At 39.5% G+C, this 72089-nt stretch overlaps 1 protein-coding gene across 1 annotated transcript; it reads right to left on the bottom strand.

Annotated features, from left to right (window-relative positions):
* Window positions 1-16188: 16188 nt before the first annotated feature.
* Window positions 16189-45365, bottom strand: LOC117078997 (short-chain dehydrogenase/reductase family 16C member 6-like). Its single transcript, XM_033202602.1, has 7 exons — window positions 45302-45365; window positions 43720-44066; window positions 38900-39031; window positions 31426-31525; window positions 30502-30646; window positions 19412-19537; window positions 16189-17888 (listed from the first exon to the last, which is right to left on the bottom strand). Exons 2-7 carry the CDS (start codon window positions 44038-44040, stop codon window positions 17762-17764), a joined length of 951 nt encoding a protein of 316 aa, XP_033058493.1. The 5' UTR covers window positions 44041-44066; window positions 45302-45365; the 3' UTR covers window positions 16189-17761.
* Between the last annotated feature and the right edge of the window lie 26724 nt (window positions 45366-72089).

Raw genomic sequence — 72089 nt, forward strand, 5'->3', positions numbered from 1 at the left:
GATGGCCATCTAAGTTGATTCCATGTCTTTGCTATGGTGAATAGTGCTGTGATGAACATACATGTGCATGTGTCTTTATGGTAGAACAATTTATATTCCTTCTGGTATATACCCAGTAATAGGATTTCTGGATCAAATGGTAGTTCTACCATAAGTTCTTTCAGAAGTCTCCAGACTGCTTTCCACAGTGGCTGAACTAATTTACCTTCCCACCAAAAGTGCATAAGTATTCCCCTTTCTCTGCAATCTCTCCAACATTTGTTATTTTTTGACTTTTTAATAATAGTCTGACTGGTGTGAGATGGTGTCCCATTGTGGTTTTTATTTGCATTTACTTAATGATTTGTTTGTGTCACCCCTGATTTCTTTCAGCAGTGTTTTATAATGCTCATTGTAGTGAATGATTTGTTTGTGTCACCCCTGATTTCTTTCAGCAGTGTTTTATAATGCTCATTGTAGTGATTTTTCACCTCCCTCGTCAACTGTATTCCAAGGTATTTTATTCTTTTTGTGTCCATTTTGAATGGGATTGTGTTTTGATTTGGCTCTCAGCTTGGACATTATTTGTGTATAGAAATGCTACTAATTTTCTACATTGATTTTTTTATCCTGAAACTTTGCTGAAGTTGTTTATCAGATCTAGGAGACTTTGAGAAGATACTATGGGGTTTTCTATGTATAGTATTATATCATCTGTGAATAAAGATAGTTTGACTTTCTCTCTTTCTATTTGGATGCATTTTGTTTCTTTCTCTTGCCTGATTGCTCTGGCTATGACTTCCAGTACTATGATGAATTGGAGTGCTGAGATTGGGCATTCTTGTCTTATTCTGATTCTCAAGGGGAATGCTTCTATCTTTTGCCCATTCAGTGTGATGTTGGGCATCAAAATAATAAGAACATTCTTACTATTTTTGAGGTATATACCTTTGATGCCTAGTCTGTTGAGAGTTTTTGACATGAAAGGATGTTGAATTTTATCAAAAGCTTTTTCTGCATTTATTGAGATGATCATGTGGTTTTTGTTCTGGGTACGTGATGAATCACACTTATTGATTTGTGTGTGTTGAACCAACCTTGCATCCTAGGGATAAAGCCTACTTGATTGTAGTGGATTAGCTTTTTAATGTGCTGCTGGATTAGTTTCCTAGTATTTTGTTGATTATTTTTGCATCTACGTTCATCAGGGATATTGGTTTGAAGTTTTCTTTTTTTTATTGTGTCTCTGCCTGGCTTTGATATCTGAGTAATGCTGGCCTCATAGAATGAGTTAGAGAGGAGTCTCTCCTTCTCAAATTCTTGGAATAGTTTCAGTAGGATTGGTATCCACTCTTCTTTGTATGTCTGGTAAAAATTTGACTGTAAATCCTACTGGTCCAGGATTTTTCTGGGTGTTAGATTTTTATTGCTTATTCAATTTCAGAACCTGTTACTGGTCTTTTTGGGTTTCAGTTTCTTCCTAGTTCAATCTCGAGAGGTTGTATGTTTCCAGGAATCTATCCATTTCTTCTAGGTTTTCTAGGTTGTGTGCATAGAGGTGTTTATAATAGTCGCTGAAGGTTTTTAAAAATTTATTTCTGTGGGGTCAATGGTAATGTCCCCTTTGTCATTTCTGATTGTGCTTATTTGGATCTTCTCCTTCTTTATTAGTCTAGCTAGAGCTCTATCAATCTTATTTATTCTTTCAATGATCCAAGTTTTGGTTTTGTTGATCTTTTGTATGGCTTTTCTCATCTCCATTTTGTTCAATTCAGCTCTGATTTTGGTTATTTCTTTTCTTTTGCTGCCTTTGGGGTTGGTTTGCTCTTATTTTTCAAATTCCTCTATGTGTGATGTTATGTTGTTAATATGAGATCTTTTGACTTTTTGATGTGGATGTTGAGCACTATAAATATTCCTCTTAACACTGCTTTAGCTGTGTCCCAGAGCTTCTGGTATGTTGTATGTTTGTTTTCATTCATTTTATAATGAAGTTGGTTAGTTGCTCCAAAGTTTACTGGACTCAGCGATGAAACAAAAGGATGAGCTGAGGGATTATGTCTCCTGGTTCCAGAAACACATAACTTGCCTCAGTTTCTAAGGGTACCTTGGGTGAGAATCTTCTTTTCTGTAGATAAAGGGCTGAGGTTACTGAAAATCAGACACAAGCTCTTATCATATGAGTGGCCAACCTGCAACAGAAAGTGCACAATCAGCCTTGCCAGGTGTCTGCTGTTAAAGTGAGGGCATTGATTGGGAAATAATGGGAGCCTGTAACTTGGGATGGGGATGTGATGGTAAGCTGGGCACACCAGAGACTTTTTTTTACGAGAGGAAATGGCCTCCCCACCCCCAGTGATGGCAACATCTACTCCCCCACCCAGGCTGCTTCAGCCCTTCCACAACTGTCTGGGGAAATTAATCCTGCATTACCTGAGGAAACAGCAGTGGCCACCCCTGAGAAAGTTGCCAGGCGAGACAATGCTGATTCTCCTCAGGACCCACCCCCACCACTCTCTTTGCTTCTAGACTTGTAACTAGACTTGAGTCCTAGCAGGTCTCTAGAAGAGAGGTAAAGAATGTGACCCATGAAGAGGTGCACTACACTCCAAAATAACTACTTGAGTTTTCTAATTATGTAAGCAGAATTCTGTAGAAAGTTATGGCAATGAATATTAATGGTGTGGGATAATGGTGGTAGAAATATAAAGTTGAATCAGGCTGAATTTATTGATATGTGCCCACTAAGCAGAGATTCTGCATTAATGTTGCAGTTTGGGGAGTTATAAAGAAAGGTTCTAATAGTTTATTTGCTTGGTTACCTGATACATGGATCAAAAGATAGTTCACTATGAGCAAGCTGGAAATGCCTGATCTCCCTTGGTTTAATGCAGAGGAAGGGACTCAAAGGCTTAGGGAGATTGGAATGCTGGAGCGAATCTGTCACCTTAGACATACTCATTCTAACTGGGAGAATCCAGAAGACATATCGTTCACCAAAATCTTGTGAAATAGATTTGCTAGGGGAGCACCAGCATCCTTGAAGAGATCTGTGACTGCTCTTTCCTGTACACCAGATGTTACAGTGGGAACCACAGTCATGCCATTGGAAAACTCAAACGGAATGGGAATAATTGGATGCCAAGGTGGCAGGGACCAAGTGGTGGCACTCAATCACAAAAGGCAATTTGGGCATAGTTACCATAATGGACAGCAGAGGCAAAGGAGCAATTAAAATAATTTGACTCATGTAGAGTTCTGGCATTGGCTAATCATGCTCCTAGAAGTGAAATTGTCAAGAAGTCTACTATATGTTTACTTGATTCGCATAAGCAGAAAACTTCCAGATCAAGTGGATAAAAGTCTAATTTGAATTATGAAAACAGAGAATCACGGCCCCTCAATCAATTTCCAGATGAGCCAGTTTACAGACCCAGAATTCCTTTAATAAAGGGAAGGCCAGATTCCCTTGAGGAAGGACCCCACTATACCACCAAAAATGCATACTGTTAATCTTTCTGCAATCCTTCTCCAAGGAGACCTCTGGCCTTTTACCAGGTAACTGTGCATTGGGGAAAGGGAATAATCAGACCTTGGAGAACAACTGGACACTGGCTCTTTTTCATCTTCTCTTGCTGGCCATTTACTTCCACTCCTCCTGCCCTTGGACATCAGACTTCAGGTTCTTCAGCCTTTAGACTCTGGCTTCCCAGAGGCTCTCAGGCCTTCTGGCACAAACTGAAGGCTGCACTGTTGGCTTCCCTGGTTGTGAGGCTTTTGGACTGGGACTGAGCCCACTACTGGCTTCTCTCTTCCTCAGCTTGCAGATGGTCTATCATGGGACTTTGCCTTGTAATCATGTGAGCCAGTTCTCCCTAATAAACTCCCTTTTATATATACATATATCCTATTGGTTCTGTCCCTCTGGAGAACCCTGATTAGCACATATTTTGGTATGTTATATAATGTGTTTTTGTGATGGTTGGTAATGGTCTTCTGGTTCCATGTTTAGCACATCCTTAGTTACCTCTTGTAAGGTAGGTCTGGTGGTAATGAATTCCCTTAGCATTTGCCTGTCTGAAAAGATTTTTTTTTCTTCTTTGATTGTGAAGCTTAGTTTGGCTGGATATGAAATTTTTGGTTGGAAATTTTTTCTTTAAGGATGCTGAATGTAGGCCCTTAATCTCTTCTGGCTTGTAGGATTTCTACTGAAAGGTCCCCCTGTTACCCTGATGGAGTACCCTTTGTAAGTTACCTGCCCCTTCTCTCTAGATGCCTAAAATGTTTTTTTTCTTTCACTTTAACATTGGAGAGTATCTTGATGGTGTGTCTTGGAGATGGTCATCTTTTAATGTATCTCACAGATGTTGTCTGAATATGTTGAATTTGTACGTTAACCTCTCTAATGAAATTGAGGAATTTTCATGTCTAATATCCTCAAAAATGTTTTCCAAGTTGCTTGCTCTCTCTCCCTCTCTTTCAGGGACACCAATGAGTCAGAATTGGTCTATTTACATAATCCCATATTTCTCAAAGGTTTTGTTCATTAAAAAAATATGTTTTCCTTACTGTATTCTCACCGAGTTAGTTCAAATAACCAGTCTTTGAGCACTGAGAGCCTTTCCTCAGCTTGCTCATTTTGCTATTAGTACTTTCGATTGTGTTATGAAATTATTGTAGTGAGGTTTTCAGTTCTATCAGCTTGGTTTAGTTCTTTCTTAAAATGGCTATTTCATCTTTTATCTCTTGAATAGTTTTACTGGATATTTTGGAATGGGTTTCAATTTTCCCCTGAATCTCAGTGATCTTTGTTGCTATCCAGATTCTGAATTTTATGTCTGTCATTTCAGCCATTTCCTTCTGGTTAAGAACCCCTTGCTGAGGAACTAGTGTGGTCATTTGGAGATAATGAGACACTCTGTTTTTAGAATTATCAGAATTCTTGCGCTGGTTCTTTCTTATCTGTGTGGGGTGATGTTCCATTAACTGTGGTGTAATTGGAGTATAATCATTGACTTTGATTGTAGATATTTTCACAGGGCCAAGGCTTTGTCCAAGACCTTTGTTTGTGGTTAACTTCTTGTTCTTGGTTTCACAGAAGGTATATTAGCAAACCATTTTTGGTGTTGAAGCTTGGGCTGTGATCTAGTACACAGCACTTGAGCATAATAGCTGGTAGGTAGGTTCTTGTTTAGCTGTGTGGCTCCTCTGTATTTCTTTGCATTTGTAGCCATGCCCTCTCTCAGTATTCTGAGAGTTTGGGCTCCTTTCCCACTTGAGTGCTGGAAGATCTTGGCTTAGGACTTTCTGGCATGAGCTAAGGCTCTTTGATCACTCCCCAGCTTGGGGTCAGCAGGGACAAGAACCTTGACAGTTACAATAGCAGAGGACCTTTCACTTTTCTCTTGGAACTCCACTTCAGAGAAACACTGAGTTGCTGTTAATTGGAAAGATAAACCTGGGATGGGGCAATTGTTGTGGGCCCAAGCCTGGGGACTCCACCTGGTGATGAGCCAAGAGGATGGGGGATTCACAGGGAAGAAAGACCAGCTTTTTCTTTCTAGGGTGGCTGTGGCATGCTGGAGATGTGAGTATAGCACTTAGGGTCTTTGTTGCTTTCCAGGTCTGAGGTCAATAAGTGCAATACCACTGCAGTGACAATGACAGAAGGGCTTTCAGTTGCCTGTGGGAGCACCACACCAGAGAAGTGCAGAGCTGCTGCCAATGTGAATGTTAATCTGGGTGGGGAGTACTGCAGGCCTGAACCAGGGATTCTTTCTGGTGAAGAGCAGGGCCCTAGGGACTCACAGAGAAGAGTGACTGGGGTCCTTTCTGTTTGGCAGCTGCAGCACGCCAGAGGTCCCAGTGAAGCAACGAGGCCCTTCCTTCCCCAGTCTGAAGACTGTAAGGACAGTATTGCTGCAGCTCCAATGGCAGAGGAGCTGTGGGTTGTCTACAGGATTTCCTTCCCAGAGAAATGCATAGCTGCCAGTGACTAAACTAATCTGGTGGCGGCAGGGTAGTTGTGCTGGAGACCCAGGTCAACAGGCCCTGTCTAGTGAGTAGCAACGTCCAGGGACCCATATGGGAAACAGTCTGGCCACTTTTCCATAAGGCAGCTGCAGATATCTTTTTCCACCCCTTTACTTTCAGTCTATATGTGTCTTTTCAGGTAAGGTGAATTTGTTGTAGGCAGCATATAGTGGGATTATATTTTTTTATCCATTCTACCAGTCTGTATCTTTTAAGTGGAGCATTTAGTCCATCTACATTCAAGACTAATATTGATATTGAGATCTTGTTCCTGCCATATTGTTAATTGTTTTCAAGTTATTTCATAAATTCTTTGTTCCTTTCTTTTTCTCTTTTTGTCTTTGTGGTTTGATGAGACTTTGTTGTGTTGCCATTTGATTCCTTTCTCTATGTCCTTTGTGTGATTGTTCTTTATAAGAACTGTGAGTTTATATTTCTCTGTGTTTTCATGGTGGCAAATATCAACCTTTCTTTTCATGTTGAAGACCCCTTTGAGCATTCTTATAGAGTCAGTCTGGAGGTGACAAAGTCCCTCAGTGTTTGCTTGTCTGGGAAAGACTTTATTTCTCCTTCATTGATGAAGCTTATTCTGGCAGAATATAAAATTCTTGGCTGACAGCTTTTTTTTTTTTTCTTTTAACATTTTGAAAATCGCATCTCATCCTCTTCTGGCCTGTAAGGTTTCTGCCAAAAAGTCCACTGTTAGTCTGATGGGGTTTCCTTTATAGGTGACTAGATCCTTTTCTCTTGCTAATGTTAAAATTCTTTTTTCACTTTGACTTTAGGCATTCTGAATATAATATGCTGTGGTGGAGTCTTTTTTGCAGTGTATTTTACTGGGAATTGCTGGGTCTCTGTATCTGGATGACTCTCCTGCTAGTCTTGGGGGAAGTTTTCATGAATTATTTTCTTAAATAGGTTTTCTTAACATCGTGATCTCTCTTCATCCCCAGCAATACTGATTATTCATATATTCTGTTGCTTTATGTGATACCAGACATCTGAAAGGCTTTTTAATTCCCTTATCTTATTTTTGTCTGGCTAGATTATATCAAAAGATCTGTTTTCAACTTCTGACATTCTTTTGTCTGCTTGGTCTAGTCTATTATTGAAGCTTTTGAATGTATTTTGTTTTTCCTTCAATGAACTTTTTTTAATTCCAGAATTTCTGCTTGTTTTTTTAAAATATGTTTCCTTGGTAAATTTCTCATTCATTTTCTGAATTGATTTTCTGACTTTCTTGTATTTGTTTTCAGATTTCTCTTTCATCTCATTGGGCTTCTTGAAAATCAATATTTTGAATTATTTATCTGGCATTTCAAGGAATTTTTTTGATTGGGATCTATTTCTGGACAATTGTGGTCTTTTGGTAGTGTCATATTTCCCTGCTTTTTTGTGTTTTCTATGTTTTTCTGTTGATGTCTGTGCATCAGTTGTAGCAGTCACTTGTTCCAATTTTTTGAAATTGCTTTTGTAGGGGAGAATTTTTCTTGAAAATATATGTGAGGTGGTTGAGTAGAATATTTTGGTTTTGATTTGGTTGCCTGCAATAGTGTGATCTTTGTATGACTTCTTTGCTATTACACAGGTCAGTGGTATCTTGGTATCTGTAATTTCCTTGGTGGCTTAGGGTTAGCTGAGATTGTGGTGAAGTTTTGCTGGGAACTTGGATGCCAATGGTGCCAAACTTTGGGCCCAATAATGGAAGCAGTGGGATGAATATGCCTGTTTTTAAGCCACAGAGCAGCTTACACTGGCTCCATTTAGTGGATCCTAGAGGGCTTATTCTTGAGTTTCTAGATGGCTTGCTTAGAAGGTAGTATGGGGATTGGTGGGCCAAGTGGGTAGGTAGGTTCTGAGGCTGCTGGACAACTGTTGTGGCAGCAGTAGTGGTGGGGAAACCCATGGGTATCCAAGTGGTACATGTTGGTGTTCCTCATAGCTGCAATGGGTTGGGCAGGCTAGTCCCCTGTTCCAAAGCTGCTCATAGTAGGGTGGTGAGTATTGTCCTAAGTGTGCTTAGGAGTATTTCATCCCCTCTGCCCTTGAACTGGCTAAGTGATGGCTGCAGCTGCATCAGCTTGAACTTGGTCCATGGGTGTGACAGAGCCCAGCATTAAACTCTCAAAATGGTGCCAACTGTGGGCTTGTGACCAGAAGGGGCAGAGGCCCCCTTATATGAGCAGCATGGGCAAGAGGCTGTGGGGATTGTGGTTGCTCAAGACTCACAGCAGCTTGTGGTAGGGCAGTGGGTATTGTCCTAGATATGTAAAGAAAAGTTTGATTTTTCTTTTCCTTTCTTGGCTGGGTGGTGGCTACAGCCACATCAATTCAAATGACCTGAAGATGGGGTGAAGCCCAACCTTAAATTCTCAAATTGGCACCTTGGGCCTGTGACCAGGGAGAGCAGTGTCCTTCTCAGCTAGGCAGCATAGGTAAAAAGCTGTGAGTAGTATGGTCTGCTCATTTTTCATTCTCACAGCAGCCTGTGACAGGGCAGTGGATATTGTCCTAGATATGCATATGATAGCCTACTTCCATGTTCCCCTTTGGCCAGGCAGCAGCTCCAGCCACATCAGCCCAAATGCAGCCCAAGTGTGGGGTGCAACCCAGCATTAAACTCTCAAAATGGCAGCTTGGGCCTCAAATCAGGGAGAGTGGGGTCCTTGCCAGGCAAGCATGTGAGCAAGAAACTTTGGGGCATGCAGTCCACTAATGTCTTTGTTTCAACAGGAGCCTACAGCAGGGCAGTAGGGACCCTCTCAGGGATACATGGGAGCCCCCAGTCTCCCCTCTACTTCCTTGGAACAGTGCATCAGATGCAGCCATGTCTGTAGATCTTCATTATATAGGCTCTAAAAATGGCATCTTTTGGAGGCTGGTCTAGTTACAGATGCCTGTAAGATTGTGTGTTGATCCCCTTTCTCAATCAGTGCTCTCTTCTATCTTTAGAAAACTCTGCATAATCTTTAAAAAGCTCTGTATTTCAGCCCCAAGGCCCAGTGGGCCAAGGGTTTCCCCCATAGCTGAGATCATACAAGCCAACCTTTGGGGGTTTCTCTCTTACTGTTCCTTTGCATCCAGGAGACTCTCTTGGCTCTCAGTAGGTCCATGGTTGGGCAGCCTGCCTTGAACTCGTTCCTTCCTTACTTCCAGTGCTCCCTGTCTCTTTTCTGGTAAATCTTAGTGTTCTCTCCTAGATAATCTGTCCGAAATGTGAATATCTATTTACTATTCTGGTTCCTCTTTATGGAGGAGACACATTAGTCAGCCATATTGATCCTCCTCTGTCTCAGAAATATACACCATGATCAAGTGGAATTTATCCTGGGGATAGAGAGATGTTTCAACATATGCAAATCAATAAGCATGATACATCACATTAACAGAAAAAAAGAACAAAAAACCATATGATTATCTCAATAGATGTAGCAAAGCATTTGATAAAATTCAGCATCCCTTCATAACAAAAACTCCTAATAAATTAGTCATAGAAGGAATGTACCTCAACACAAAAAGAGCCTTACATGACAAACTCACAGCTAACATGCTACTGTATTGAGAAAAGCTGTAAACTTTTCCTCTAAGAACTAGAACAAGACAAGGACATTCACTTTTATCACCATTATTTAACATAGTACTGGAAGGTCTAGTCAGAGCAATTAAGCAAAAGAAAGAAAAGGGCATCTAAATTGGAGAAAAGAAAGTCAAATTATCCCCCCTTTGCAGACTACATCATCTTATGTATAGAAAAACCTAAAGACTCCATCAAAAAACTCTTAGAACTAGTAAACAAAATCAGTAAGTTGCAGGATATAGAATTGACATACAAAAATTAGTGATGTTTCTATACATCAATAATGAAATAGCTAAAAAAGAAATTAAGAAAGCAATCCTACTTATAATAGCTACAAAAAATAAAAATATCAAGGAAAAAATGTATCTAAGGAGGCAAAAGATCACTTCAATGAAAACTACAACAGTACTGATGAAAGAAATTGAAGTGGGCCAGGTGCAGCAGCTCATGCCTGTCCCCATGATTCAGTTACCTCCCACTGGTCCCCTCCCATGACACATGGGGATTATGGGAGCCATAATTCAAGATGAGATTTGGGTGGAACACAGCCAAACCATATCACTCCTCAAAAAACTAAAAACAGAACCACCATATGATCCAGCAATCCCACTACTAGATATTTAGCCAAAGGAAAAGATATAGGTATGTCAAAGAGATATTTGCACACTTGTGTTTATTTCTCCTCTATTCACAGTAGTAGAAATATGGAATCAGCCTAAATGTCCATCAGTGGATGAATGGATAAAAAGAATGTATATATACACAATGGAATATTATTCAGCAATAAAGAGCAATGAGTCCCATCATCCCCAGCAGTGTGAATGAGCTGGAAGGACATTATGTTAAGTGAAATAAATCAGGCACATAAATTAAATACTGCATGTTCCCATTCATATGTGGAACCTAAAAACATTGAGCTCATTGAAGTGGAGAATAGGATTGTGGTCATTAGAACTGTGAACCCTGAAAATCTGAGACAGGTCTCAGTTAATTTAGAAAGTTTATTTTGCCAAAGTTGAGGCTGTGTACCTGTGACACAGCCTCAGGAGATTCTGACAAAATGTGCCCAGGGTGGTTAGGGCAGTTTGGTTTTATACATTTTAGAGAGATGAGATATCAATCAACATATGCAAGATAAACATTGGTTTGGTTTGGAAAGGTGGGACAACTCAAAGCCAAGGCCAGAAGACTCCAAGCAGGGAGGGGGCTTCCAGGTTATAGGTAGATAAGAGACAAATGGTTACATTCTTTTGTATTTCTGATTAGCCTCTCCAAAGGAGGCAATCAGATATGCATTTATCTCAGTGTGCAAAGGAGTGAATTTGAATAGAATGGGAGGCAGGTTGGCCCTAAGCAGTTCCCAGCTTGACTTTTCCTTTTAGCTTAGTGATTTGGGGTGCCGATATTTATTTTCCTTTCACATTTCCCCCCTTTTCTTTTAAACTGTCTTTTGGAGAAAGCATTTTAGAAGAAAATGAGTCTCTGGTTTCATCTGATCTCTCATAACTAGGATGGTTTATTTCTAGATGAGCAGGTCCTGAGTTATTAGGAAAGCTCATTTTTAGCAGGTTGTGAAGTCTTACGTTCTATACAGAGAAAATAGGAGGATGAAGGGAGAAAAACAATAATGAAGAAAAGAACAATTCTGGAAAATCAATGTAGGTCACATTATTCTGAAGTCCATATGTCAGTAGGTAGGTATGAAAGTGGTTTATGTATGTAAATTGGTTGCTTTTATTTTTTTCTGAAGTTTAAGTTGAGTAGCTTTAGTTCACAGGACTTTACAAAAGCACAGCTTAGTTTTTGGTGACTCCAAATTAGGAAAAATGAAGGAAAAGAGAAGGAAAAAAATGGAAAACATTATTTTGCAGACTTGTAGCCAAGAAAAATTAGAATTTGGTCCAAAGTGTAGAAAATAATAAAAATTGAAAAACATTAGGCAAGTCTAGATCTAACATCAGGTGTACTATCGTTTTTGAAACATAATTTTTCTCTCTCCAGCTTCCCATTTTTACTAAAGACAAGTCATGGTAGGACTGATTTGCCTTACTATACTTGGCCTGATTATTTGTATATAGTGCAGCAAGATTAATTTTTTTAACATAGGCCTTAAAATTGACTATGATCCAACTTTTTTCCATAGAAGGAATCTCACATAAGACTTTGTAAAAGCTGAACCCAGTCACGGATTTGTACCATCAGATACTTATGAAGGGTTACTCCCTCTTCTCTTTAGGTTCCAAGATAAACTTTGGGGGTCCTGGGCCTGTCAGAAAGTGACATTCTTTACTTACAACAGGTCAGGAACCCTGTACATGGACTGTGTAGAAAAGCTCTGAGGCCAGTTTTTCCAAAGGGCTTTTATTGGCTCCATAAGTCAAGTTTGATTCCTTAAAGGAAAGCAAACCATTCCAGTCAAAGCCATGGTAAAATAACCAGCTTCTCTAGTTGTGTCCTGTTACAAATTAAAACAGATTCTTATTGCACTTACGCAAATAACTGTATTGCTGTAAGTTAAGAATACTTACAAATAGTTTCCAAAATCTGTAGAAATCAGGTAGAAAGAAAAAAATATGTGCCAAATTTTGTTCATAGGGGTATACTAAATTGTTAAAAGCTGTCAATAGCTCAAAAGAAAGGTTTTCTTGACTTTGAAAAACAAAGGATTGCAACATTTTAAGCAAAAAGTTAAAAAGATTAGTGCAATCATTTATTAGTTCAGTTCATTCAGTTAATTCCCATTCTGCCTGATATTCATGAACATTTCAGCTCTCCATGAGTCCTGAAATTTTTTTTCTTTGTTCTGATGTCACAATCTCCAAAGTTATCAGAAACCTCAATTCAAGAGCATCTGTTAGAGTTTTTATAGCTTATTATAAAACCACCTTCTAAAGAGGACAAAAACAAGACAATTGTCAGTGGATGACAAAAGTTTTAAGGCAGCCATAATTAAAGACACAATTGACAAGGAAATTTATTACTTCTGTGGCACACAATAATTTAACATAACTGTAATAATAATAATAATAATAATATTTTTTAAGACAGAGTCTCACTCTATCACCCAGGCTGGAGTACAGTGGCGCTATCTTGGCTCACTGCAAGCTCCGCCTACTGGGTTCATGCCATTCTCCTGCCTCAGCCTCCTGAGTAGCTGGGACTACAGGTGCCTGCCACCACGCCCAGCTATTTTTTGTATTTTTAGTAGAGATGGGGCTTCACTGTATTATCCAGGATGGTCTCGATCTCCTGACCTCATGATCCACCTGCCTCGGACTCCCAAAGTGCTCGGATTACAGGCATGAGCCACCGCGCCTGGCCAACAATTATAATTATTACTAATAATGTAAACAAAGTCATATCAGAATTACAGAAGTTTCTCATAGTTTTGGAACACACACCAATAACATATTTACACAAATACAGCCCCCCAAAACCAAATACCATTTCATATTTGACAATGCTTCCTATATAATTTTTGTACCAAATAAGCCAAATTATGTTATTTTTGGACTTTAGGGAACTTAATATCTTAAAGGATTAATTAGGTCAGTAAAAGACATAATATATAATTTGATTTTGAAAAGTCTGTCAAATATCAAAGGTTTAAAACACTTGATATCACAAAATAGGATCACAGATCACTGTAAAATAAGTCATTCATTTAACCAAAGTGATAACTCTAGGCTTTCAAAAGGTGAAAACTTTCATTTTTTTGAGAGAGGAGACTTAAAGTTCCAAGTGAGAAGCCCTAGTAAGAACAGCATGAAACTAATTAAATTTGTTCTTCAAAATTTTATAAACAATCTATAAAATTTTAATCTTGACCATAACATATCACTTCCATAAACCTTTTATAAACTTTATGATCTTTATTAAGGGGTCAGTTAATGCTTCATAAAAACCTTGTTAATCTGACATAGGGGCCTGTATGCTGGTCTTGCATCAGTGTGCCTTTGACATTAATGATTAATTTATAGAGAAACTGAATTTATTTTATTTATCAAAAATTAGCCCTTACAATCTCACATGTCCCCCTCTTTGGCAATAGTCCCTGGGCCTTGAAGAGTTGAATAGCTTTAATTTCTGGCCCCATGTATCAGGAATCCAGTTTATTTTCATTTGCACCTTCTACTGGGCCTGCTTGAAGATGAGGCTTTAATTGCTGTCAGTATTTAAGATTTAGCAAGACTTGGTGTTCTTTTTAGACCCAAGCAGTCAAAGCCCTGTAACTTAATGTCACAAGTACTTTAAAGGCATACACAGAAAGATACATGGACATAATAACCTTGATTAAATCCCAGCTACTCAGCAGACTGTGGCAGGAGAATTGCTTGAACCTGGGACGCAGAGGTTGCAGTGAGCCAATATTGCGCCATTGCACTGCAGCCTGGGTGACAAAGTGAGACTTCCTCTCAAAAATAAAATTAATCTCAGTTTTTTACTAAGCAAACCAAAACTTAATAATAATGACATAGGAATTGTTTCAATACCCTGTAAAATCTGTTAGGCCACTTACCAAAGGCAAAAGAAAAAACCTTCTGCACTACATAGAATATTATGTTGGAAGAAAACATTTCCTGTAGACCTTTAAGAAAACATTGTTAGCATCAGGCCACAACAAACAGAACTCGAGGAAAAAAACTTATATGAGCTGAAAATGAGTTAAGGAGAGTGTTACTATTTTGCACCTTTGAAAGGGGGAGAGAAAACTGAAAACACTAAGACACAGTAACGGTTGAACTTTGTGTTTAAAAAACAAATCCCTTGAGGCTGGGTGTGGTGTCTCACACCTGTAATCTCAGCACTTTGGGAGGCTGAGGTGGGCAGATCACTTGAGGTTGGGAGTTTAAGACCAGCCTGACCAACATGGAGAAATCTCGTCTCTACTAAAAACACAAAATTAGCCGGGAATGGTGGTGCATGCCTGTAATCCCAGCTACTCAGGAGGCTGAGGTAGGAGAATTGCTTGAACCCAGGAGGCAGAGGTTGCAGTGAGGCAAAATCACACCATTGCACTCCAGCATGGGCAACAAGAGCAAAACTGTATCTCAAAAAAAAAAAAAAACCACAAAAAACAAAAAACAAAACAAAACACACAAAAAAAAACTCTTAGAATTTATTAAGAGCAAATCAATCCCTTAAGAAAATTTCATTGTTCTATCCAATTATTTAGCATATAAGTTTTTTTTACATCAAACCCAATCTCTAGAAAGACCTATAATTTCCTTTTAGTTATAGATAACTTGTTTCTTGGTTTTTTAAAAAATATACCCACTTATTGTGTCTTACACAGACCATTCATGACATGCTTGGACCTTCTGGTTCCTCCTGAACATCCTTCTTTCTTAAAAAGCCAGTCATTTTATTCCAGGACTAAATCTGTACAAGATTCTTTCTCATATAAAATTATTTCTCTTTCAGCTTTCTTAGTAAAAAAACTCTTTATTTTTGTAACTTTTTAAACATCTCTCTTATTTTCCGGTTCCTTGTTTAATACATAACCCTTAAATAAGCTTTGAGGCTGGGTGTGGTGGTACATGCCTGTAATCCCAGCACTTTGGGAGGTTGAGGCAGGCAGATCACATGAGGTCAGGAGTTTGAGACCAGCCTGGCCAACATAGTGAAACCCTGTCTTTATTAAAATACAAAAATTAGCCAAGTGTGGTGGCACACACCTATAATTCCAGCTACACAGGAGGCTGAGGCAGGAGAATCACTTGAACCTGGCAGGCAGAGGTTGTAGTGAGCTGATATTGTGCCACTGCACTCCAGCCTAGGGGAGAGAGTGAGAATCTTTTCAGGAAAAAAAAGAGCTTTGAATTAGACAAAAATTGCTCACCTTTTTAAAAAAGGACACAACTTTTTTAAGAAAGTTTTTCTACAAATATATTTTATTGAAAAATACCCAAATAATGAAATAGTATTGTTTAATTTAATATAACTTTAGTTTCTAAATTATGATGAGTTTTTCTATAAGTATTTATCCCATTACATTTACCTACTTATTTTATTTTAATCATTTACCTAGATTATTTATGAAAACTGCCATAGTCATTATTTAAAGTTATGAAGCTGCCATTGCAAAATTATAACTGAGACAGTGAAAAAGATTTGACATAACTGACTCCATCTTGCTTCTAACCTCCAAGCTGTCCTTGTTGATTTCTGGGCAAATTTGGGAGGAACTTAGTTTATAGTTTAGCTTTGAAACAAAGGTAATAACAGTTCCTTCCCAAAATAAACCTTACTGCCTACAGACTAGACTGTCTAAAGCCACAAGATTAGCAGTTATGGTAATCCTACTAAATTCAAAATGTAGCTATTTTTATTAAATTAATATCAATGTCTTATTTATTAAATATTACACAGCAAAGATCATTCTGCCTTGAGCTGTGTTTATAGTTTTGTAACCCTTATGCCAAATTTTGACACCTTATAGTATTCAGCAGTATTCATAAAATACTGAATTCAGTAATTCAGTATTAATTAAGTATGAAATAGCTTAATTAATAAATGCAAACAAAAATGTATGCTGGCAATTCTTAAGACATTTTCTAATATTATTATACTTTACAGTGATCTTAAAGCTAGTTTATTTATTAAAGATTTCAGTTAAGTTGCATAAACTTGAAAAAGCATTTGACCAGTCTTTTCTTTTTCCAACACAAAGTATTTGATTAAAGTGCTTTTATTTTCTTAAGCCAATTAATTATAGCTTTTTAAAGTGGTACTGAAACATTGTGTACACAACACATAAATACATAGACATATTAGGCATGCCGATAGAAGTACATCTCATAGATTCAGCTTTGCAAGTAGCAGGATACATTCTTGGCTGAGTGAAGCAAAAGCTGATATGTCAAGTCTTCCTACACCTGAGTGAGGGGTTGTGGATCAGTTTATTTAGAAGTAAATGGCCCTTCAAAAACCACTGCTGGTTGTCAATTGAGCTAGGTAAAAATATGTTAATGCTCCTGCAGCATTAAAGAAAAGTTAAACTGTGCTTTGAATACTCCATTTAAGAAGGCAGAGAGATATCAAAATTTTAGAAGGGCTTTACTCACAAACCTGTTAAAAGATAAGTTTCATTTTCTTACAAATTGCTTGTTTGGAATGTTTTATTTTATTTCTGTATTAAATTTTTTTCTCACTTTTTTTCATCTCAAGTTGAATTATACTTTTTATTTGCATGAACATAGACATATTATGTCCCAAATACTAGGATAGATCTGATAAAATGAGTGCTCACTTTTTGGTCAACTGAATATATACTTTAATTTACTTGAAATTTTCAGTTTTTGGTGTTACCATTGCTCAGTAGGTCTGGAGCCCAATGGAGATAAAGCTACACTATTGTATAGTGATTATAGCTCAAGAACTATTCCAAGCCCAGAGGTGAGATTGTTAGGAATGTTTGCCACATAGCTGGCACATGCTGTGCCCATTTCTCATGAGGATACTATGTCATGTATTCAACTAGATCAGTTAATATAGCATTTTGTTGAATTAAGTATGAAAATGTTTCATTTTCAAACCAATAGTGTATATAATTCTAATGTGTACTTTTTTTAGTGGAGTAAAAGAGCTAAGAGTTTGATATATTCAGATGCAAACAAAAATGATAAGTTACAAATGTATTTTATCAAATATTCAGATTCAATCCCACTAAGAGCCTTGAGATGAACATCTACTAGGAATGAAAAGGCAACACAAATATGCCTTTACTTTGTGAGGCAAACATTATTTTCCTTAATTATGAAACTAATATGTATCTTTAAAGCTGATGTTGAAAAATTGTCAAAATAAAAAAACTGACTTATAAGGTCATTATTTATAATTATCTCTCTTCCAAAGGTATTATATATGATCTATTTTAAAATTAAATTAGGGTCAACTTGCATTAATATGGTTTTATAAACATATTATGTTCAAAGTCCATTGAAAAGACTGTAATGTCCTCATTTATAAAGCTAAAAAATGATAAGAAAAACTGGACAGATAACTTGAATGCTTAGAAAAATAATTGGTGTGTAAACTACGTCCAGAAAACACAACTGACACTTTTGAAAGCTTCAGTAATCCTTGGTAGACTGCAATCCTTTAAGCATTAGGAGGAATTGCAAATAGTTTATCCTTGTAACACTTTGATTCCCATGTTTGAGGCTTGAGCTATTGGTGTTTCCCTTCAGTTTCAGTCTGAAGTTCATTTGCTTTCTTTCTCCCTTTGAAAGAAACCATGCAAGTGTCCACTCCAAGGTACTCACTAAGGGTCATCAACATTTTTGGAGACACTATTCTAGAAGAAAAGCAGAGGAAAAAATTATGATCCTTTGAGAGGAGTCAAATAAACTACTTTGCAAAGAGTAACTGCAAATTATACAAAGTTCAAAGTGTCACTTAATGGGAGGACGGAAGAGAAAAGTGCTGTGTCACTCCCAAGTACCATCACTATCCTCAAGGCCAATGGCTCTCGACCCTGGCTGCACCTTGGAATCACTAGAGCCTTGAAAAGCCCCATTGCTCAGGCCGCAATTTATCCCTGTATCACACCCCTGAGTTCTGTGGAAAGAGTACATATATCCTTATTTACTAGGCTAACAAAAGGTAGCAAAAACTAGAAAAAAACTGGGCCATTTAAGCAGAATCTCTGGAGGGTAGGGCCCAGGAATCTGTAGTTTTAAATGTTCCCTGGGTGATTACAATGTGCACCCAAGATGAAGAACCATTATTTTAGTTCCTTGAGGCTAGAGGCTGTATCTTCAGCTCAGTTATGCTCAATTCAACTCGATGTGGCAAATATTTATGGCATGCTAATTACACATTAGGTATTGTCCTAGGCTGCGGTAAGGGGCAGGAAACAATTCAGACAATATTTTCTATTCTTAGGGATCATGCAAGGTAGCAAGTAACCACGGGTGTGATGAGTGTGCCAAAAACTAGGGACAGATGTGATGGAATGTACAATGTGGGACTTTGACTTAGCTAAGCAATCAGGTCAGCTAAGGATAAATAGGAAATACGTTGAATAGATATAAATTGTAAAGAAAGTACTGTATTTATCAGTAACATAATTTTGTAATAGTGAATCTCTGCTTGTGCTTTCTACTCTGCTACTACTTACAGCAAAGGAGTAGTATTTCTTGAGGGTAAGACCTTAAGCTCTGTAATCAAATTGGAAACTTCAGTTTGAAACGTAGTTGCAGCACATATTATTAGTTGTTTAACCCTGCAAAAATTACCGTCTTTAAACCTCAGGTTTTCTAAACTTATAAAACTCACACAAAGCTATCAGCACAGTAGCTAGCATGTAGTAGTCACCCCATAAATGCTAAATGTGGATCTGGGTGGAATCCATTAACAAATACCTGGAACTCATAGCATGGGCCTTGCATGAAGTTGCCGGAGCTATTTCGCAAAATAAAATGAAGAAATTGTAAAATGCCCTTAATATTTTTCTGGCAACATACTTGTGGTTTTTTGTCCCTTGTTTTCAAAGTAGAGCTCTACACTAATCAAACTAAATAGTTGACCAAAACCAAAAACATAAAAAACAAACAAAAAACCCCAAATAATTTGTTACTTGTTTGTGTTGAAACAAAAAATGTGTGTTTTGCAAGACCTAAATAATTGTTAAATTTAGTCAGTGTCTGAAGCAACCAAGACACAGCAATAATCCGATAAGTTGTTTTTGCACTATTAAGGTTCTCCCTCTTACCGTTAAATAAATATATAAAGTAGCTTCATATGCAAAAGAGGTAGCAGTGATTGGACAATTTGTTCACAATAACCAGAATGATAGTGAGGTCATTATTAACTTACTGTTTAAGAATCAATGTGATATATACAAATTTGGGCATCATTAAATAAACTTGTTCCTCTAAAATAGCATTTACAATTTTTTTGGCCACATAATCCTGCTCCAGTATTGGTAACAGAAACGGATACCTGGAATAACAATAACAAATAGTGATATTATCAGACTGGTATCTTTTTGTTGTTATCATAGGGCATTGATTATGAAATTTCAGATATGGAATTATAACATACAGCTGTAAACAGTCAAACAAAGGCCAGGTGCAGTGGCTCACACCTGTAATCCCAGCACTTTCGGAGGCCGAGGTGGCTGGATCACCTGAGGTCAGGAGTTCTAGGCCAGTCTGGCCAACATGGAGAAATGGCATCTCCACTAAAAGTACAAAAATTAGCCGGGTGTGGTGGTGGGCGCCTGTAATCCTAGCTACTCCAGAGGCTGAGGCAGGAGAATCTCTTGAACCCAGGAGGCAGAGTTTGCAGTGAGCCGAAATTGTGCCCCTGCACTCCAGCCTGGGCAACAGGGTGAGACTCCATCTAAAAATAATAATAATAATAAAAAACAAAAACAAACAAACAAAATCTAGTCAAACAAAATGCAAATCTTAGGAATTGCTTTGTGTTTTCTCTTATGATCAGTAATAGGACTAATGCCAATATATTTAATTTCCTGCAGTAAACTTCCTGCTTTTGTTGATTTTCTGCTGTGTGATGGTCTAAACATATGAAAGTGATTGCTTTTAGATTTTTTTTTTTTTTTTTGAGAGGAATCTCACTCTGTCACCCAGGCTGGAGTGCAGTGGCACAATCTCAGCTCACTGCAATCTCTGCCTCCCGGGTTCACGCCATTCTCCTGACTCAGCCTCTTGAGTAGCTGGGACTGCAGGCGCCTGCCACCACGCCCGGCTAATTTTTTTTTATTTTTAGTAGAGACAGGGTTTCACCGTATTATCCAGGGTGGTCTCGATCTCCTGACCTCGTGATCCGCCTGCCTCAGCCTCCCAAAGCACTGGGATTAGCTTTTAGATTTTTCGCTTCTTTCTTCCCTCTCTGTACCTCCCAAATATCCCATAGTTGTATCCTATTAAGAAGCAAAATTACAGCTAGGCGCAGCCCAACTGCTAATCCCAGCACTTGGGAGTGTGAGGCTGAGGCGGATGGATCACCTGAGGTCAGGAGTTCAAGACCAGCCTGGCCAACATGGTGAAACCCCATCTCTACGAAAAATACAAAAATTAACTGGGTGTGGTGGCCCATGCCTTGAATCCCAGCTACTTGGGAGACTGAGGCAGGAGAATCACTTGAACCCAGGAGGTGGAGGTTGCAGTGAGCAGAGATTGCCTCACTGCACTCCAGCCTGGGTGACAGAGCAAGACTTCATCTCAAAAAAAAAAAAAGAAGCAATATAGCAAATATTATCTTACCAAAAAAACAAAAAAAAATCTCTTGAACATGTGTGATGTATCAGTTTAAGTAGGTCAGTTACAACATTAAGCAGAAATAGATGTTTGTAAAATCAATAGTTGAAATGGATCAGAATGTAAATATCACATAAGTTATTACTTTGACATTTTATACTTTTAAATTATTCTGCTCAATTAGTTGAACCACACTCCCCTCAAAAATTCTGTTTATCTCAGCTGATTTTGGGAATCTGATCAATTTTCCACAATTGAATGTTGACAGTTAGTCTTTATATTTTATTCTCCTAAAAGTTTTCCAGAACTATAGCCTAAAGGGCTCTAATGCTTATTTAAAAATAGAATCTACAGATCATTGTTTAATTCTCTACCATTTTAGGATTGTGAATCTTTCTTTTTCTGGAGACTTCTTTTTTTACGTTTGTTTATCTAAGGACAACAATTTTATAAAAGTTATCACTTAACGTCACTGACTTCTCTGGCTACCATGCCCCCTTATCCTGGCTGGTCGTCTTTCTGTGATCTTAACACTTTAGCTTTTAATAAGACTTAGTCACATATTAACAATTCTTACTAATATTGTTTTAATAATAATGTTAGAAACAAACTAAATAGCTTAAAAACACATGTAGAGTATACTTACATTAGCTATAACTACATATGTGTATATACATAGGTTTATTATCAATGCTGCTGACATAAAACATGTATAGTACATGATTTACTACTACTAATAAAATATACATTACTTTTTGTTATAAACTCCATATAATCAATCACTTTTCACAGAATGCTTTCATTAATTTTTGTTGAATTCTTGCATCACATATATTCTATCACACAAATATGACACACTTTGGTTAACCATTCATCAGTTGATGGATATTTGGATTGTTTTTACCTTTTAGCTGTTATGAATAATGCTGCATAAACATTTGTGTACAAGTTTTTTGTGGGGACATGTGTTTTCATTTCTCTTGGACATATACCTAGGAGTGGAATTGCTAGGCCATGTGTTAATTCTATGTTTAACATTTTGAGGAACTGTCAAAGTATTTTCCAAAACAGTTGCACCAATTTACAGTACCACCAGCAATGTGCAAGGGTTCCAATTTGTCCATATCCTCACAACACTGTTATTGTCTGTCTTTTTTATTGTGCCTTCCAAGTTAATGTGAAGTTATTCATTGTTTTTAAATAACAGCTTTATTGAGAAATAATTCATATACCATAAAATTCACTGTCTTAAAGCATAAAATGTAGTGATTTTTAGTATATTCAGAAAATTGTTCATCACTATCTAATTCTAGAATATTTTCATCACTCCCCCAAAAAACTTCGTTCACATTAGCAGTCATTTTCTCCTTGTCCTTTCCTTCAGTCCCTGGCAATCAATAGTCTACTTTCTGTCTTTGTAGATTTGCCTATTCTGGCTATTTCATATAAATGGAATCATACAGTATGTGGTTTTTTGTGTCTGGCTTCTTCTACTTAAAATAACGTTATCAAGGTACATTTATGTGGTAGCATGTATCAAATTTCATTGCTTTTTATGGTTGAATAATATTTAGTTGTATCAATATACCACATTTTGTTTATTCATTCATTCATCACTTGATGAACATTTGGGTTGTTTTCACAATTTGGATGTTGCTGCTATGAACATTTGTATAAAATACTTCATTTTCATTTCTCTTAGGTATATGGCTAGGAGTTCAAATATGGTAACTTATTGTTTGCCTTTTTGAAGAACTGTCAAACTGTTTTCCAATGTGGCTGGACCATTTTATAATTCCATCAGCAATGTATGAGGATTCCAGTTTCTCCACATTCTCATCAACACTTGTTATTATCTGTCTATTTGAGTTTAGCCATCTTAGGGTGTTTGAAGTACTTTTTCATTGTGCTTTTGATTTGCATTTCCCTGATGATTGATGATGGTGAATATCATTTTATGTACACATTGACCACCGACCACTTATATCTTTTTTTTTTTTAATGGATTCTCACTCTAGCCCAGACTGGAGTGCAGTGGTACAATCTCGGCTCATTGCAACCTCCTCCTCCCAGGTTCAAGTGATTCTCATGCCCCAGCCTCCTGAGTAGCTGCGATTACAGGCATGCACCACCACACCTGGCTGATTTTTAAATTTTTAGTACAAATGGGGTTTCACTATGTTGGCCAGGCTAGTCTCGAACTCCTGACCTCAGGTGATCCACCCACCTAAGCTTCCCAAAGTGGGATTAGAGGCATTAGCCACTGCACCTGGCCATCTTTTTTTGAAGAAATATCTGTTCAGATCTTCCAACTTTTAAAAATTGTTGAGTCATTAAGAATTATTTATATATTCTGGACACAAGTCCCTTATTAGCTCTAAGATTTGCAAAAATCTTTTCTCATTCTTTGAGTTGTGTTTTTACTTTATCGATGTCCTTTGAGGCATAAGAGTACTTAATTTTGATGAATCCAGTTTATTTATCTTCTGTTGTTGCTTGTATTTTGATGTCATAGCTAACAAACCATTGCTTAATTCAAGGCCATGGAAATTTACATCATTTTTCTTTAAGAGTTTTATGATTTTATCTATTACTCCTAGCTTTTTGGTTTATTTTGAGTTAATTTTTGTATATGATGTAGGGGTTGAGGTTCAACTTCATTATTTTGCATATGGCTATCAAGTTGTCCCAGCACTATTTGTTAAAAAGAGTATTATTGGCCGGGCGCGGTGGCTCAAGCCTGTAATCCCAGCACTTTGGGAGGCCGAGACGGGCGGATCACGAGGTCAGGAGATGGAGACCATCCTGGCTAACACGGTGAAACCCCGTCTCTACTAAAAAAATACAAAAAAAAAAAAAACTAGCCGGGGGACGTGGCGGGCGCCTGTAGTCCCAGCTACTTGGGAGGCTGAGGCAGGAGAAGGGCGTAAACCCAGGAGGCGGGGCTTGCACTGAGCTGAGATCCGGCCATTGCACTCCAGCCTGGGCGGCAGAGCGAGACTCCGTCTCAAAAAAAAAAAAAAAAAAAAAGAGTATTATTTCTCCACTGAATTGTCTTGACACCCTTGCTGAAAAGCAGTTATGCAAAAATGTAAGAGCCTATTTCTGGACTCTTTGTTCTATTCTATTGATCTATACATGTCTATCCTTAAGAAAGTTTGACACTGTCTTGATTAGTATAGTTTTATAGTAAGTTTTGAAATAGGGAAGTGTGATTCCATCCAATTTTCTTATTCTTTTTCAAGATGGCTTTGGCTTTCTGAGTACCTTGCATTTCCACATAAATTTTAGAATCCACTTTTCAATGCATGCAAGAAAGGCAGCTAGAATTTTGATAGGAATTGCATTCAATCTGTAGATCAGTTTGGGGAGTATTGTGTTTTAACAATATTAAGTCTTCCAATCCGTGAACATGGGATTTATTTTTATTTAAGTCTTCTTTAATCTCCGTTGAAGATGTTTTGTAATTTTCATAGGATAAGTTTTGTGCTTTTTTCGTTAAATTATTCCTAAGTATTTTATTATTTTTGATGCTATTGTTAAATTGACTTGTTTTACTAATTTCATTTTTAGATTATTCATTTCAGATGTATGGAAATACAAATGAGTTTAGTGCATTGATTTTGAATATTGATCCTTTGCTGAATTCATTTTGTAGATATAATTATGTGTGTGTGTGTGTGTGTGTGTGTGTGCATATGTATTCTTCAGGATTTTCTATATACAAGATCATGTCATCTGAGAATAAAGATAGTTTTGCTCCTTTTTTCCAATCCGAATATCTTTTGTTTCATATTTTGTCTAAATGTTCTATTGAACAGTAGTTAAATCAGAGTGGTGAATTTGGATAGCCTTGTCTTGTTCTTGATCTTGGGGGGAAAGCATCCAATCTTTCAGCATTAAACATGATGTTAGCTGTGGCTTTTCCATAGATGCCGCTTATCAAGTCATGGAAATTCCCTTTTATTTCTACTTTCTTAGTGTTTTTATCTTGAAAGCGTGCTAGATTTTATCTAATGCTTTTTCTGTGTGTTTTGACATGATCATGCAGCTTTTGTTCTTTGTTCTACTGATATGATATACTGTATTAAATTCTCTTCAAATATTAACCCAATCTTACATTCCCAGGATAAATCCTATTTAATCATGATGTATTAATGTGATAGGTTGCTGGATTCAATTTGCTGGTATTTTATTGAGGATTTTTGTGTTTATGTTCATAACAGGTATTGATCTTTGGTTTTATTTTCTTGTGATGTCTCTGTGTAGTTTTAGTATCAAGGTCATCCTGCCCTCATAGAGTGAGTTGGGAAGTGGTCAGTCCTCTTGTATTTTTTTGGAGGTTTTTGAAATATTGGTAGCTATTTTTCTTAAAAAGTTTTATAGAATTTCCCATGAAGCACTCTGGATCTGGGATTTTTCTTGCGGGATTTTTTTTTAGATTACTAATTTAATATCTTTAAGTCTATTCAGATGTTTTTTCCTTCGTGAGTCAGTTTTGTTAGCTTGTGTCTCTCTAGAAATTATTCCATTTCATCTACGTTATCTAGTTTCTTGGCACATAATTTTTCATAGTATTTCCTTATGGTCCTTTTCCTTTCTGCAATGTTACCAGTAGTGAGGTCCTCGTTTTTATTCCTGATTTTAGTAGTTTGAGACTTCTCTGTTTTTTCTTTCTTTGTCGGTCTAACTAAAGTTTTGTTAATTTTGTTGATCATTAAGGTTGTTGGTTTCATTGATTTTTCTCTAGTTTTCCACTCTCTATTTCATTTATTTCTGCTACAATTATTACTTATGCTTGATTTGAATTTAGTGTGCTCTTTTTTATAGCTTCTTAAGGTGGCAGATTAGTTTGTTTATTTAAGATGTTTTATATTTTAAAATAAAATTTTCCCTAAGCACTGCTTTAGTCATATTATGTAAGTTCTATGTCACATTTCCACGTATTTGTAAATTTCTCAAATTTTCTTCTGTTTTCATTTCTAATTTCATTTCGTCTGGAGAACATACTTTGTATGATTTCATTCCTTTGAAATTTATTGATGGTTGTTTTATGGCTCAGCATATAGTCTATCCCAGAGAATGTGTTATGTGTGCTTGAGATGAATGTGCATTCTGCTGTTGTTTGGTGGAGCATTCTATAGATGTCTATTAAGCATACTTAGTTTATAATTCTCTATGCCCTTTGATCACAGGAGCATCCTTTAATAATTTTTTTCTGAGATGGAGTTTCGTTCTGTTGCTCAGGCTGGTGTGGCACAATCACTGTTCATTACACCCTGGACCTCCAGGGCTGAAGCCATTCTCTCACTTCAGCCTCCTGAGTAGCTGGGACTACAGGCATGCAGCACCACGCCTAATAAATATGTGTTAGAGACAAAGTCTTACCATGTTGCCCAGGCTGGTCTCAACTCCTGGGGTCAAGCAATCTGCTTGCCTCAGTCTCCCAATGTGTTGGGATTGCAGGCATGAGCCACTGTGCCTAGCCGATAATTTTTAAAATTACGTTTTTTTTTTCCTGGGGCATATAATATGCATCTTTACCTGTCAGAACCAATTTCAGATTTATACTCTCTTAATTCCAGTGAGATATAGGAACTTTACTCCTATGTAGCTGTAATGCCTCTCCCACTTTTGTGCTATTATTGTTATACATGTCTATATGTGTTATAAACACATTATTGTAGTTATTACTTTGTAAGTTTTATGTTTTAAAGAAGCTGAGAGGATGAAGGAGAACAAGTATATATTTATGGATTTTGTCATATCAACCTCCCTCATTTCTGGTTCTCTTCATCTCTTCCTGTGGATTTGAGTTACCATCTGGTGTCATTTATGTACTACAGTATAATTTTGTCCCCACTTATGTCCTTTGTACTGTTATTGTAAAAAATATTACATTTCTATATGTGGTAGGCCAAATAAAACTATTATGTGCATTTTATTTATACAATTGTATTTATAATCAATGAAGAGAAGAAAGGAAAAGAAATAGGCATTTGAACTGTCTTTTAAAAATTACCTACTTTGTCATCTTTACTGTCACTTTATTTCATGTGGATTCAGATTACTCTCAGGAGTCACTTGTTTTTATTCTGAAGAATTTCCATTAATATTTCTTGTGAGGCGGTAGGCTAAGCAATAAATTCTCTGTTTTGGTTTGCCTTCCTTTTGCTTTCATTTGTGAAAGAGACTTTTGCTGGATATAGGATTCTTGGTGCATAATTTCCCCCCCAGTACTTTGAATATGTTATCGCACTGCCTCTTAGCTTTCATTATTTCTGTTGAGGTGTCAGCCATTAATCACGTTTGGGTTCCTTTGTATATGATGAGACTTTTTTTTTTCCTTTTGCTAGTTTCAAGATATAGGTTTGCTTGCATCTTTTAACATTTTGACTATATGTCTGGATGTGGAACCCTTTGTGTCTACCCTACTTGGAGTTCACTGAGTTTCTTAAATATGTAAATTAATGTTTTTCATCAACTTTAGGAAGTTTTTAGCCCTTGCTTCTTTGAATATTTTTTCTGCTCCTTTCTCTGTATATTCTTTTTTTTTTCTTTGATAGAGTCTTGCTCTCTTGCCCGGGCTAGAGTGTAGTGGCCTGATCTTGGCTCACTGCAACCTCCACCTCCCAGGTTCAAGTGATTCTCCTGCTTCAGCCTCCTAAGTAGCTGGGACTATAGGTGCATGCCACCATGCCAAGCTAATTTTTTTTTTTTTTTTGGCATTTTTAGTAGAGATGGGATTTCACCATATTTGCAAGGCTGGTCTCAAACTCCTGAGCTCAAGTGAGCCTTAGCCTCCCAAAGTGCTGGGATTACAGGAGTGAGCCACCACGCCCAGCATCTCTGTGTATTCTTTTAATGTTACTCTCTTCACATATGTATTTATTTGTTTAACAGTGTCCCAGATTTCTCTGAAGCTATTTTTTTCTTCATTTTATTTTCTCTCTTTTCTTCTGATTACATAAGCTGTATCTGTATGTCTTCAAGTTTACTCATTCTTTTTTCAGCCAACTCAAATCTACTCTTGAACTGCTCTTGTGAATCTATCTTTTCAGTTATTTTTCTTTTCTGCTTCTAAATTTACATTGTTTATTTCTGTTTACTATCTATTTATTGAAATTTGTTGAGACATTGTCATCATATCTTTTTCACTTCTAATTTACATTTGTTTTTCTTTATACTTTCAATCTGTTGAAATTTGATGAGACATTGTCATAATACCTTTTTTCATTTTTCAAACAAGGATTCTTTTAGATCTTTGAATATATGTATAATAGCTTTCTAAAGTTTCTTTCCTGAGTCCAACATCTGAGCTCCCTTAAAAGCAATTTCTGTTACCTATGTTTTTGCTTCTATGTTGGTCATACCTTCCTGTTTCTTTGAATAGCTCATAATTTTTTGTTAAAAAGTAGACATTACAGATAATATATTTTGGGAACTCTGGATAATACTCTCCCATACGGCTTGTTGTTATGGTTGTTGGCTTGTTTATTTATTTAGTGACTTGGCTGTACTAGTTCAGTGAAGTCTATCTCCCTCTTCCACAGTCAATGTGTAGTTTTGGTGTCATTCCTCAGAGGATACAATCTTGGGCATGCACACTATCTTCCTGATTGTCAGAGATGACTGTGGTTTTAGCCAGACAATCTTTTACTGCCTCTTTTGCTCGTCTCTTAGTCAAGCTTTGGCTGGTCTGCTTCTACTATCACACCCGCCTCTTAACCTCCACAATTTGCTAGTTGGTTGTCCTGTTCTTTTGGTATTCTGGTTCATGGTCTTACCCAATTGAAGTCAGACCCTATGGCAGAAGCAGAGAGATACCAGTCTTTGAGGAGGACCTTGACATTCACCTAGCACCTGGTTACTCTGTGCTATAGAGCAGGAGATAAGGGTAATATAAAACTTACTCTTCCATGGCTACTTTACCCAAATTATCTTTATCAATCAGGATGTAAGGGTTGGAGGTAGAGATGACAGGAACCATTCTGGCAACCAGCTGTTGCCACTACCCTGTATGGATCTTCCACAGCCTAGAGCCTGGGATAATGGGATCTGCTAATACTCATTGCCTGGGAAATCTACCTAAAACAAGTATCCTGCCTTAGGAATCTGGGGAAGATGGAACTTGCTACTTGACTGCTGAGCTTAGTGGAGCTGTTCTGTCACAACAAGGAGCTGTTCTGGGAAGAAGAACTGCCTTCTTCACCAAGAGTCCCTTTCTGGATCTTCCCTTCATAAGATGATCAAGCACTGTCTGGCTGAGGTTATTCACACAATATAGCCTTCTCCTGCATGGAGCTGTTAAAAATGGGATTTGCCAGTGTTCCAATGGCTGTCAAACCACCCAGAATAGCAGTTTCACCTCCAGGAAGAGTGAAAGAACTGTCACTTTGTTGTCAAGTCTGCTGAAACCATTATCCCAAAAGGCAAGAAGGATTGTCCCAAGCCCCAGAGCTGTGGTCTTTTAGTGTTCTTACTGAATTTCCATAGAGTTTATTCAACAAATGCTTCTTGATTTTTTGCATCCCCTTTGATCAATCTCCAGAGATTTTATTTATTTATTTATTTATTTATTTATTTATTTTTTGAGAGTCTTGCTCTGTCACTCAGGCTGGAGTGCAGTAGTGTGATCTTGGATCACTGCAACCTCCACCTCCTGGATTAAAGCGATACTCATGCCTCAGCCCCCTGAAGAGCTGGGATTACAGACCTTGGGCCACTCCCATACCCGGCTAATTTTTGTATTTTTAGTAGAGACAGGGTTTCACCATGTTGGCTAGGCTGGTCTCTAACTCCTGACCTCAGGTTATCTGCCCACCTTGGCCTCCCAAAGTGCTGGGATTACAGGCATGAACCACTGCGCCCGGCAAATCTCCACACATTTTGAATGATTGTCTTTGCTAATTTTGACCAGCTTAATAGATGTCTCTTTGGGGAGAGCTTTCCCCTATACATTCTGTTAACTCTTGACCACTTGTTTTGGAACTTTCTGTTTAATTTTAAAGCTTCACTAGACTCTAAATAGTTTGATTGCCTCTAAGCCAGGCTTTCTGTTGGCTGTCTCCATGTCCCACAAATACAGCTGATGCATGTCATTGGGATTGTGTCAGTCTCTTTTTTAATTATTGTAATAACTATGCTTGTCCTCATATCCAGTTTATACTTTCCAATATACTCACTGACTGGCTCTCTATGTAAAAGTTCTCATATTATATTTGCATCCTAGTTTGAACTGTTCTAGATAAATTTAACCTTCATACCAAAATGTCACTCTGCAATACTTCCCCCTATATATTAATCAATTTTACAAAATATTTTATTTCTGAGGTTATTTATACCTTTGTATTCTCTTTAGGAAAAAATTATCTTCTCAATACTACAATGCTAAATATTTTCAAAGTTCTCAGTATTAATTTCTCTGTTACATTTTAATATACTGATTAGTACTTTAGGTTTAAAGTTTTACTAAATCATAAACCTCACAACTATATTATTGTCTTTAAATTGAATAAATTTATAAATATCATACATATTGAAATTTTCTTTTACTAAATTAGTCATTCTCATTGTTTCTTTTGTTTTACTCTCCATATTTCAAAACTTCAAAATCATCAGACGATGACATACAGTGGAAGATTATTATAAGAGCAAAGATTACTTTAAGAGTTAACTTACTTGCTTGTACAGCCTTCAAACATTCCAGTGTTGATGAAGTGTGGGCACACGATGGTGGTTTTAACTTCAGTTTTCTTTACCATAGTTAATTCCAAAAAGAGAGATTCAGCAAAGCCAAAGGCTGCAAATTTACTTGCCGAATAATCTGAAACAAAGCGAGGAACTATTAGTAATAGAGCTGGACAAGTGGAATTATCTTAAAATTTGAATTAAATCTTACATTTAAAAATTGAATCTCCCTGGGCACAGTGGCTCATGCCTGTAATCCCAGCACTATGGGAGGCCGAGGTGGGCGGATCACAAGGTCAGGAGATCGAGACCATCCTGGCTAACACGGGGAAACCCCGTCTCTACTAAAAATACAAAAAATTAGCCGAGCGTGGTGGCGGGCACCTGTAGTCCCAGCTACTCAGGAGGCTGAGGCAGGAGAATGGCGTGAACCCCGGAGGTGGAGCTTGCAGTGAGCCGAGATCACGCCACTGTACTCCAGCCTGGGTGACAGAGCCAAACTCCCTCTCAAAAAAAAAAAAAAAAAAAAAGGAATCTCCTTCCCCTTTCTCTGGCTTGTCCTTGGGGACAAAGCATTCTGTCAGAGTCAATTTATGTGGCCAAACACTCCACTCCTACATCTCCACACTCCACTCTTACATCTCCACACTCTATATCCAACAAAAAATGGAAATCATATCAGTGTTTCCTAACCCAAGAAGACCAAAGCCAATAGGCATATTCCGATTTTTTGTTTGTTTGTTTTTTGTTTTTTTAAGAGAATATATGTCCTTCTGGAAATAGAAGAGAATGCTGGCATTATAAATAGAGTCACCTATTTCAGAGATTTCCCCTTGGTGCAGGAAGAGCTTCTATCTATCTTGGAAGAGTCCTAATTTCTGAGTTCTGTGACACATGGTGAAACAAAGTACTCACCTGATAGTCCATTGATACCAAATACTCCTGCTATACTTGAAATACAAACCAGGTGACCATGGTTAGCTTTAATCATGGCAGGAAGGAAGGCCTTACAAGTCTGGAAGGTATAAATGCATTTCGTCAGTATTTCATTCATTACTATATTTGCTTCATAAGTATTTGATGAATTGACTAATTTAACACATACTTATTTAACACCATAATGTGTTAAATTCTGTGGCAGTAGAAAAGTAAGTACCATATAGTCATTGTTTTCAATGAGATTAGAGGTTATTATTTACTAATCTATATTATTTGATTTCTTTTTCTTTTGAGGTAAACTGTACTAATTGAATCAAATGAACATTTTATATTTGTGGTTGGCTCAAAGTCTTAAAACCTAGTTTTCTGGTAAGCTGAACTTTTCCGTGTAGTTTTTAGCAATTCATATTAAAATTTAATTGCATTTACCTTCCTGGCTTTACCCTAAACAAGATTTGCCCTTGCCCTCATGGTTTGGCAGAATGGGAAGAATTGTTTAAGGAAAAGTGAATTTCAGTGCAAGCTAAACACACCCAGGTAAGTAAAGCACTACCACATCTTAGATCTATTCTTATTTCAGCACTCCTTTTCTCATTCACTGTGTAAATCCACGTTTCTAATATCATTATCTTGTTGGTTGTGTTATTCTACTGGTTCTCTCATCAATGATTTCAACCTAACCTTTGCAATGCTCATAATCTGTTTCTATGAGATTGCAATGTTAACATTGTCAGAATTTGGTATTTATAGTTTTAGAGAGTGCCAAGATGTGCTCACCTACAAGGGACCAGTAGAACAGAGAGCAGACACTGGATCAAAGAGTGACACATTTGTTTTTGAGATATTCTTTATCTCAGTAACCTTGCCCTAGAGCTGCTGAACTAATTGACAAGTTTCTGCTTAGATGTGAACAATTGGCCCCTTATGACATTTCCTATCCAAGTGCGGTGGCAATTTATACATCTGTGTCTTATAGTTGTAACATTTTTGTCTTTCAAAAATTAAATTCTTGTTGCATCAGTCATGACTGTAGACTAGTTAGAAATGACAAGAGCTGGTTATTGTCTTTCAACACAAAGGTATGAAAGATCTGGCCAGAGGCCCAGAGAACATCTCAGTGACTGTCTGGTAGACCCAGTTAGGTTTAAGGACAGGAAGCCTAGGTACAGAGGCCCAGCAGTGGCACCACTATTGATATCTAAAAGTTTATGAAACTTTCAAGAAAATGAAACTGAGAAATAGATTGAAGGTGAGTGTCAGTGCTACCTTTATAAGAAATCCCATGGCTGGGGACAGTGAAACTCCCCAGAGTAAGGGAGAGAAAGCAGTGGCCTACAATAGTTTGTGATACAGCTGAACACTGGTGAAATTAAAAAAAAAAAAAAAAAATGATGAGGGTGGGAAGTCACCTGTTCACAGGGATGTAGCCACTTTTAGGAATTTTGGTTTTTGAGACAGAGTCTCTCTCTGTCACCCAGGCTGGAGTGCAGTGGTGTGATCTCAGCTCACTGCAACCTCTGCCTCCCAGGTTAAAACCATTCTTATGACTCAGCCTCCCCAGTAGCTGGGATTACAGGCACGCACCACCATGCCTGGTTTGTTTTGTATTTTTTGCAGAGATGATTTCGCCATGTTGGTCAGGCTGGTCTTGAACTCTTGGGCTCAAGTGATCCACTCGCCTCAGCGTCCCAAAGTGCGGGGATTACAGGCATGAGCCACTGTACCTGGCCTAGGAATTCAGTTTTGTTTGCCTTTCTCTATTAACTTTTTTTTTTCTGCAAATGTCTCTGTATGTGTGTTTACTTTTGGCTGTGGCTGAATTTGTGGCTAGCTTCTTGTGTGTTCAGTTGAGAAAAGTTCTCCCTCCTAGAGGGAAAAGTAGTAGGTAATGACAAAGGTCTGTTTGAATTTGCAGCCCTATGTACCAGTGGAGCACTTTTTTAGGACATTCTAGAAGACGAATTGCTCATAGGGACCCATAACTAGTGCTCACTAGCTGTGTATCTATTATTAAAGGAAAGAAAAAGGAGTAAAGTAAGTGTTGAGTCAGCAATTAGTTGCCAAAAATGTATTTTACCTTTTGTGAAATGTTTTTAGTGCCTGAGAAATTAGTAGAAAATTACATATGGATCTAGATTTGTACATTACTCCTAATCAAAGTAAATCTGTGAACAAATCAGATTTGTTTGACAAACAGCTATATGCTGTTTATCAGGATTTTGTTTGATAAACAGCTATATCCTGTTAATTAGGATTTCCTGATTTTATCACATGTGGGATATAATGAAAAAAACATCAGATTTGCTCGATTTCATTTTAATGCATTTATGTAAGACTTGTTTTTCTTTTTCCCATGGAAAAGCCAAATTAATACCCTTTCTAAATTTTTCAACGCTGGTTTATGGGTCAGACAGATTATCTTTGTTTCCACAAAACATTTCTGGTTATAAAGAATACAGATGTGCATACAGTTAAATTGTGCTACAATGAACGATGACTTTACTGTCAAATAAAGATTGATGTTTTTGAACTTTACTGTTGCAGGTTGCTTTTTCTTAGTTGCTGCACTTGTATTGCCTTTTATAATTTTTCAATGTTGTCCCTTTGACAAGCTTTTAATATCTCCAGTGATTGTATTGCTCTGTAGTGTAACTGAAATGGCTTGAATATTTTAAGATAATATTAAGTTGCATAAATTTATGAGAAATTTTTGGTTACCAATACAATTAAAAAAATTAAAATTCACAGAGAAAAGATATTGAGTCACTCAGCACCACTTTGACTTGTTTTTTTTGTAAAGCTTCAATTGAGATAGTAAATTCAATGTAGTACACACCTTAACTTTTAATATGATAAAGTTGTTTATGTTTTAAAGTGATCATTGAACGCTAAAAATGATATAGGTACATAGTGATACAGTTTTTGTGTGTGTTTAAGCTCATACGCACATATAAGAGCATATTAAAGTTAATGAACAAAAGAAACAAGTATGATAAAGATGATGGACCTCGTAGCTTAAAATCTCTTGGAATATTCCAGTCTGTTGTAAATAAGAGGTATTGGAAGGTTATTTTTTACCTTTGTGTAGTCTGCCCAGACAGCACGGATTCTTATCTTGTCAAAATATTCTTACTCTGAGCACTTGAGCCCTAATTAACTTTTTGTTAAATCAAATAGCCAAAAATTTGCCACATCTGAAAGATCTAAAATCCCTTAATAATTGTACTGTGATGTGCTGTTAGGTGTATTTAAAAATCAAAACAAAACTATTGTCACTCTGACTCTTAAGGCAGCCAATTACAGCTATTCCATAGTTTTTGTTTAGAAAAATAAATCTATAGAGGTGTTTTTGCATTCAGAGTCATCTTTGGTACTTCTTAGGTGGCCAAATCACCCATTGTCTGTTCCCTTGGCCTGATTTCATAACACAGCAATTAGCAGCAGGGTTGCTAGAGAAAATGAGGTATATTGGGTATGCTCCACATTTCCTAATTAGCTGAACCCTATTTAGGACCTGCCCTGAGAAAATATGGGGAAAAATTGTCAACTCCAAAAGGAAACTCCACCTTTTCTTGGATGAATTTATTAATACAAATATATTTACCCAGAGATTGCACACTTGCCAGGGCAGTTAGAAAGACCCTGAGGATTTGTCAGTGCTCTTGCTATAATAAGTAACCAAATTCTTATGAAATACTTGTGTCTTACATCCCAATAGCAGTTTCTATTTTCTTAATTTGGTATTTTTGGTTTTTGAAATGAATTAACTAGAGCCATTCAGTTTCGTCATCAGTAGGTAATTTCTAGTCTTCCTCTTCTTTCCTGGAGGCTTCTAGTACTACAAACTGGAAACTGCCTGTTAAGACAGCCCAGAAGGACACACTCAGAGTTGCAGTGTGGCCTGGACCGTGCCAAGGAATGACTCATTGGAATGGGCTTCCCAGTGTAGGCTGACATTGCCACAGTGAGAAGGCCCCTGCAAGGTCACGTCTGGGGCTGAGCCAGGTCCACAGAACCTGTTCAGTCCAGGAGCAGATGGCTATGTGAAAGCAGGCCCTGACCAGCATCAGGCAGAACAGAATTAATGGTATATGTCTGGGTCACAGCATCAGTAAGGGAAATTTCATGTGGTCAAAGTTCCATTTTCTGATGGGCATGTGAGCAAGCCCCTTTTCTTTCTGGATGTGTTTCCAGTTCTCTCTTCAGGAAGCTAATGCAAAGTGGAACGCAACTTTTTGAATGCTATCTTAATTCAGGGAAAAATATCTTATGGGGATCTTGGTTTAGATTATAAACTAAGTGAAGATTCGAAGGAATGTAAGGATGATAATAATTTTAGTACTTGAAATTCAGACAAATGTTTTCACAATAGGTTAAGCTTAGAAAAATGTGTGGAATGAAATTTAACTTATTCTAATCATTGTACATTCATATACAATCAAGCTCATTTTACAAATAATATGAAAGCTATTAATTGCCCTTGTGTACAAACCTACTGAAGGCAGTGGGTAGATTCTATTGCAATGGCTTACTGAGATCCTTCATCTTTCATGGTGATGTGCCTATTTGTACCTGTTCAGTAAGAGCCAGGCCTTCTTTTTCCAGGATATAATGAATAGCTTGATAATGCAACCAGAGCACAGGTGTGCCCCATTTAAGAATAAGTTTAATTTAATCATGTATGACAAGCCTATTCTTTAGGGATGATGGTTGTTGTTCATATATTGAACCAGCTGTCTCCTTAGGAAATTGAACTGATACCTGCTTTATGGGTCATAGGTCCCCTTCCAGCCTTACAGGTAGTAAGGGAGGTCACTTCCTGGCAAACCAGTAGCCTTGGCAGGTTTGAGAGACCTCAAGATAAAAAAGCAAATCTCTTACTAGAAGAACGGCAGTACAATTTCTCCCTAGAAGTACTGCAGGCAGCACCCGGTGGAGACATATTTCTTGGCCTTGGTTTCACAGCCTTGGAATAGATGAGCTAGTAAGAGCAGTAGAACAAAATTTTAAAAAGCTCTCTAATTCTTGAGATGAATCAAGAGTCTTTCCATCATCTTCAGATGGAAGTTGATTTTCTGGTTTCAGTGGTTGCTCAGTATTATCTGTCTCTAGGCTTGCTGACACACAACCAGAAGGCTTATGTGTGTTTATTAATAGCTCTTAGCACCTGTAGAGCTGATTCAAGGCAAACAACAGAGCACACACACAACATAAAGATACAAGTTCAGAGGCTACATGAAGCCTGAAGAATGAGAAGGGGCTACTACGTGAGTCAGGAGAAAGAATATTCCTGTTGGAGAGAGAACAGCTTGTGCAAAAACGCTCAGATGAGAAAGAGCTTGATGTTCTCTGGAGTTTAATCAGGAACCTTGGCATGTAGAAAGTTAGCAGAAAGTAGAGAGAATGAGAGGTGAGGGACAGATAAGGGAGGCCATGACAGGCAACTGTATATTATTCTAAGTGCATTTGGAAGTCCCAATATTTTTGAGCTGTGGAGTGAGATGATTATTTGATTAACCTGTTGAAAAGATCATCTTGCTCCCATATAAAGATGGGTTAGAAGGCAAAAGTGTTGAGGGTGGAAGGCCCTGAGGAGCTGTTGGTGAGAGTGGAGGATGGCTTGATCTAGGGGCTGGCAGCAGAAGGGAGAGACATGGACTTGGGCATGTTGTGCAGGGACAGCCAAAGATGTGGGGTGAGGGAAAGGGAGGAATCAGGATGATTTCTAGATTTGTGATGTGATTGGAATGAATGCACCCTAGCTCCATTTAGTAAGATGACGTTTCCCCTTTCTGAAGGAAATATTTGGGGTAGGGTAGTACAGGGAAGGAAATCAATGGTTTTCACAAATGTTTCTGGGAAGTATATTATATGGCAAGCACTGTGGTAAGTGCTCAAGGAATATTGGTTAAAATAGGTTAGTGGGGGTTCCCATTTAGCTTTTCGGTGACCAAGGAAGAAGACCAAGGATATAGTTCTGAGTTCCACGGAGAGTGGTATAAAAGAGTAGCATGGAAAGAGCGAGGAATCAGGTGACACGTAAAGGAAGCCCATTCCAAGGTCCTATTTTCGGAGACACAGAGGACTGGGGCCATACCTGTCCCCATTTTCCCACGTCTCCCAAGACCCTGGTTTCAGCACCTGTTCCTCCCACAGGCCCCATTTGCCACTGATCCCTGTTCATCCCCTGGCAGCATCAAGTATGAACCCTCTTAGTGAAAACATCTCTGGTAACTCCTCTCTCCTTTAGCCTCAACCCACTTTCTAGAGTTGCACTAACCAAGGAAGTAGCCTCTAGGCATGTGTGGCTATTTAAATATGCATTTAAGACTGGGTGTGGTGGCTCACAGCTGTAATCCCAGCACTTAGAGAGGCCAAGGCAGGCGGAGCACCTGAGGTCAGGAGTTCGAGACAAGCCTGGCTGACATGGTGAAATCCCATCTCTTCTAAAAATACAAAAATTAGCTGGGCGTGATGGTGGGCACCTGTAGTCCCAGCTACTCAGGAGGCTGAGGCAGGAGAATCACTTGAATCCAGGAGATAGAAATTGCAGTGAGCTGAGATTGTGCCACTGTACTCCAGCCTGGGCAAAACAGTGAGACTCTGTCTCAATAAATAAATAAACATGCATTTAAATAGATTATATGATATAAAGTTAAAAGTTTAGTGCCTCAATCCCATTAACCACATTTCCAGTACTCAGTAGCCACAGATGACTAGAGGCTGTCATATTGGGAAGCACAGATGAAGGGCATTTCCCCCATCAAAGACAGCCCTACTGGGCAACATTGTGTAAACCACTCCAGGCCTCAGGAAAGACACTCCTGAGTCATGAATTCACTCATTCTCTTTCTGTAATTTTTCCCTCCTCCACACTTCTTCCTTCTGTAAGCATGGGTCACCATTTACCAGTTTCTTGACCTTGGGGAACTCATTTAAATACTTTGGGCCCCAGTTTCCTTATTTGTAAAATGAGAATGAAAAAGGCATCATGGCTGCAAGTACTCAATAAATGGTGGTGATTGTGATCCATCCCACCCTTAATTCCTGTATTAGAATGCCTAGTCCTGCATGCCCATAAACCACCACACTAAAAATAGCCCCTGTCTCTGCACAAGCTCCTTTTGCACTCATGGCCAAATTAAATCTCTCTTGTATAATTGCTGTCACTCTCAGTTTGTATTTAGGTGGGAAGATTTCTGAACAGCCTAATAAGTCTTGAGAACAAACTGCAGAGGGTAGAGGGAAGGAAATTACTCTGATAATTTGGAATAAAACAAGATCAGGAAAAGCACAGCAGATAAACCCTGCAAGGATTGAGACCCCACATCTTTCAATGGAAAATCCCCAAATGGTATGTTTATAGAGAAATGCACGAACAAGTGCTTATAGGACTGCATGGAATTTTCATACTCACCAACGAAAGAAAATGGTAAAGAAAGAGATTTACCCAGAAATGAGAGATGACGTTTACAAGAAAGGATTTTTCCACCATGTGATCTGGAATATCGAGGAAGAACTTACCTATGACTATACCAGCGTTGTTAATGAGGATAGTCACATCACCAGCTTCTTTCCTGACCTGGCCAGAGGAAGGCAAGCATTAGTTCAACTGAGACGTTGCATTTTGACATTTATTTTCCCAAGTTGCGATTTTTTTTTCTCATTTTTTTCATGTAGTTTCTCTGAAGCTAGATATTTTTATCTTGCATGTAGAAATTCCTCAGCTTTAAAGTAACTTTATGACAAATTATCTTAAAAAAAAAAAAAAAAACCAGATTTAGCCAGATTCTGGATTTTTTGTGTGGAGACGGCCTGCAGCATATTTTCCTCACCTCCCATTTCTGTTACACGACTGCCCATTCCCGGGTCACTAATGGCAGTGGAGTCTGAGTGACACTGCCTCCCTGCATGTCTCAGGACGCTTCCCTTCAGATGGCCTACAGGTTTTTCCACAGCACATCAGCGGGTGTCTGATGCCTGCTTCTGTGGGCATCACCTCCCCTACTCCTCTTTGAGGAGGAAGGCAAGACATATCTCATTCCCTCAAGCCGGATCAGTTTTCGGCATGAACACATCCTAAACATGGGTGCCTTTCATCTGCTGCCGAGGGATTCCATGTTTCTGTGCTCTTCTATCCAACAGACCCTGTCGAATCGAATTACTCTCTGTGACTCATGTTGCCTTGAGTCCCTGAGCTGTGCCGCTCTTATGCCTCTTAAGTCCTCATTCATTTTCCTTCACCCTTCCCTCCTAAGTTGCCCACCTCATCTGCCTGCATAAACCCCAGTATACCACAAGCGCTGCTCGGAGAAGAGTATGCTTCAGGAAACACCTGAGGGACTGGTTTCCTCTCTTCACCTTTTTGATTCACGTTATTACGACTTTGTAGGTGACATTGAGAAAGCTGACCCAATGGCAAACCATGAAGTATGTTTAAACAGCAATTAAGACTTTCCTCCCCTGAACTGGATCTCTCAGCTTATACAACCATCTGTTTCTTTGTTTCTAAACAAGGAGCACTGCCTGCCCTGACTTTGTTTTCTAATTCCTGGTCCATGCACTGCTAGTTGAGCCTGCCAGATAACACGATTTGGAGAATAAGGTAAATATTGCTGCTGATGTAGTAGATTGGAATGAGCTAGGAAAGGAATAGTTAATACTGCCGAGCTGATGCTGGGCTGAGGAATTAGACTCCTTTACTAGGGAGAGAGGCAGGGCAGAGGCAAACATCCACAGGAGACTAACTTTTAAAGAAGGGCATCCCGTTGGTTTGGTGAAGCAATCAGTGTGAGCAAGTGCTCATCAAGACTAATGAGGTGGAAACAGGGACCCAAGAAAGAGGTGGAATCTTCAGCTTAATATGTTCCTGAACACTTAAGAAAAGCCCAGTGGCTGCTGTCATGCAGTTTAAGAAGCCCTGAGCCTTAGGGACAACAGGGCCAAGAGAAATTTTATCTAGATCATGGGATTTAATTTTCACTGTAACTCCAAGAGGCAGTCTAGGGAGCCATCATTATCCTAGTATACAGGTGAGGAAACAGGCTCTGAGAAATTAAGATCTTGCCAAAAGACCCACAGCTTTTGAGAAGAGCAACAGTGATTCACACCCAATTTAAATTCACACAAAAAGCTGTTTTCCCCCAAATTTACTACTCTTTCTAGTCAAAATGATTATTGCCTTAACAGGCAAGTCTCATGTGTGTGCACATGCACACACACACACACACACGTACAAATAAATATTAATGATTGATTGGATCTGGACATTTGAAAATAAATTATGAACCTGCTTATTTTAACAAAAGCAATTTATTAATATATTGGTTTTCTATGTTGGAGATGAGAATGTGACCTCAGTCTAATTTTGGGAAGTTAATGACTACGCACTTTCAGAATACTGTTATTGCTATTCACCTTTCCACAAATTTCAAGGAATCTGGTAAGGCCTGTGGTTTGTTGAAAGTCTTTAAGTACAACCCTAGTATTTAGGTTTCTTGGAAGTTGCTACATAATTGAAATTATACAAAAAAAGCATATAAAGTAGTTGGCTGAGAAAAATTCTATTTATAGGAGTGCAGAGAAGAACATTTTAATGTGAAAAGATAATTTTAGGTTAAAGTTTTTAGTCTGGTTTCTACTAAGTAGCAAGAAAATGTTGACCAAGAAGGAAAGATTTGTTAGGGGTTGCATTTTGACATTTATTTTCCCAAGTTGCGATTTTTTTTTCTCATTTTTTTCATGTAGTTTCTCTGAAGCTAGATATTTTTATCTTGCATGTAGAAATTCCTCAGCTTTAAAGTAACTTTATGACAAATTATCTTAAAAAAAAAAAAAAAAACCAGATTTAGCCAGTTGGCAGTGGGGAAAAAGGGCAGGAGATTACAATACTTTTGATCAAAGAAAGAGGATTATGAAGGGGTCTTTCCATTATGCACATATTGTTGATGTCCCTTTGGGGATGCAGCATGGGGTCTGTCCTAGGTGATGGGGTCCCTCACTTGTCTGCTCTATGGCCTGGGTAAGTTCCTTAAACTCTCTCTGCCTCTGCTCCATCGCTAGTAAAATGGAGAAAATGATAGTACCTACTTCCTTGTGAAGATTATATGGGATAATACTTGGGAAGAAAAAACTTTCTCCAGGGTCCTGATCTGGCTAGTTAGTGGTACTGGGATTGGAGCTCTGTTAGACTACTTCCCGAGCTCATCCTGGATATATTCGTCTACGAACTTTTCCAGCCATGTGTCTTTCCCTTTACAAATGAGGTCTAACTTTGATTCCACTTGCTTTGTACTAAAACATGCCTAAGGATCTACAATACAATACTTGCATTAGCTCATGATGAATTATAAAGAAAAAATCCTGTGGGACCATCAAATAAAGAAGAAGGCAATAGAAAATGATGGATAAGGGTGAAGAGGGTGCTTCAGAAGGTTAAGTGTCACAGAGTAGGATTCAATCAATGTTTTTTGAATGGATCAATAAGTGAATTCCATATGTAGAGCTTAGATTGATGCCAAAGGGATGGAAAATCTCTTGGAGATTCTGTTATCAAAGTGTTTGCACCCCTTTGGGCCATAGCATAGTAGATAAGAGAACACACTTTGGCTTCAACCTGCCTGGGTTTTGGCTAATCATTAGTTTTATGATCTTGGGCAAATTACATATTCATTTTGTTCCTCAGTTTTCTCATTTGTTAGTGGGGATGATGATAATGATGTATATCTGAGAAGGTGGTATTGTGTTGATTAAGTGAGTTGTGATGTGTGTAATGTGCTTAGAATAGTAACTATTTGTAATATAGTGGGCTTTTGGTTTTTTTCTAGTGCTGTCTTGACCAATTTGAGGCAATGGCTAGAGGCTGATCAGTTCCCCTTCCTGAGCAGCCAGTTAAGTCCACATATCCAAACACTTCCCTTATTGAGTCCTCACACTCTGGGCTGCTCTATGCCCACCCCAGTCACGCCAGGGCCAAGTACCAGACAACCAGGGGCAGCCTCTATGCCCTAGGGCCCCCTGAAGTTATTCTAATTAACCAGGGCTGAACATGCTTACCCTGCCTTGCCCATTCCTTTCTGAGGAAAACACATAAAGGCCCCCACCACTGGCCCGACCTCCCTGCTTCATGAGTGACCCCAGTGCTCCCCTTCATGGTCCTGCAGGCTGTACTGTGTTCGGCCCCAGGGATAGTGAGCAAAACAAAATGGAAATGCTTGATTCTGTTTCTTTCTCTCCATCTGCATCCGGCCTCACCACACCATACTTGAGGTAACATGGCTGAAATGCTACTCAAAAGCTGACCCATTGTTGTTAGGGTACCTGCTAGCTACATAACAAATGGTAGCTGCAATTTAGAGTATTTGTTAATATTTAATGTGGAGTTAGAACAAATATCAACAGGCGAAGTCTAAGAGGAAATTTGGTCTAAAATATGCTAAATGCATATTTATATTTATATATTTTTTTACTGTATATTTCTTATATAGCCTCAGTACATGATGATAATGGATATGATGCATTAGAATCACAAACCATCGGCCTGGTGCGCTGGTGCCCGCCTGTAATCCCAGCACTTTGGGAAGTCAAGGTGGGCGGATCACTTGAGCTCAGGAGTACAAGACCAGCCTGCCAACATGGTGAAAACCAGTCTCTACTAAAAACAATATATAAAAATTAGCTGGGCATGGTGGTGTGGGCCTGTAATCCCAGCTACTGAGGCAGGAGAATTGCTTGAATCCGGGAGATGGAGGTTTCAGTGAGCTGAGATGGGCACCACTGCACTCCAGCCTGGGCAACAGAGCAAGACTATGTCTCAAAAACAAACAACACAAAAAGAGGACTCACAAATCACAAAACATAGAAAGTTAAGTTAAAGCTGGATATCATCTTAAAGGTCATTTGGTTCAATCCTTTCATTTTACAGATGAAGAAACACAGGCCTAGAAAGGGCCAGTAACTTGTTAAACATTGTATAACCAATGAGCTGCAAAGCCAGGAGGAGGCCTCTTTTCCACCAACTCCTGCCGGTGAATGAGACCCCCGAAAACGCAGCTGGGCAGCTCTGGGCTCAGTCTTCTCAGATTCCCACTTGCCTTGTTTACACTGTTCTCCCTTTTGGAGCTTACACAGTCTGATGTCTGACATGCAGAGTCAAGCAGGAAACACATAGAGAGCTCGAGGGAAATTTATGGCAAACTTCTATCTGTAAAAGTGCATACGAGATGCAATATTTTCCTTGGGAATAGAAGCAGAGAACACCAGTCAGCTTACCTGATCAGCAACTCTGTAGACCTCTTGTCTGTTGCTACAGTCACACGTATAGGGAAACACTTTCTCACCACCGTTTTCTTTGGCCAGTCTACACGTTTCCATATTGCCTTCTTGATTAATATCCCATAGAACCAAAATGGCTCCAAGTCTGGCAAAATGTATGGCCAATTGCCTCCCAAGTCCACTTCCAGCTCCCGTTATAAGTACAATCTCTCCAGCAACATTCTTTTTCGTCTTGGGAATTATCTTGTAAACCAAAGATTCCAAAAAGTAATATAGAAATTTTCCCAAAACTATGGCGATATCTGCAATCACATCCATGTTGATTGACTGCAGAAAGGAATGTCCTAATAAGGAAAAAGGTAACTGATAAATCCATGATACTACAGCAACAATTATAGTACACAGAGAGCATTTTGCACAAGGAAATTTACCTTTGAGATTTACCTTTCATTCTCCAAAACATACAAATTAACAACAATTGACACAATTGTCAAATTTAAAATTTATATAAATAATGATTATGGAAATATTTTTTGTTAACAACTACCTTTCCCTACAGGGCACTTTCTTACACTAATCTCATTTAACCCATAGGTAGGTCACAGATTACTAGGGCAGATTTTAAAGACATAAAATCTTTGAGCCTTGGTGACATAACTCGCTGAGGGTTGCACCATTTGTAGGTAGAAGTGGGATTTGAGCCCAGATTCTATTATTCCAGGGCTCTTATTCTTTAGACTACTACACATGTAACTCCCCAAATGACTTCAGTTAACTGGGTCTTGAATCACAAGGATTTCTTTCATTTTTCAGGCATGTAGTGAGTGCTTCAGGTTGAAGAATAGGCCATGAGAATGGAGAGTATTAGTACCATGTTCACCCACATTGTGCAGGGTGGAATGAGTGGGATTCACTCTGGAGACGTGGATTCAACTGCTGGCCCTGCCATCGACTAGTTGAGGGCTTTGGGCAAGGTTTGCCTTTGTGAGCCTCTGTGTATTTGTCTGTGAAGTGGGCATGATATTTAACTCCCAGGAATGCTATACATTTTCAAATATCAAATATAACAAAGCATTTTATAAATTGTAAAATGCCATGCAAATATTAGCTTCTATCACTTGTACAGGAGCCTCTTTGAGTATGGCACTGAGTTTGCAGCCAGCTGGCCATAAAGATGCCAAACATGCAGGCATGGGAAGCTTTTCTCTACTGTTTAGCGTTGTGCCTCAACTATGAAATTGCTAAGGAGGGCATGGGAGACAAGTTTGTTGATAGGTGTAGGACCCCAGTGAGGGGCCAGGACAGGAATTCAGGCACATGTGTGTGGCACACACAAGCACGTTCCCTCCACTCTCTCTTGGCTTTCTCTCGTGTCCTTAACCACCTCTTCTCCTCAACTTGCCAAAAGCCATGCAAGCAAACAACAATGAGCAAAGAGGAATAAAGAGACATTGGAGATGATCATAGAATGACTTCACACCCCTATTTAGAAATTGCACTAAATCATGCTCAGAGAAACTCATTCTCAGCTGCAGACACTTAGAATGTTCTCCCGAGTGGCTAAATAAACTAATCTTACCTGCAGAAATACTGCACTCGGGTAGCACGGGCGTCCTCACAGGGGCTGAAGCAAACAGCACTCGTGTCAGTAGCTAGAAGCTCGCTCTTAAATAACTTTGGGTTATTTCTCAACTGTTTCTCAACTGAAATTACTATTTCACTACTTCTGAGATCTCTCGATGTGCAAGATAAAGGAGTGTCAACCGTGAGAATTTCCCTGGGCTTCACCTGTGTTTTTATTAGTGCAATATATGCAATATATGGTATACGGCCTGCACTTTCAACTCCCACAGTGGCCTGTAATAGAGGTATGTCCTGTGATGTAATTTATAGGCATAACACTGCCATTATGTCAGGCTTCCCGTGGGTATCCTGAAATCTTTATTTCTACATGGAGGACACAAACGCTTCCTTAGTTCTGTTAGGAAAATGTGAAACACAATTGCAGCGTCATCTAAACAATTTGATTGTCAGGATACAATATTTTCTCCCAATTTGTGTTATGAAAACTTACCAATACAGAAAACTCTGGGAAATGGCCCATAAATGTTCTAAGAACCCAAACTGGAACCAAACAGTCAAGCTAAACATTTTACCTTCTTTTTTTTTTTTTTTTTAAGATGGAATCTCGCTCTGTCACCAGGCTGGAGTGCAGTGGCACAATCTTGGCTCACTGCAACCTCCACCACCCAGGTTCAAGCGATTCTCCTGCCTCAGCCTCATGAGTAGCTGGGACTGTAGGCACACACCATCACACCCAGCTAATTTTTTGTATTTTTAGTAGAGACAGAGTTTCACCATGTTGGCCAAGATGGTCTCAATCTCCTGACTTCATGATCTGTCCACCTTGGCCTCCCAAAGTGCTGAGATTACAGGTGTTAGCCACTGTGCCTGACTGCTTTCTTGTTTTTTTTTTTTTTTTTTTTCAGACAGAACCTCACTCTGTCACCAAGGCTGGAGTGCAGTGGCCCAATCTCTGTTCACTGCAACCTCCACCTCCTGGGTTCAAGTGATTCTCCTGCCTCAGCTTCCCAAGTAGCTGGGACTACAGGTGCATACCACCACCCCTAGCTAATTTTTGTATTTTTAGTAGAGATGAGGTTTCACCATGTTGGTCAGGCTGGTCTTGAACTCCTGACCTCAGGAGATCTGCCCGCCTCGGCCTTCCAAAGTTCTGGGATTACAGGCATGAGCCACCATGCCCGGACACCATATTTGCTTTCTATCTCCTCCTCTCTATCTCTGGCAACTTATTGAAAGTAAGCTGCAAATATCATATTATACTGCAAATACTCAGCCTTCATCTCCTAAGAAGGACTTGTTCTGTATAACTCCAATAAAATGAGACCTGGTATAATTAACAATAATTTCATACTATCATCTAATTCATATTCAAATTTCCCCATTTGTCTCAAAGATCCAATTAAGAGTCATGCATTGCATTTGGTTGTGATATCTTTTGTCTGGAACAGCTCTGCTTCATCTTTCTAAAAAATTTATTGATTTATCTATTCACTGACTTTTTGAGGAGTCCCGGCCAAATGTCATGTAGAGTGCCCCATATTCTCTGTTTGTCTTTCTTTTCTCATGGTGTCATTTAACTGGACTTCTGTTCCCTGTATCTTCTTCAAACTTTAAATTAGAATTGGAGAGTTGATTATACTCAGATTAAATATTTTTATCAAGAAAATGTCATCCATGATGTGGAACACTTTATTGCAACACATGAAAATGTCTAATGTCAGGTTGTTCTGTTATTATGATGGTAAATTCAGTCACTAGGGGAAGGCAGCAACCACAAGCTTTATCCATTGTTCAGGCATGTTTCCCACTTAATAATTGCTAGAAGTCTGCGGAATGGTACTTGGTCACCATGTTGACTCTTGCTCCCCATAGTCTTTTGCCTAATGGTTCTTTAAACTATAGTCTTTATTTTTCAGAGCAGTTTTAGGTTCACAGGAAATTGAAAGCACAGAGTTCGCATATAATCCCCACCTGCCCCAGTCCTCCCAACATCAACATCCCCTACCAGAGTGGTCCATTTGTTACAATTGATGAACCTACATTGACACATTATCATCACTCAAAGTCCATAGTTTACATTAGGGCTCACTCTTGGTGTTTTATGTTCTACGGATTTTGGGATTTTGACAAGCATGTAATGACAAGTATCCATGATTACAGTATCATATAGAGTAGTTTTATTGCCCTAAAAATACTCTGTGCTCTGCCTGTTTATCCCCTTCCTCCTAACCCTGGGGAACCACAGACCTTTTTACTGTCTCCATAGTTTTGCATTTCCTAGAATGTCATATAGTTGGAATCATGCAGTACATAGCCTTTTCAGATTAGTTTCTTTCACTTAGTAGTATGCATTTAAGATTCCTCTGTGTCTTTTCATGGCTTGATAGCTTATTTATAGCACAAAATAATATTATATGATCTGGATGTACCACTGTTTATTTATCCATTCACCTACTTAAAGACATCTTTGATGCTTCTGAATATTAACAATTACAAATAAAGCTTCTATAAACATCTATGTGCAGGTTTTTGTGTCAGCATAACTTTTCATTTCCTTTGGATAAATACCAAGGAGCACAACTGCTGCATCATGTGGTAAGAGTATGCTTAGTTTAGTAAGAAGCTTCCAAGCTGTCTTCCAAAGTGGCTATAACCATTTTGCTTTCCTCCAGCGATGAATAGGAGTTCCTGTTGCTCTGCATCTCCATCAGCATTTGGTATTGTCAGTGCTTTGAATTTTAGCCATTCTAATAAATGCGCAATGCACCTCAAGATTTTAACATCTGTTAATGACCCTTGCCTAAATCAGTGATTCCACTTGGGCATGAAAATGCTGATTTTCTGGTTTAGCATTCTGTCTACATTTACTAACTGGCCTTCCTCTAAAACAGGTATCATTTTGCTGTATTTTTTAAAAAATTCTTTCTTGCAATGGAGGATTCTAAAGAAAAGAATGACTCTCACCATGTGGATTTGTCATGCTTTGTGACTCTCAGGGACTCACAGAAGGCTACATGTAACTGACTGTTACTCCAAAATTTTGTATGCCTCATAAAACCTAGCCAATGTCTTGCATATGACAAGCACTCAGTAATTATTTGTTGAATTTAATTTAATTTAATTTAAGAATGAGTCTCAAATGCTATTATGGATGTCGTCAATGAACTCTCAGTGTACTTACAAGTTCCTGGAAAACAAAAATGATATGAATCAAATATATTATGGCAGAAGAGAAGTGTTTTGAAATACTTTTAAGATTAGCATCCCATAATTACTGCTTTCCATGTCTCTCTCTTCCACTAGACTATGAATTTCTCAAGGGGAAGGACTGGACAAATTAACTTTGTATTCCTAGTACCCAGTGAGGGGTATAACTCACAATCGGTTCTTCATAAATATTTGCTGAATCCATGAAATAAAGTTGTAAGATTGGTTCATTGTTGGACTATTTTTTTCTTCTGTCATTCTAGCATGTCTTTTTAAGCCTGCGGCTTCCTTTCTCAGGTTCACCATGTGGCTGCTAGTGTTAAACAATCACATTTAAGTTCCAACCAGGAAGAAGGGGAAGGCAAAAAGCAAAAAGACCATTTTCCCCAAAGCCTGCTTCTGCTACTTCTGCTTTTAGCTTCATGACCACTGCCATCTTCAGAGGAAATTGAGAAATGTCATCTCTTAGCTGGGCATATTGCTCCTCCAATAACATTAGCATTCTGTTACTAGGTAAGCAGGGGTAGTATTCTGGCACAATCAGTTTGGGGCAAAATTTCCTATTTTTCTATTTTGAAATCCTTAGTAGATTTGTCTTCCCTCTAGTTGAATTCATCCTTCCAATTTGTCTTCTGAGGAAATAATGCTTTGATACACACATCTATATATACATATATGTACATATATACACATACATAGACATGTACACGAATGCATGTATGTATACATTTATATTATATATGCACATAGAAATATGTTTCTATACGTATGAACATAAAGCATATATGTTTGTATTTATATCCACCATCCCTGTATACAGTCACATATACATACACACATATACACACACTTGCACACATACACACACACACCCCTTTTTGTCATAGCTCTCTGGGGTTTACTGGGATTGATGTTGAGGAGAAGGTGTGAAAGATCAGAACCAACAAGTGCAGGAGTATAGAATTAGACAGGACTCTCTTCTACAATGTCCAGGGGCAGTTTTGATTAGTACAGTACTAGGCATTCTTACTCAGGTGTTTGCTTGTTTATTCAGTAATCACTGAATTTACACTATAAGCATGTATTCTGAATAATAATTTTGTTGTCTCTTGTAATCATTGATGTAAGGTGCCAAGTGTCTGCCCTGCAATAGTTGGCTGACATTTGGGAAGCCAACTGTCCAGCTGCAGAGGAGACCTGAGCTTAGCTAGGCATCTGGACACTGCTGATCAGAAGAGTGAGAGCACAGGTGGATGGGCTATCTATGCGCCTTTGTCTGTCTTCATACCTTTGGCCATGGGAGGTTTGTCCTCAAAACCCTGTTCCTGCCAAAACCCTTTGTATTTGCTACTGACAGTGTAATCATCAACTCATCATAGCACACCCACATCCCACACAGCCATGAGGAACACAAGACCCAGGTGAAGAAACAGCACTTTGTTTCTCTAGAGCTGAATTGTCTTAGCTCTCAAGGCTCCATTTCTACTTACAGCAGATGATTAATCTTACCATTTCCAAGTTATTCCCTATGTCTGCTAGGTTAAAGCCTAGTCTTTTTTTGGATAGATAAGTCAAAATCCTACTCTCTGCCTCATTCCATTGGGTGGCATTAAGGCACTGCAGGAAGGCATAGGTCTTCTTGGTTGAGTTTCCCTGTGGCTTTTGATGTTGATGTCACATTCCTTTTCACTCTTTGTGGACTTCTACCTCACAGTGTCTCCTGCTGGGATTTCCACCCTGTTCTGCTTTCCAGGGGCCAGATCACGCATGTCACTCTGCCTGCTCTGCCCATCAGCAATTTCTTTGCTATCCTTTCTGAGATCCTGCCAGCCCTTTCCCTAAAAATGTGGTCGTTGTCTAATGATGCCCTGTCCATGTAGTGGCCCATTGCACTTGCAGATTCTGCCTTCCTTCCTTTCCTTGACTGAGTCTTCTAGGCTGTACATTAAGAAGCTCATAAAATGTTTATCTTTCAAGTCTGTGTCTTCCAAAGGTTTGTTTTGCAACTTAAATCCCTGTTTTTGACCCTTTGCTCTGGTTGAGTAATTTTTTAAATCGTATTTGTGGTTAGTCAATACATGTCAGACACAGGACATCCCACTAGGAGCACTACATTGGGTAATGTTTCACAGGACCTTTCTGTGTAATCCCTTGAGAGTCAGTGGGTCATTGCTGGTCACCAGAGTGGGCATGCAGAGGCTGATGGCTGGCTTGACTATGCCTCTCAGATTTTACTATAATCTTTCAATTAACTGTGAGGTAACATTTTACATGAAGAAAAACTCAGGAGCAACACTATGAAAGTCTCATTATGCTGAGCTCTGCCCTAGCCCTGGAGTAGGAATGCGGAAGATTAAACATCAGCGGGAGAAACGTTCAATGAAAGGAGGAATCCAAACCCAGATGAGATTGTCTCCTGTCCAAAGAGGAGCCAGCATCCTCAGCAAATCTTTTAGTTCCAGAGAACATAGAGCTTTTGACCTAGACACAGACGCATTTCAGTGGCTGAGTTAGGGGTCTAACAACCTTGGTGAGAGTTTGGGGTTTGCTCTAAGTGGCTAGAGCTGTGCTGCTTAATAAAACAGCCAGTAGCCATCTGCTGTGGTCTGAATATTCCCCAATATTTTTATACTGGAACTTAATTGCCAGTGTGATAGTATTGAGGTGGAGGCTTTAAGAGGTAATCAGATCATGAGGGCTCCACCCTTGTGAAGGATTAGAGCCCTTATAAAAGGGCTCTAGAAAACTAGCTAGCTTGTTTTTGTGGGGATTTTTGCCCTTTCTGTCTTTTCTGCCATGCAAGGACACAGCATTTATTTCCTCCAGAAGATACAGAACAAGGCACTATCTTGAAAGCTGAGGGTGGCAGCCCTCACTAGACACTGAATCTGCTGGTGCCTTGTTCTTGGGCTTCCCAGCATCCATACCTGTGAGAAAAACATTTCTATTATTTATCAATTACTCTGTCTAGGATTTGTTATAGAAGCACAAGTGGACTAAGAGAAATTGGTACCACAAACTGGGATATTGTTAATAACAAATACTTGAAAATGTGAAAGTGGCTTTGGAACTTGGTAATGTATAGAGGCTGGAACTGTTTGAAAGTGTGTGCTAGGCCAGGCACGGTGGCTCACGCCTGTAATCCCAGCACTTTGGGAGGCTGAGGCAGGTGGATCACGAGGTCAGGAGTTGAAGACAAGCCTGGTCAAGATGGTGAAGCCCCATCTCTACAAAATGCAAAAATTAGCCTGGCATGGTGGTGGGTGACTGTTATCCCAGCTACTTGGGAGGCTGAGGCAGAGAATTGCTTGAACCCAGGAGGCAAAGTTTGCAGTGAGCTGAGATGGCGTCACTGCACTCCAGCCTGGGTGACAGGGTGAGACTCTGTCTCAAAAAAAAAAAAAAAAAAAAAAGAAAAAGAAAAATGCATGCTAGAACAAGTCTAGACTGCTATGAGTAGAGTGTTAAGTGTGATTTTGGTGAGAGCTCAGAAGAAGAGGAAGAGGTCTTCTTAGAGATTGTCTAAGTGGTTGTGATCAGAATGTTGGTAGAAATATGGACAGGAAAGGCCATTCTGATAAGGTCTTAGATGAAAATTAGGGATATATTATTGGAAACTAGACAAAAGGTCATTCTTGTTACAAAATGGCAAGGAATTTGGCTGAATTGTGTCTGTAGTTTGTGGAAAGCAGAACTTGCAAGCAACGAAGTGGGCTATTTGGCAGAGGAAATCTCCAAGTTAAGTGTTCAGGGTGCTACATGGTTTCTCTTGATGGCTTATGATAAAATGCAAGAAGAGGAGACAAATTAAATATGGAATTTATAATCCTAAAATACACAGATATTAAAGAGTTGGAAATATCTCAGCCTAGCCATGTAGTAAAAAAAAAAAAAAGGCTTGTTTGGGGGAGAATACTAATGGTGGCTGGCAAACTACAATACTATTCATCAAGACAGTGGGAGAATGACCCCAAAGGCATTTCAGAGATATCTGAGGCTGCTGCTCCCATCACAGGCCCAGAATACCAAGATTTTGAGGGCACAGTGGTTTCAAGGGAGGGGCCCAGGGCACCAGTGGGACCTTACAGCTCTCTGTCCAGGCCTGCCTCTAGTCTCTGCTTGATATGTTCTGGTGCAGTACTCCCCGGCTGCCCCAGCTGTGCCTCAAGCAGGCTCAAATGTGGCTGGGGTTGCCACTACAGATGGCTCAAGCAGTAAGCCTTGGCAGCATCTGTGCAGTGCCAAATCTTTAGGTGGACAGAATATATGAGCTGTGGAGGCATGGCTACCTCCACCTTGAAATAAATCTCTGTCGCTTGTAAATTACCCAGTCTCAGATAATTTGTTATAGCAGCACTAATAGACTAAGACACAAAGATCATGGAATTTCTTTAGCTGAGTTTTAGAAAAAATGTGACACACAATTGGAAACATTCAAGCATCAAGGCAGGAAGGAACAGTGCATGATATGAGTTCAAGATGGTGAAAACTCTTACTGTGTTGTGCAAATAGCCGCAGGATTTGAAGTGAATGTAAATAGAGCAATAGAAGAAATAGCTTGCTGGGAATGGGAACACTGCTGTTATTGGAGAGACTCCAGCTGTGTGTTCAGGGGAACTCAGCGAAGGGTTACTTACCAACATAAGTGAGGAAAGGGGTTGTGACAAAAAGGATAAATATGTCCCAGAGGAAATGATGCCATCAGAAAACCTCACATACAGAATTCTCAGAGGTAATTTTATGATGTTGAAAGCACAATGCATAAAATATTAAAAGCTGATCCAAGCTTAGAAAGGTGTGGGAAAATTCAAGAAAGCACAGGAAAGATGCTTTTCCCATATGGTAAATTACATGATGAGAAGAAGACAAGCATAGGTTGAACTTTAATACATGCTTTACCAATAAATAAAACACTTTAATTCTCAGTGTTTCAAGAGTTTTAAATTGCACTGTACAAAGTAAAAGCTAGTTTTACTATTTTTAAGTTTCCTCATACATTTATAACCAATGATAATAGAGCTTTTAATGCTTTGGCAAACATTTTTAATGGTTATGGCATAATTGTAATTTTCCCATTTACTGTTGTGATTGTTTTATATGCTTACAACTTGCACTGAAATTTTTTGGGTGATTTTTCTGGTCTTGCACTACTTTTGCTATGCTTTCAGTGTTTGTTGCCTCCCAAAATCATGTTAAAATGTAATTGTCATTGTAATAGTATTGAGAGGTGAGATCTTCAAGAGACAATTAGGCCGCGAGGGGCTCTGCCTTCGTGAGTGCATCGATGCCATTATCACAGGAGTGGAATCCTTATAAAAAGATGAATCTGCCCCCTGCTTGCCTCTCTCTTTCACTCTCTCTTTGCCCTTCTGCCATGTCAGGAAGCAGTAAGATGGTCTTTGCCGGATGATGACGGCTCAATCCTGGACTTCCCAGCCTGCAGAACTGTGAGCCAATACATTTCTGTTTATTGTAAATTACCCACTCTGTGGTATTCTGTTACAGCAGCACAAAATGAACTAAGGCAAATGGGCAAAATGAGGAATTTCTTTTTTTTTAATTTTTTAATTTTTTTACTGTGATTTGTTTTTTCATACTTTATGTTCTAGGGTACATGTGCACAACGTGCAGGTTTGTTACATATGTATACATTTGCCATGTTGGTGTGCTGCACCCATTAACTCGTCATTTACATTGGGTATATCTCCTAAGGCTATTCCATCCCACAACAGGCCCCGGTGTGTGATGTTCCCCTTCCTGTGTCCAAGTGATCTCATTGTTCAATTCCTACCTATGAGTGAGAACATGCGGTGTTTGGTTTTCTATTCTTGTGATAGTTTGCTGAGAATGATGGTTTCCAGCTGCATCCATGTCCCTACAAAGGACACAAACTCATCCTTTTTTATGGCTGCATAGTATTCCATGTTATATATGTGCCACATTTTCTCAATCCAGTCTGTCACAGATGGACATTTGGGTTGATTCCAAGTCTCTGCTATTGTGATTATGTAATAATATCTCATTGCATGTTTCTATTTTTTTTAAGAGATGGCATCTCACTGTAGTGTCCAGGCTGGACATGAACGCCTGGATTCAAACAATCCTCCCACCTCAGCCTCCCAAGTAGTTGGGACTACAAGTGCATACCACTGTGCCCAGCGTGTTTTTTAAATTTTGAAATAATTTAAAACTTACAGAATATTTGTGAAAATGTTACAGAGAACTCCCCTATCTCTTTACCCTAAATTCTTCCTCTATATATGTACCTATATAATAACACACACATATATTTTTCATCCATTATTATTTTTTTTCTGCGTGATGTCTCATTGCATTATTGCCCCTTAATCCTCCACTATGTGTTTTCACAAAACAAGCACACTCCTGCAAAACCACAATACAACCATTTAAATCGGAAGTTGAATATGTAACTCACAGTCTCCATTCAAATTTCTCCAAACACTCCAGTGTTGTCTCTTTTTCCCTTTTGGTCCAGAACCTAATCCAATAATCCTGGATTAGGTCCTGGACCAAAAGGGGAAAAGAGATTACTATTGTTTGAAAATATCGACTGGGCACAGTAGCTTATGTCTGTAATCCCAGCACTTTGCGAGGCTGAGATGGGCAGATCACCTGAGGTCAGGAGTTTGCGACCAGCCTGGCCAACGTGGTAAAACCCTGTCTCCACTAAAAATACAAAAATTAGCCAGGCATGGTGGTGGATGCCTGTAATCCCAGCTACTTGGGAGGCTAAGGCAGGAGAATCTCTTGAAGGGAGGTGGAGATTGTGCTGAGCTGAGACCACACCATTGCACTCTAGCCTGGCCAACAAGAGTGAAACTCTGTCTCCAAAAAAAAAAAAAAAAAAAAGAAAGAAAAAGAAAATATCAATAATATTCATATTGATATTATTTGAAAATATCAATGTCAAGATATTTAAAAAATATATACTACCTGGCTCTGCCACCTAAAAGCCTAGAATTCATTACTATCCCAGTAGTAACAAATTGGATTATTGTTGCTTGTAGTTGACATTCTTTTTAATCTCCCTTAATCTGAAACTATTCCTCAGTCTTTTCTGGGTTTCTACGGAAACCTGGGAAAATTTTGGTTTTCCAAAATTCCAAGACCTTGGCAATTTTACAAAGTGCAGTCCTTTTACTCTGTAGGAAGACCCTCAGCATCCAGTATGTCCTCATGTCCATCCAATGTGTCCTCATGTCCAGATATAGGTCATTCATGCATTTTTGAAAGGAATACACAGAACTGACAATCTTTCCTCCTCCTTAACCCTGACCTTACCATCAACTTCTCATCTCACCTCACTCCTGGCGCCTCTGAGGGAAGGGAGAGGAAGAACAAGAAGAAAAAGAAAAACGAGGAGGAGAGAGAAGTAGGAAGAGGATGAGAAGGAGGAGGAGGAGGAGGAGGAGGAAAGCCTTGTGAGCTTTGGAAATGACCTTGCTTTCTGGCACAATAAGGTGCCTCAGGCCCACCTTAAACTTCTACATCAGAACCCGAATTAGCCATTTCTGTAAGAATTTTCATTCCTGGGTTAGGCGTGGTGGCTCATGCCTGTAATCCCAGCATTTGGGAGGCCAAGGTGGGCTGATCACCTGAGGCCAGGAGTTCAAGACCAGCTTGGTCAACATGACAAAATCCCGTCTTTGCTAAAAATACAAAAAAAAAAAAAAAAAAAAAAAAGAAAAGAAATTAACCAGGAGTAGTGGCAGACACCTGGCAGACACCTGTAATACCACCTACACAGGAGGCTGAGGCAGGAGAATCGCTTGAACCCAGGAGGTCTCCACCTCCTGGTGGAGGTGAGCCAAGATCGCGCCATTGCACTCCAGCCTGGGCAAGAAGAGTGAAACTCCGTCTCAAAAAAATAAAAAAGAATTATTCCTTCCAGTGGAATATCAGACACCAAAATCTAGGATCTTGGGGTTGCTCATTACTACTGGGGCAGTAATAAATTCTAAGCTTTCTTTTTTTTTTTAAGTGGCAGAGCCAGATTGTATATATTTTAAAATATCTTGACATTGACATTTTCAAATCAACTTTAACATTGAATCATTTTAACTTGTTTTTTATTCTATATACATCTTTTTCCTCTTACGTTGAAAATCTTCCTTCCCATAGCTCTTCTTCATTTTCTTTCAATATAAGGAGAATAATTACAAAACACATAAATATTACTACAAACAACAAAACTGCTGAGGAAGTTCAAAATTCCCCTGAGTTTCTTTTTATTTCTAGAATGTCTTCCAAAAGCATACGGTTAAAGTACTGTGTTCTAAAGGAAATTGAGATACAGGTTCCTGTGTTATTAACTTGATATACACACAGGTACATTTGTTTCAGGTTGTTTAAAATTAAAAATGTTCTTTTAAGATTTAGTTTTAGTTATTGTTTGGAATAGGTAATTCATATTAATTATTTAAAGGACAAAGTTATACAGCCGGGTACGCATGGTGGATCTCCTTGTATTCTAGCCATAACTACCCCATCCCATTTTCCGTGCTTTCTCTTTCTCTACGTATATATATATACATACACACACACAGATGTATATACATATATATACACACACGTCCATATGAATTTATACACACACACACACACACACACACACACGATTTTGATGTGCCTAAGTTTATCTTTTAACCCTACTGAACTCTGACATGGCCTGGTATCCTTTTCAACCCCTCCTAGGGATTAATCACACTTGGAAACTGAGGTGAAACCTATTGCCATCTCATACCCAAACAAAGCTCTGCTTGATGTTGACTTTCCCAGTTACATGAGCTATTCAAATCCTTGTTGATCCAGCTGCATTTGGCACAAAACAGGTCAGAGACTACTCAGTGGTCTATTGGAAGTTCCAGGTGCCAGGAAATGAAGTGTCTGCCTTGTTTACAATTGCATTTCTGGCACATATTATGTGCTTAATAAATATTTTCTGAATATGTGAAATAACAGTCACCATGAAGAGAAGTCTGGTGACCTGAAAACTTAGCTTCTAATGTATTTGGATTCTGCTCAGCATATCCCATCAGAAGTGGACACCAACAAGCTCTCGACAAAGACTAGTGTGGGTCCTTGATGGTCAGTGGTGTTGAGGTGCTCCAAGTTAAAAGTCCACTGACTTCTCTGGCAGTAAGTTCAGTGGGCTGTGTATTTTCTACTCAGGTGAAGGGAGGGAAAATATAGTGGCTCCAAATTGTGGACTCAGCAGTGAGGTCTCAGCAGCAGCAGCATCCCCTCAGAACTTGCTGGAAATACAAACTATTGGACCTCACCCCAGACCTATGGAATCAGAAACTCTGGGGTACAGCCCAGCAATTTGAATTTGAACAAGACCTCCAGGTGATACTGATGCACACAACATTTGAGACCCACTGGGCCATAATCTACAGAGGACTGAGGATCTGTGCCACGTGCAGAGAGAGAAAGGTGTCTGGCCAGCATCAGAGCATAGGAATGCAGGTGAGAGGGCTCACATCCTCAGAATGAGGTGTGGAGGGATTCCAAGCCTGTAGAAGGCGGGAGAGAACGAAGCATGTCTTGAACCTCTGCGTGAGCTTGGCATACTGTGTAGCAACAGGGGTTCAGGTGGAAGGTTAGGAGATAAACAAGATTCTGGATTATGTTACAGAGTCTTGTTTACAAATACAAAAAAAAAACCCCACAAAAAACAAACAAACAAAAAAACTAGTCATGACCCTACTTTTGGAAGTGTAACATCATAATGGATTAGCTAAGAGTTTGACTTATTTTTATTTTACCTGAACCACCTGTCATGGGTTCATTGGTTTACCCATGAAGGTGTGGTAGGCGGAAGTCTAAGAGGGCCCCAAGGTTCCTGCCTGTGGTGTGCACACATCTTTTCCAGGTTATTCAATCCAACAAGAATCGAGGCATTGCTGTGAGAGGATTTTGCAGATGTGATTAAGGTCCCAAGTTAGTTGACTTAAAAAAAGGGAGATTATCCTCCTTGGATCACATCTAAACAGGTAAACCCATTAGAGGAGACTGGGATGACCAGGTTCTTTCTGACAGAAGAGACTAGAAGGGTAAGGGGATTCAGCGTGAGGGAGATTCTCTATGCTGATTTGAAGACGGAGGGAATCATGTGACAAGGAATGACTGTGAGTGGCTTCTGACAGCCAGCAAAGAAATAGGATTTCAGACCTGCAACCACAGGAACGGATCCCTGCCACTCTACATGAGCTCGAATGAGAAATGTAAGCTCCAGATGTCCTTGTCAGCACCTGGAGCAGAGGACCCAGCCGTGCTGTGCTCAGGCTTCTGCCGTGTAGACTGTGTGAAATAAATAAAGTTGTTTTAAATGGCTGAGTTTGTGTTACTGTGTGACATCAAACATAGGAGATCAAGAATCCTAAATTAAAGGGAGAAGAGGACTGCCTGGCAGTTATCACACATCCTGCTAGTCTCGTCCTTGCCTCCATCAGCACAGTGAAGCCTTCCTGATAGGGACTGGTGACCTGGAGGTTGCACCCTCAACAGAACTGGGGACCTGCCTGAGCAGGCCAAACAGGCAGCTTTGAAAATGGAAAGGAGGGGCAGGTGTCAGAGGCACTGTAGAAAGAAGTGACTGTGTGACCACTGTAACTGAGGGATCCAATGGTGGACATAGTCTAAATGCCTTTGCCTGTCATTTAACGTCTTTGTAATTTGATTCTAACTAGTTTTTCTGGATTTTTTTTTCTGTCACTTAAGTTCTGTGCCACCTAGCTTACCCACAGTCCAAGGAGCAAACTGTTTATATTCCCAGCTCTGACACTTGCTAGCACTTTTCCCAGCTTGGAATGAGCTCTCTTCTCTTCTTCCACAACTGACAATTGACAGTCCCAACTGATAGTTTAGACACAGAGAGAGGCAGTGGCCCTTCCATGTGTTGTCTTCTCTAAATACTGAAAAAAGAAGTGCCAAATAAGAGTCACCCCAATTATGGCTTTAAAAATTGATTAAGTTACATTTTTAACCCAGAAAATACGCTGTAGTATAATTTTGATAATGACACAACTACAGGATTTATTTTTTAAAAAAACATTAATTCATAATGCTTGTTATGTATTCTATAATGAGCATAATCTTCTTCCAGAACTTTGAGTGGTCTCTATGACAATGTATGTAAGATTTAGTAATGTGAGGCCCAGGCCTGATTCCCACCTCCCAGAACCCTCCTGGCCCTATCCTGCCTAAACACCACATTCTTAGATGAGTGGGTCCTCCATCCCATCACAGCTCTGATTCCATTTTCTCCATTGCAGTGCACAGTGACAGCACTTTTCTTGAGTTATTGTCTGATCTGTTTATTTTTGCCTTCCACTGATAATCAATTTTAAGTACATATGCCATTTGTGTGCTATTCATTCAGCTGATTTCTAAAGCATTCATTTATTTAACCAAACCTGTGTCATGGTGGTCGGCTGAGCAAATCATCCCACCACCTAGGTATTAAGACCAGCATGCATTAGCCATTCTTTCTCCCACTCCTGACCCTCTGGCAGGCCCTAGTGTGTGTTGTTCCTTCTCCTTATGTCCATCATGTGTTCTCATTATTCAGCTCTCACTTATAAGTGAGAACATGCAGTACTTGGTTTTCTGTTCCTGCATTAGTTTGCTGTGGATAACGGCTTTCAGCTCCATCCATGTCCCTGCAAAGGACATGATCTCTTTACTTTTTATGGTTGTGTAGTATTCCGTGGTATATATGTACCACACTTTCTTTATCCAGTCGATTATAGATGCGCATTTAGGTTGATTCCATGTCTTTGCCATTGTGGATAGTGCTGCAGTGAACATATACGTGCATGTATCTTTATAATAGAATGATTTATATTCCTTATGGTGTATACCCAGTAATGGGATTGCTGGGTCGAATGGTATTTCTGGTTCTAGATCTTTGAGCAATTGCTACACTGTCCTCCATATGGTTGAACTAATTTACACTCCTGCCAATAATGTAAAAGCATTCCTTTTTCTCCACAACCTCACCTGTATCTGTTGTTTTTTGACTTTTTAATGATAGCCATTCTGACTGGTGTGAGATGTGGTTATCTCACTCATTGTGGTTTTGATTTGTTTTTCTCTAACGATCAGTGATGTTAAGCTTTTTTTCATTGTTTAACAATCGTTTTTCAAATACCTGCTTTGTTGAAAGTTGTCTACTAGGCTCCAGGGATTATAGCTATGACAAGGCACCAAGGATTATTTTTTTCTTAGTAAGTCTCATGGGAGACAGATAGAAAACAACTAATTGAGCAAAAATATTTAATTCTAGTTATATGTGATGGAGGAAAAATGCATTGTTCTCAGAGAATCCCAAACAGATCTTACCTAGAGAGATTGATGTGCTTTGTTACCTCATAGCATTTCACGTTATAGGGATACAGTATCTATTAATTAATTGCTTAATTAGCAAACCAGGATTTCTGCCATTCATAAAGTACATAAAACCTAACTCTTGACATGAAATAGATGCAAAAAGTCACAGTCGATTTAAAGATAAACACTTTGATAGTTTTTATACTTCAAGTTTATTGTGAATAGATGCCTGGTTTCCTTTTACCTTTTGGAACTTACTGAAATATGTCCATAGTTCTGAAATAGAATTGTAGGACAGTAATGGATCTTTTGAAGTTATTGGGCCTATTGCCAGAATTTTGACATCAAAGTAAAGTTCAACAGTCAGCCAAACACTAAGAAACCACACTGGCTAATAAAAAGGCCTAGAAGACTTCATAGAACACTTACCATTTGGGGCTGTTGTGAAGTTTTCTTAATTGTACAAGCCATCATTGAAATTTTTACAACATCATAGTACAAGGTTAATTGTAACAGACCTAGTTTGCCCAGACTATTTAGACTAGATTAAAAGTGATAGCAAAAAATTAATCAAAGTGATTTTGAAGAAATATTTTTAGTTGAATATAGAAATGCAAATCGGTTCCACTATCATAAAATTTACAAAGGTGTTTCTCCCTTATTAGATACTAGGTTTTGTTTTTACGTAACATCATATTTTATGCAGAGCACAACATGCAGCCAGGCCTGCAGAGCTTGTGAAACTAAAATAAAGACGTCCATTTCAATAACGTCCCAAATGAGACTGATGGCTATCATTCCTTCTTAACTGATCAGTAAGGAATCCAGAGCTTGGGGAGGTCATGTGTAAGTCACACAAGTGACCCAAAGCTAGACCCTAGTACTCTTTCCACAGCATCACATCTGAAAAATTTACACAATTAAATACATATAAAATTAAAAACATACACATAAGTAAAACCAACTCTAACAGAACAAAATCCATTTAAGGGAAGTAGGAGTTGCAGAACACAGCTTTCTTTGTCGATTCTGTCAAACTCCAGGGACTTAGGGGCGCTAGAGAGTTACACTTTATTAAAATAATCCATGAAAATTACTGTGTGTGTATTTTCATTCATAAAATATCATCTCTTTCCTGGAGTTGAGTCCTCCTTCCTGTAAGCAGATTTGAATGTTGTATAATATATTTTGATGCACTCTAAGAAGGGAGGAAAGGACACAGAGTGGAAATGGTCACAATTCTGGTCATCTGAGGAATGTGAAATCCCTGCAGTTATTTCACCAGTCCCATTTTTCTACTTGTGTTTCTGCAAATGGCCAACCATACTGAACAGCCTGGTCTGACTTTAGGGGCCAGCCTCCACATGGAGCTGCTTCTGAGATCTTTTGTTCTTCTGCAGTCTCAGGGATTTTTATCTGCTCATTACTACATGCTAGGTCTCAGCAGCCACACAGTTAGGGTCCCAGTAGGAAACATCCATTAGGATAATTCAAGTCGAGTTTAATCAAGAGACTATTTAGAGAGATGTAGACAGGGCATGAGGAAACTGCATGGGAGAATGAAGTATCCGGTGGCTGGTGACAGAAGGTTGCCCTGGGTCTGAAGGAGCAGAGACAGGGAGCATTACCAGAACTGAAGGCAGAGAGGCAAGATGGAGATGAATCTGAGACCTTTAGTCCGGGGGCCCAGCTAGCCAGTGACAACTCTGCAGGGAAGAAGCTGGAGGTATAAATAATTCATCACTTACTCTTTAGTCTGCTGGTGTTTCCACTCACTCAAACCCAACAGGAAGCCAGAGAGCAATGCAGCCCATCCATGTAATCTATTTAGGTAGCTTCTGGGGGGTGTAGAGCCAAGTAGAGGCTGTTTATCAGACAGTTACTCACAATTCTGTAATGCAACCTGGCCACTTTAAGAAAGCCAAAGTGTGGCCATCAGTTCAGGCAAAGCTTGACTTTGTTTCAAGTCAATGGATTTTGAGCTCTTAGTAGAATTTGCTTTATTTCTGTCTTCAACTTCAGTAGCCCCACAGCCCTCCCTCCCTCAATATCTGCTGAGCGAGCTTGATGTCGGTTTTGTAACCTAGAACTTACACTTTGAATACCTTTTCAGGTGGACACAACCTAGAAGAATGTCTAATAACTATTTGTTAGAGAAACGAATAGGCATAACTTGCTTGACCCCGTCTCAACTAATCCTCTGTTGAACTTGTCTCTGGTTTGGTCAGTATGTTTGTTTTCTCATAACCCAAGTGCTCTATTTGATTGAGAGCTCTCACTGCCTTCCAAGACTAGATCCTATCCCTACCCTGTTTGGATGGGAGAAGAGGGACCTTCTGGCAAGGTGCACTTGAGAATACCAAAGTTTGGAAATATTGACTTTTCCACCATCTTTCCTATTCTTTTAAGAATTTTTACCTTCTCCCCCAGATTTCTACTTTTGGAACATAGTTTCAATGTAGCCAATTTTCTCTCACAACAAACATAATTTAGGTAATATTATCATGCCATTTAGCACACTAAAGATTAGGTAACTTGCTTAAGATTACACAGTTAGTTGTTGGAATGCCAACATTGTAACCTAGGCAGTTCAGTTCCAGAGCCTGTAGTTCCTCTTATCTATTGCAAAAGAGAGGAAAGATAGCATCTAAGGGTTGAAAGGTAATTCTGCTTTGAGTTCTTTGAAAAATTGCAAAACTACTTTTCACAGTGGCTGAACTAATTTATGTTCCCACCAGCAGTGTATCAGCATTCCCTTTTCTTTGCAACCTTGTGGGCATCTGTTATTTTTTGACTTTTTAGTAATAGCCATTCTGACTGGTGTGAGATGGTATCTCATTGTGGTTTTGATTTGCATTTCTCTAATGACTAGTGATATTGAACATGTTTTCATATGCTTGTTGGCCTCACGTATGTCTTCTTTTGAGAAGTGTCTGTTCATGCTCTTTGTCCACTTTCTAATGAGGCTGTTTTTTGCTTGCTGATTTGTTTAAGTTTCTTACAGATTCTGGACATTAAGCCTTTGCTGGATGCAAAGTTTGCAAATATTTTCTCCCATTCTGCTGGTTTACTCTCTTGATAGTTACTTTTGTCATATGCATAGTTTGCAAATATGTTCTCCCATTCTGTAGGTTGTCTGTTTATGGCTGTGCAAAACCTCTTTAATTAGGTCCCATTTGTCAATTTGTTGTTATTGCAATTGCTTTTAGTGTCTTCCTCATAAAATCTTTGCCAGATCCTATGTCCAGAATGGTGTTTCCTAGATTATCTTCCAAAGTTTTCATAATTTTAGGTTTTATCTTTAAGGCTTTAATCCATCTGGAGTTGATTTTTGTATATGGTTAATGAAGATGTCCAGTTTCGATTTTCTGCATGAAACTAGCCAGTCATCTCAGCACCACTTATTGAATAGGGAGTCCTTTCCCCACTGCTTGTTTTTGTTGACTTTGTGGAAGATCTGATGGATGTAGATGGGCAGAATTATTTCTGTGATTTCTATTCTGTTCCATTGGTATATGCATCTGTTTTTGTACCAGGATCATGCTATTTTGGTTACTGTGCCTTGCAGTATAGTTTGAAGTTGAGTAATGCAATGCCTACAGCTTTGTTCTTTTTGCTTAGTATTGCCTTGGCTAGTAAGGCTCTTTTTGGTTCCATACGAATTTTAAAATATTTTTTTCTAATTTTATTAAGACTGTTGTTGGTAGTCTGATAGAAATAGCACTAAATCTGTAAATTGCTTTGGGCAACATGGCCATTTTAACAGTATTGATTCTTCCTATCCATTAGCATGGAATGTTTTTTTTTCATTTGTTTATGTCCTCTCTGATTTCTTTCAGCAGTGTTTTGTAATTCTCATTGTAGACACCTTTTACCTGCCTAGTTAGCTGTATTATTTGGTATTTTATTGTTTTTGTGGATATTGTGAATGGGATGGCATTCTTGATTTGGCTCTCAGTTTGGATGTTGTTGATGTATAGGAATGCCACTGATTTTTTGTTTGTTTGTTTGTTTGAGACAGAGTCTCACTGTGCCACCCAGGCTGGAGTACAGTGGCACGATCTTGGCTCACTGCAACCTCTGCCTCCTGGGTTCAAGAGATTCTCCTGCTTCAGCCGAGTAGCTGGGATTACAGGCGTGTGCCACCACGCCCAGCTGATTTTTTTATTTTTAGTAGAGACAGGGTTTCACCATGTTGGTCAGGCTGATCTGAAACTCCTGACCTCGTGATCTGCTTGCCTCAGCCTCCCAAAGTGCTAGGATTACAGCCGTGAGCCACCACGCCTGGCGCCACTGATTTTTGTACATTGATTTTGCATCCTGAAACGTTGCTAAAGTTGTTTATCAGATCTAGGAGCTTTTGGGCAAAGACTATGGGGTTTTCTAGGTATAGAGTCATATTGCCTGCAAACAGGGATAGTTTTGACTTCGTTTTTAAAAATTTCAATGCCTTTTATTTCTTTCTCTTGCCTGATTGCTCTGGCTAGGACTTCCAGTAGTATGTTGAACAGGAGTGGTAAGGGAAGACGTCCTTGTCTTGTTCTGGTTTTCAGGCAGGGAACATTTCCAGCTTTTGCTTATTCAGTATGATGCTGGCTGTGGATTTGTCATAAATGGCTCTTATTATTTTGAAGTATGTTTCATCAATGCCTAGTTTGTGGAGGGTTTTTAACATAAAGGTGATCCAGCAATTCTACTTTTAAAAGTTAATCCTATGCAATATTTGCAATGTGTATTACTACTACTACCACTACTACAGACACACACACATGCCTTTTACATAGAATGGGATATATAGTGCATATGTATTTATAAGGATGTTTACTGAAACACTGCTTGTAACATGAAAAAACTAATTACTAGTGGAGTTGCTAAAAACAAACCCAAAGCATATATATTACACAATTCCATGCAGTAGTTAAAGAGCATCAGGTAGACTCACAAGTTGATGTGGAAATGTTGCCAAGATATACTAAGTGGAAAAAAAAGGTGGCAGAATAAAGTGTACAGAATTGTTTCATTTGTGTTAAAAACAAAAATAAAACTCTGTGTGTGTGTTCGTGAACGCATGTGTGTGCATTCATTAATAAAAACAATATATTTAGATTAAGCATCAAACTGTTAACAGTGGTTACTTCTGTGGGAGTTACAGAAGGTGAAAGAGGAATTTCACCAATAACACTGTATAAATCTGCATTTAAGCATTGTTATGAAGAAAAATTATGGCACTTAGAACTACCCAAAATCACCTTGTTTACTTGTTGTTCATTGTCTCACTCTACCCATAGAATGTAAATTTTGAGAAAGCAGATAATCGGGTGGACTTATATTTTCAGTAGCTTCTGAGCTGAGGGTAGTGCATGGCCTATAGTAGTGGTCCCCAACCTTTTTGGCATCAAGGGCCAGTTTTGTGGAAGACAGTTTTTCCACGGACTGGGGTGGGGTGGTTTCCGGATGACACTGTTCCACCTCAGATCATCAGGCATTAGTTACATTCTCATAAGGAGTGTGCAACCTAGATCTCTCACATGCACAGTTCACAGTAGGGTTGGTTTACACTCCTATGAGAATCAGATGCTGCTGCTGACCTGACAGGAGGTGGAGCTCAGGCTATAATGCTTACTAGCCTGGCATTCACTTCCTGCTGTGCAGCTGGGTTCCTACCAGGCCATGGACCAGTACTGGTCTGTGGCCCGGGGACTGGGAACCCCTAGCCCATAGTATATGCTCCATAATTATTTATTCAGTTAGTAATTTGGGTAAGGAAAAGGAAATAATGACTTTCTGGGCAAATTCTCTATTGCTAGTTCCAAATTCACCTAAGTCTCCATCCCGCCAGACAATTCTTTAACAAGAGTGGCCTCTCCTATCACCTCACTGCTGATTTCAAATTGTTTGCCTTCTTCATGGCCCATCCTCTACTCAGTCCTTTCTGGATACTTTGAAGATCTAGTATTCTACTTGATTGATAAATTGAAAGAGGAATTTTAGAAATTTAGCTCTTTCATGTCTACAACTCCCTCTCCCTTCCGATTTCTTTCTAGATCAGTATCAAAATGAGACTAAGCAAGGTGGTGGCCAGCAAAGGGTCTGCCTGAGGTCCTCCAGAGTTCTCTAGGGAAAAGAGTAACAAGAAACCCCAGGAGCGAGGTGAGAGACTAAAGCCTAGTGGCTGAGGGAAGGGGGTGCCTCGCTGCGGGCCTGGGATGGAGTGGCTCCTTGAAATGACTCAGTCATCAAAACCTGTGAATCCCTTAGAAGTGGGGTGTGCTCCTCACCTTGCTGGGGAAGGTCCTGGGAGGACCTGCCCAGTTTTCCTAATCCCAGGGAGTCTGCAAGGAGACTGGCAGAATGGTAAGGCTGACTACGGGAGAGGGCTGTTCCAACCCCAACACTCCACTCAGGACTTCTAAACACAAAAGCTGAAAGGAAAAACAGAAAGCGTATCCAGTACTTTGCTAGGCAGTAAATGACAAATTAGCATTGTCATGGAGTCAGTCTATAGTCAGGATGATGGATAGGCTTGTGTGGATTGTAACAAGGTGATGAAAAATGATTCTTGAAGGCAATTTATAGCTTAAAGAACTCATGCATTTGATGGGTCTAAGGCAATTCACTGCAGAACAGAAAATCATTCAGATATGTACCCTGAAAAACACATTTGAAAAGCAAAACAGTAAGGATATCCAAATGATCAAATAACATATGAAATGATGCTTGATCTCACTAGTAATTAGGGAAATGTAAATGAAAACAGAATGGTCTACTTTAAAAAGACTGACACGGCAAATAGAAGTCCAAAATAGTACAAATTCTTTTTCTTTTTTTTTTTTTGAGACCGAGTTTCGCTCTTGTTGCCCAGGCTGGAGTGCAAAGGCACAATCTCGGCTCACTGCAACCTCCACCTCCTGGGTTCAAGTGATTCTCCTACCTCAGCCTCTTGAGTAGCTGGGATTACAGGTGCACACCACTACGCCCAGATAATACTTTGTATTTTTAGTAGAAACTGGGTTTCACCATATTGGCCAGGCTGGTCTTGACCTCCCAACCTCAGGTGATCCACCTACCTTGGCCTCCCAAAGTGCTAGGATTACAGGCGTGAGCCACTGCACCCAGCCTAGTACAAACTCTTTAAAGCTTTCAGGCACTATAAACGACAGTTGAATACATGTATACGCTATGATCTGGCAAGTCTGCTCTTAGTTAAGTACCCAGGAGAAATGTGTCGTGTATGCTAAGAGACACAGTGGAGGATATTTACTGAAGCACTGTTTGTAATGTGAAAAAAACTAATTGCTAGTGGAGTTATTAAGAATAAACCCAAAGCATATACATGGCACAATTCCATGCAGTAAAGTGCATCAGGTAGACTCACATGTTGATGTGGAAATATTGCCAAGATACATGAAGTGAAAAAAACGTGGCAGAATAAAGTGTACACAATTACAGCAGCATTATTTGCAATAGCCAAAACCTGGAAACCATCCAGGCATCCACAAGTAATGAAATGGAACTGTCATATTTTCATAAAATTGGAATACTCTGTGGCAATAAAAATAATGAACCACGTCGATATGCAACACCATGGATGAATCTCACAAATCAAATATGGAGCCAAATAGATGGGGGGCGGGAAGTATGTTTCCATGTCTATAAAATTTAAAAACAGGTGAACTAATCCATGATTTTCAAAGTCCTGAGGGTGGTCACCTTGGGCTGAAGGGAAGAATGGTTATCTGCAGGGGCCATGAGTGGGGTTTTTGAGGTGCTGGTGATACTCTCTTTCTCGCCCTGGAGGGTGGTTCATGGGAATGTTTCCTTCGCAGCAATTCAGTGAGAAGTGCCCTCATGATGTGTGGAACTCTTTGTGTTTATGTTATACCTGATAAAAAGGTAAGAGAATAAGGATAAGCATGAGACATGGATGGGTGTGTTTAGGCTATTGCTAACTTCCCCTGCAGATGTGAGTTTTGCAGTCCCTGCAGAGACACACGTGCCTGGCCAGTAATATAATTGCATGTTTTGTTTTGTTTGTATTTTTCATTCTCAAAGCTATTGGTGAGCCCTGTGAGTTCTGATTTTTGGCATAGGAATTGATAAAGAAAATGTATTCATTATTCATTGCATTTTTATTAGAAAACACTGAAAGTTTTATAGAATTTTTTTTTTCAGGTAAACCCAGATGTTTTGATGGATGCAGAATGATGGCAGATAAGTAGTACATTCTTCTCTCAGGAGAATGAGGAGAGATAAAATTTGTTCTTTGTGGGAGACAGTGAGGTTTAAATATGTCAGTATATTCTGCCACTCTCCTGCTCTCAGCCTTGAATCATTTTCTTTTTTTTTTTTTTTTTTTTTTTGAGGCGGAGTCTCGCTCTGTCGCCCGGACTGGAGTGCAGTGGCCGGATCTCAGCTCACTGCAAGCTCCGCCTCCCGGGTTTACGCCATTCTCCTGCCTCAGCCTCCCGAGTAGCTGGGACTACAGGCGCCCGCCACCTCACCCGGCTAGTTTTTGTATTTTTAGTAGAGACGGGGTTTCACTGTGTTAGCCAGGATGGTCTCGATCTCCTGACCTCGTGATCCGCCCGTCTCGGCCTCCCAAAGTGCTGGGATTACAGGCTTGAGCCACCGCGCCCGGCCAGCCTTGAATCATTTTCTATCATAATGAGAATAAAACCCTAAGCCCTTGTCCAAGGCTTCACAAATCCTGCTGCTTCTCCACTAATCCACCATGTCTCCATTTTGAGGCATTGCACTGGTTCTTCCTTCCATCTGGAGCCTCTTCCATCAAATATTCATTTGTTGAATGAATGAATTGATCTACGCGGGGGTGCTTCTGTACATTTCAGGAAAAGAAGGGAAACAAACGCATAAATAAAAATGGTCAAAGCTTTACAACCCTCCCCTATCTTCTCCTAAGAAATCGCTTTAGCTTAAAGCTCAGAGTCTTCATGCGTTTTATTTTTGGACTCTCTCTCTCTGTCTCTCAGACCAGTTTTAGGTTCACAGTAGAATTGAGTGGCAGATACAGAGATTTCATGTATGCTTCCTGTCCCGGCACATGCACAGCCTCCCACATGATCAATAGGCCCCCGCCAGAGAGGTCCAGTTGTTAGAGTTGATGAACCTGCACTGACACATCATTATTACCGAGTGGCCATAGTCTACCATTAGGGTTCGCTCTTGGGGTTGGACCTTCTGTGGTTTGGATAAATGCAGAATGACATGTGGATAACTCTTTGATTACATGAGCTTTCCAGGTTTGTAGTAGGAAACCGAAAAAGTGAAGATGAGTGTGAGGTGGCTTTGTAAGCAGTTTCTGCCTCATGGGATATAACTGTCAGGAAAGGATCCCCCTACCTGGTGACCAGGATGGAGGCTCATGGATGGTATCTAATATCTGAAAGGTCCAGGTTGAAGTGGGTGTGGGGGGCGGGGGGAAGCCCCAAGATCCACTTGGAAGAGCAATCATGGCTGCTAACTCTGTAAGTGCTGCTGTGCGCTGACCCCTGGCTTAAGGACTCTACACGGTAACACATTTTACTTATCACAACAACTGAATGAGGCACAGAGGAGAAACCAAGGCAGGGAGAGCTGCAGTTCACACAGCTAGCTGGGATTTCGATGCAGGCCGCCTGGCTCCGGAGCTCACAAATGAACTCTCAGAGGGAGCCCAGAGCTGGGCGCAGGCTTGGTGGTAGCAGTGGGAGGCCTGAGTGGGTGAGAACGAGCCCCAGCTCCGGGAGAGCGCGGAATGGAGCAGCAGCGCCCTCTGCAGGTTGTTGGTCTTCCTTCTTCTTGTTCCACGTGGTTTTCTCTGGACCCTCTCAAGTCAGCGGTGGCTTTGGGTTCATCTCACCCAAGTCCTAGTCCTAGGTTAGTCCCCACCTTAGCCTGTCTGGTGTTTTCAGAACTCAGACGTTTGCGCTGAGTACGCACTGAGTGCCACAGTGTCAAGAGTCTGGCTAGCGGCCCTTAGAATAGCAACCCAGGGGGCCTGGGCCCCTCAGAATTTAAATAGGAAATTCTTAAAAACATCAAACATCAAAGCCCTTAAAAGTTGGAAAGCAAACTACTAATGCTGGAATTTCAAATTTAAGGCCAGACAGGTCAGGAGAAATTTGGAGAGTGAGTGAGACCTCCGCAGGCCCCTCGAGTCAAGATGTGTGAACGACCGCCGGTACTTACTGCTGAGGACATCTGGAGGAGGGAGTCCTGCGTCCTGTAATGCCCGGGGCGGGCGCACAGCCTTGGTTGGCATTGCTCCGCGGCCTGGAGAGGAGTCATCTCCGATTGCCCCTTCCCCCTTTCCTAGTGTCCCAACCTCTCTCCTCTGTTCCTTCCTCCCCTGGGCAATTTTGAAGCATCCTCTAGGTTCCCGATTCTACGCCAGACATGAGAGAGATGAGGAACTGCAAGTGTTTGACGCTGTCCCACCCCCAGCATCGTGCAGCCCTTGGCGGAGGCGACGGGCGTGTGGGGGAGGGAGGGGCCTTGGGGGGTGGGGGGTGAAATGGAGCCGCAAGCAACTGTCTGTTAACTACCATGAGTGCCTTAGCCCAGTCTACACCTCTTCCCCCAAAAAGAAGAAAGCCTCCTAGATAAAAAACTGTACTTGGCCAGGCGTGGTGGCTCATGCCAGTAATCTCAGCATTTTGGGAGGCTGAAGCAGGAGGATCGCTTGGGGCCGGGAAGTCGAGGCTGCAGTGAGATAGCCTTTGCACTCCAGCCTGGGCAACCAAGTGAGCCCCCATCTCTTAAAAAAAAAAAAAAAAAAAGGAAAAAAAAGAAAGATCTGTGCTTGCTTTAAAAGATGTATTTGTCTGATGGTGAACTTGTGTTATTTTCTCGCACACATTGTATGAGATATGTAGGTATACATATTGTACCATTGTGAGATAATGGTATTATCTTATCAATAATAATTGCATTATCTTTTTTCCTCCGGGGCTTTGCCAAGGATAAGGAAGGTTGATGGAGCTGGGGGTCTATGAGTGTGGGGCCCTGTGATTCTTTGCACTAATTCCGGGAGATGGGTCTCCTAACAGCATGATCATGCGGATGTCCTGCGAGCCCTGGTGGGGCTGTGCATAGAGAACAAACTGCCAAGCACAGTGCAGCTGCCTTACCAGATGGGGCACACAGGCTTGCACAGTGAGCATCTCAGCAGCAACCTTGGTGGACTGCAGACCAGAGGCTCATCCCCCACTTTCCTGAGTTGC

Source organism: Trachypithecus francoisi, unplaced genomic scaffold, assembly GCF_009764315.1.
Source record: "Trachypithecus francoisi isolate TF-2019V2 unplaced genomic scaffold, Tfra_2.0 Lachesis_group7, whole genome shotgun sequence".
Classification (NCBI taxonomy): Eukaryota; Metazoa; Chordata; class Mammalia; order Primates; family Cercopithecidae; genus Trachypithecus; species Trachypithecus francoisi.

Coding starts and splice junctions, on each gene's coding strand:
- LOC117078997 (XM_033202602.1), bottom strand. CDS start 44,040: ATGGATGTGATTGCAGATATCGCCATAGTTTTGGGAAAATTTCTATAT. Junction 31,526..38,899: donor ACGTCATCTCTCATTTCTGG/GTAAATCTCTTT, acceptor TATACCTTCCAG/ACTTGTAAGGCCTTCCTTCC. Junction 17,889..19,411: donor ATCACATTGATTCTTAAACA/GTAAGTTAATAA, acceptor CTTTTCTTCTAG/AATAGTGTCTCCAAAAATGT.